This window comes from Rhinopithecus roxellana, chromosome 8 (genome assembly GCF_007565055.1).
Source record: "Rhinopithecus roxellana isolate Shanxi Qingling chromosome 8, ASM756505v1, whole genome shotgun sequence".
Classification (NCBI taxonomy): Eukaryota; Metazoa; Chordata; class Mammalia; order Primates; family Cercopithecidae; genus Rhinopithecus; species Rhinopithecus roxellana.
This window is the reverse complement of record NC_044556.1, coordinates 33639130-33711218: the sequence shown is the minus strand read 5'-3', so window position 1 is coordinate 33711218 and position 72089 is coordinate 33639130. Positions and strand designations below refer to the sequence as shown.

General features: G+C 40.5%; 3 protein-coding genes across 3 annotated transcripts; all 3 read right to left on the bottom strand.

The window, feature by feature from the left end:
• Positions 1 to 2577: 2577 nt before the first annotated feature.
• On the bottom strand, positions 2578 to 9339 carry PIFO (primary cilia formation). Its single transcript, XM_010359089.2, has 6 exons — positions 8913 to 9339; positions 8531 to 8670; positions 7810 to 7908; positions 6940 to 7070; positions 5361 to 5478; positions 2578 to 4333 (listed from the first exon to the last, which is right to left on the bottom strand). The coding sequence occupies exons 1-6, from the start codon at positions 8929 to 8931 to the stop codon at positions 4265 to 4267; spliced, it is 576 nt and encodes a 191-aa protein (XP_010357391.1). The 5' UTR covers positions 8932 to 9339; the 3' UTR covers positions 2578 to 4264.
• Positions 9340 to 33050: 23711 nt separating this feature from the next.
• CHIA (chitinase acidic) lies at positions 33051 to 43272 on the bottom strand. Its single transcript, XM_010359091.2, is given in 12 exon segments — positions 33051 to 33298; positions 34042 to 34183; positions 34585 to 34614; positions 34616 to 34705; positions 35151 to 35336; positions 35627 to 35750; positions 35931 to 36055; positions 38307 to 38472; positions 39163 to 39219; positions 41354 to 41555; positions 42033 to 42062; positions 43248 to 43272. Coding segments are annotated over 12 exon segments (1425 nt in total).
• A 19614-nt stretch (positions 43273 to 62886) lies between these two features.
• Positions 62887 to 68967, bottom strand: LOC104658941 (acidic mammalian chitinase-like). Its single transcript, XM_010359092.1, has 11 exons — positions 68943 to 68967; positions 68468 to 68497; positions 67264 to 67468; positions 66533 to 66589; positions 66272 to 66437; positions 65903 to 66027; positions 65598 to 65721; positions 64762 to 64947; positions 64134 to 64253; positions 63877 to 64018; positions 62887 to 63218 (listed from the first exon to the last, which is right to left on the bottom strand). Exons 1-11 carry the CDS (start codon positions 68965 to 68967, stop codon positions 62959 to 62961), a joined length of 1440 nt encoding a protein of 479 aa, XP_010357394.1. The 3' UTR covers positions 62887 to 62958.
• Positions 68968 to 72089: the final 3122 nt, after the last annotated feature.

The window sequence follows — 72089 nt, the reverse complement described above, 5'->3', positions numbered from 1 at the left end:
GGAAGATGTCAAAATATCAACATTAACAGAAATTTGGAAGAAGTTGATTCCAACCCTCATGGATGACTTTGATGTGTTCAAGACTTTAGTGGAGGAAGTCACTGCAGATATGGTAGAAATAGCAAGAGAACTAGAATTTAGAAGTGGAGACCGAAGATGGGACTGAATTGCTGCAATCTCATGATAAAATGTGAACAAATGATGAGTTGCTTCTTATGGATGAGCAAAGAAAGTAGTCTCTTGAGATAAAACCTACTCTTAGTGAAGATGCTGTGAACATTGTTGAAATGACCACAAAGGATTTAGAATATTACATAAACTTAGTTGATAAAGTAGCAGCAGAGTTTGAGAGAATTGACTCCAATTTTGAAAGAAGTTCTACTGTGGGTGAAATGTTTTCAAGTAGCATTGCATACTACAGAGAAATCTTTCAAGAAAGGAAGTCAATTTCAATTGGATGTAGCAGACTTTATTGTTATCTTAAGAAATTGCTACAGCCACCCCAACCTTTAGCAACCACCATCAGTCAGCAACCATTAACACTGAGGCAAGATGCTCCACCAGCAAAAAGATTATGGCTCACTGAAGGTGTAGATAGTTGTTAACATTTTTTAGCAAAAAAATATTTTAAAATTAAGGTATGTACACTGTTTTAGACATAATGCTATTTCACACTTAATAGACTACAGTAGAGTGTAAACATAACTTTTATATGCACTGGGAAACCAAAAAACTTGTGTGACTCATTTTATTGCAACAGTTGCTTTATTGTGGTGGCCTAGAACCGAACCTGCAACATCTTTGAGGTATGCCTGTATATACCGGCATTTGTCTCTGAGCTAAATCAATTCTCTCACTCGTGGAAGTGCACCATTTCCTAATTTAGATGCATAAATTTTGTTGTCTGGGTCTTGGTGAGGACGGCTAGAGGGACATCATAAAAAGGATCGGGGACAAACACTCAGGTGGCTGATGGGTCTCAACGTATGAAGCAAGAAACTCCTGCCCTTCATGGGCTTTGTATGTTCCTTGCATTAAGCATCCCTTGGGGCAGGTCTAAAAGTGGAGGTAGAGCAGTGGAAGATGCTATATAAGAGGTTCCTTAGGTCTCTAAGGAAATTAATATAATTATTGATTTTTAGAACTGTAATAACCTATGAGAGATTATAAAATGATTTGCTTGGCTGGGCATGGTGGCTAATGCCTGTAATCCTAGCACTTTGGGAGGCCGAGGCAGGTGGATCATGAGGTCAGGAGTTTGAGACCAGCCTGGCCAATATGGTGAAACCCCATCTCTACTACAGAACACAAAAAATTAGCCAGGCATGGTGGCATGCGCCTGTAGTCCTAGCTACTCAGGAGACTGAGGCAAGAGATTCGCTTGAACTCGGGAGGTGGAGGTTGCAGTGAGCCAAGGTCATGCCACTGCACTCCAGCCTGGGTGACAGGGTGAGACTCTGTCTCAAAAAAGCAAAAAAAGAAAAAAAAAGAAAAAAAAAAGAAAAAGAAAATTTGCTCGAATTCAACAGTGAGCCAGAAAAATTTTAGTGGTTGAGAGCATTATACTGGTAGAGGAAAATGAAACATAAAACTTCTGAATCACCGTGGGAGAGGAAAGAAGGGAAAAACAGTGTTGAAACGAAGCAAGCAAACATAGAGCATAAAAGGCAAAGCATAGCAAGGTAACAAAAATCCAAATATATTACATATGACAGAAATACTGACAGATAAGCCCCCCATATCAAACCCCAAATATTAATGAGTCTCAAAGTCCTTTCCTATCACTGTAGGGTTGGGTTTATTTCCCCTCTAGTGGAACTAGAATGGAAGCCCAGGTTTGACATCCTGCTAGGACCGCAGGGGCCTTTGTTTCCCTCCTTCCTGCTTTGGACATGTGTCCCCATGCAGCATTCTTCCCAGCTACAGCTTCCCTCCAGTTCTCTGAGAACAGAACTGATATAGGGGAATGTCCAGAGATGCTTGTTTCTATGTTTAAAACAGGTTATGATGATGCTTTGAAATGTCTTTATTCTTTTAGAATGTATTCCACCAGCTGTCAACAGCTGGTATAACCGACCTGTGACACCCAGAAGTGAAGGCTTCTGTGCTAATATTGGCAGAGGCAGTGGCAGTGGTGGAGAAGGTGGCAGTGACGGGGGAAGTGATGGAGAAGGCGGCAGTGATGGCGGCAGTAGAGGAGATGGAGTTTTCTGTAGTGGTAAAGCAGATGGCATTTATAGTAGTCCTGAGGACAGTAACAAGTTCTTCTGGTGTGTGGAAGGCAATACCTTTCACCTCAAGTATGCCCAAGGTTGGAGCAGAACTGTAAATGTTGCAACTGGCCTTACACATACTCGTAAAATCCTAGTGTCACAAATTCTGTTGTCTGCATGTCAAACTACATCCTCCAATATGTCAGGTAGTCTACATATTATATAAATCTGTCACATTGGAAGCTTTACCCCACTAAAACAGCATTATAATAAAGCTTAATTCTATTAAGACCTAAAAATACTATAAACTCCTCGAACCAAGTCTAGATGTAAAATAAATACGGCACAGTATGTTTTCATCCTTGTGTTCATTTGTACTTTATTACTTTTATATACAATGTAGTGCTTTCAAGGACCCTGAAGGTTAACTGAAGTTATATTAAAATTTTATCTTTCGTCAAATCAGATTACTACATTAGAGAGTTCCCTTCCCTGGGAAAAGCTTTGAGCATATATACTAAACAGTGTGAAAGATGTTCTGTCCCCACCCCCACCCTCATCAATATCCTCCAAAGGGACCTAAGACCCTGAAGCAGAAAAAGAAAAAACATTGAATGCTAAATTATCACCTGTGAAAAAATCTGCACGTGTGGGTACAAAGGAGAAAAAGGAGGGAGGTGTGCAGGAGAGGTGATAAGAGTTAATCCTGACTTATCTCAAGTCATAAATACTTCTTGACAAGATAACAGAAATCATTAAATCATCAGATTAAAAGAAGTGTATATATTAGGTATGTTCTTGCTGAGGTATCTTTATCATTATCTTAGTATGTTCTATGTGATTTCTCATAAAGACTTTTCTGTCCTTCACCATTATTGTTTCAGAAGACCTTGGCCTTTAAGGAAGTAGGCCCCCCCAGCATCATACGGCCAGGAGGCTTCACCTCTTGCTAGCCCTTTCCCCAGGTAACACTCATCAGGGGGTGGCCATGAGGGTTACAGTAGACTGTCCTGCAGTCACTGGCAGCTTCTCGATTTTTGGTGTCCAGACACATGCAGGCTTACCACCTTTCTGGTAATTACAAAGAAGCCTAAGTGGGTACTAAAGGACCCTCTTCTTAAAAGATTAGATCATATTTAGCGCCAATCCTGGACAAACCTATACTTGATGATTTCAGCTAGTGCTGGAAGGAAAGGGGTCTACCTCTCAGGCCCGAGTGTCTGGATAAGTACTTTAAATGTAGCTGCTTACAAGTCAGTCTGGGGCTATAAAGTTATGACCTTTGTAACCCCAGAATGACTTGTAAGGTTCTAGGGGGTCATTCAGATTGGAGGGCAGACCCAATCCGGTAGCTGCTCTGGGGAGTCCTCCTCTGACTTCAGGCCAGGCCCAAGGACTTAGTAGATAAGTTTATTTTGATTCCTGCCATATCCCCAGTGCTTACTGCTCTGCTCAACACATAGTAGGACCTCAGTATATATGTTGACTCACAGACTAAATGGATGATGTCATAGGAAAGGGGCAATTTTTTAGTTTTTGAGTTCTATGTCAATCTGGGAAAGCCAATCAAATCAAGACCTTCCCACTCCATACTGAGGAACACAATTAGAAGAGCTCCAATACATGTTTTAATCTGCCTTAAGTGTTTTCTGTATCTAGTAAGCCCAAATCCCATCCAAACCCTTGATATGTACAGGCTAACAGTCTCCTATGACCAGGGCTAGTGGTAGAATATCTAAAATTGGCACCTGGCAATTAGAACTAGAGAGCAGGGGCCCACAAATACTTCATTAAAATGAAATCACCCAACTCAGCACCCAACAGGACCCACCGACCCAGACGCACACATGTATGCCACAAGCCAGTAGATGGAGATAGCACTGTGCACTAGTCTTTATATTCTCATACAGCAGCTATAAGCCCCTTATCCCTCCCTGGGCTCCAGGCTGCCAGACAAGGGGGCACAGTAATGCAGAAGAAGAAGAGCAGCTCTGTCCTCAGTCCTGGAGAGTCTGTGTATAATAGGAGCACGTGAAGGTAGTCACAGCTGCTCAGTTATAATACAGGCTTAGGTAGGCCACACGGTTCCGATGCTTTCTAAAGTCTTTGTCTGTGGACAGCTGCAATGAAAGAACTTTGTTTAGATCAATATTCTAACGAGAACCCTCTGCCTCTGGTCTTCCCAGTTATGCAAAAAAGAACTGTACATTATAGAGGTGAATCCCAACCCCATAGTAATCTAGCCTTAGTGATTCTCCCAAAATTTGTATGTACGTCTACCCTTTATCATCTTACTACAGTGTATACCATGCTAGGAATTATTTACTACTTAGTAAATCCCCAAGCAGTTGGTGGGCTTCTTGAAGTCAAGGATTATATGTTTAATTCTTGAATGTTACCCATAGGCCCTAACGCAATAATGTTAATACATTCGGCATTTCATAAATAATTGTGGTATTGATGAAAAGTTCCACTAGGAAAGAAAAAAAGCACCTCTGGAATTACGATAGCTAACAGATTGGACAATTACTATATTATCAGGTACTGTGTTAAATGATTTTCCACATTTTCTTTATAACCTTATCGGATTGATTCTATCGTAATACCCATTTTACAGATTAAAAAACTGAGGCTTAGAAAAGTCAAAAGATTTGCTCAAGATTACACAACAAGTAAATACTGCAGCTAGTATTTGAATTCAGGCAGTTTTGTCCCCAGAATCCATGCCATTAGCTGAATGCTCTATGGCTCCTCAGTGATCTAGTAGTACTCAAGGGGTATGTTGGAAAGAGCAATGAATTAGGAGTCACAAGATCTGGACTCCAGTTGTGAAATCTGCACAAATCACTTAATCCATCTGGCCTCTATTGTGTAGGGATATTTCCTCTGTATCCACCACAAAAGTTATTTAAGGATCAAATAAGAAAATGTCATTTTGTTTAGTCATATATACCTTTAAGAATCTAATGAAATAGTGTAATTCTCCAAAAAGTTCCTCACATTCATATACTCACGAAATTGTGCATATAATTTTTTAGGACCAAGGACTTCCTGAAGTTCATTCACAGACCCCTAATTAAGAGTCCCTGATACATATGAAAGTACTAGATTGAATAACAGTCCTCTACAGAAGTCCAATCTTATTACCTCAGCTTTTAGGGTCCTTTTCTGTAGACATGGAACCTGAGCCCAGTCTGGAGATCCAAATTTCATTGGCCAGGCAATTTTTGGAGGTGGCTTCTTCTCTGGGTTGTATGCGCCAGGGCTAGAAATAAAAATACAAGCATCATGTCTAATGAGTTAGTGACCATACACAAACTCCATCAGTACCAGAGCCATCCCTGAACTAGGCCTAACCTCTTGGAAAAAGGCAACAGATTGATTAGCTTTTTAATTAAGCATGGGATTCCTTTACCTGTTAATGTATTTCGAGTTAAATGTTAGTGTTAAACATCTAACTTGACAATCTTGACATCCAGTTAGAGCACAGATCGACTCCAGATTAAAAGATAGTTCTGTACCTCAGTCTCTATAGCTGAGAGATGAGAAGGTCCTAGAAGTGGTGGGTGATGAAAGAGATCTAAAGCAGTGATGAATTAGTACTGCCCAGCATTTAAAGTTGGTGATAAAAGTGCAGTGATAATCTATCTGCAATGTAGGCAAAGCAAAGCAGAGCCAGTTAAATTTTCTTGACAATGGGATCATTTAAAAATGGACTATGTTCATCACACTTTGTCTTTTGATGTAGACTCTTTACTGTCAGGAAATAACGGACTGGACGTGGGGGTCAAGACTCAATGCTTCTACTTCCTTAATGCAACTTGAGAAAGTTACATTCACTCTGTGATCCTTGGATTTCTCATCAACAAAAGAAAGACCTTGACTTTTTGCCCTACAAGTCGATACATTCTGAATAGCTTCCTAAAGCATTGAGAGTAAGCCTGTTGGCTTGCAAGGCCTTTGTACTCCAGTATGCCCTCCATTTCTGTCTCATTTCCTACTCGCTCACTACACTCTAGCCATGCTAGCATTTCTTTTTGTTCACGTCAAATTCCTTCCCAATTCATAGCCTTTGCACTTGCTGTTCCTTCTGCTGGGAATGCTCTGTCCCCAGATCTTCACAGGCCTGGCTTGGTATCGTCATTCAGATCTCAGGTTAAGCATCATTTCTTCAACCCTTTCTAAAGGAGACTCCAGGCCATCACATCACTCCCTATCATATTGTCATCCTGTTTCACCTTCTTTGTAGCCTGGACAACCTACTTCTTGGTTTGTCCATGACAGTCCCTACCTTATGGTTACTGTCTTGGTAGAATTATTAATAGGTCCCCTTTTACTCTCAGAAGTGTCATGGTTTGACTGACAAATTATATGGTCACTCTATTACTATTGATATTTTTTTGTGTATTTGCTTGTGCTCTGTCTGGACTCTAGAATGTAAGCCCCAAGAAATCAGGAGACTTGTGTGATGAATTTACTGCAAAATCTGTCGAATCTACAGAACTGCCCGGCATATTAATAAAAATTCATTGAATGAGTAACTATGATTCTACATTCTACAATGCCAGAAATCTATGAGACAATTGATTAAATCTCTGGATGGTTCCTTATTTAACTGGGATGGTTTGGATGTCATCCCTTCTTTATGTGCTTCTTTTCTTATTACGCACTTCTTTTCCTCCTATTGCTTTTTTTGTTGAAGTGCACCAAAAGAGAGGAGACATACCTGGGATAGTAAGTGTCCTTTGGGTAGTTCTTAAATCGAGGCACCAAGACGTTAAATGGAGCAAAATTTTGTTTGTGTTTCTCCTGCTGAGGACTCACTTTCTGGTACATGCCTGCAGCAGGTGTCATTTCCTGTTTCCAAGAAAAAGATCATTATGTTAGAGAGTGATATGTACATATACACAAAGGGCCTTCCAGGTAGAAAAAACAGAATCATCCTCTTTCTGTTCATAAATCAGCTATGGTTCAGCCACCTCATGCTACAGAAATAAGTCTTTGGTAGGTAGAAAACTGAGATATGGGTGTGGTTCAGCTATCTAGTGATACATAATGTATAGGTTGTAGAAATAAATCTAGGATGGGTAGAGAACCAAGGCAACTTATCACAGCCACTACCCTTAACATCTCACTCAGATATTTTTAGAGCTAGTACCTCTGCTCCTCAAGCTCAAGTGTCAGGAAAATGTCCAATAAGAGATTAGGATCCTATACTGAACTTTAGACTTGAAACCCAATCACACAAAAGGGTGGAAAAGTTGGAATCTGATTTTTAACTGACAAGATAATATAAAGTATATAAACACAAGCTTCGAATGTTTAACCTCAGGCATCTCAGCACCAAAGCCCTGTGTTGGGACCATTTCTTCAGTAAATTGTTTCCCACTCTCCCCATTGCACTCACACGTATATTTGCAATGTTAATGCCCAAGCTTTTCAGATAGGCTTCTTAATAGCTTTTGCTTAAATGCCTACTTTTCTTTAATTTCAGGGCATATTCTTTCAGATCACCCCCCCTCTTGCTCTCTGCCCTTTGCACTCCTGTGCAAATGCATGCAACAATGTGGATAACACTAAAATCCCAGCACATTACCTTCTGTATTGGTTTAAACCTCACAGCTGTTCTGGCTCCCAGAGTATATCCTTTTATACTGGTTGGGATCTTAGATAAGTCGTATGCCAAGCCGTATCCCTTTGGGTGGTTTATTAAAACAAACAAACAACAAAAAAAAAAAAAAAAAGAAAGAAGGAAAGAAAAAACAACACATAGAGAACATTAGGGCCATCGAAATGGAGTGAACTTAGCAAGTTCCCATCTGAACCTTCTCTGCAAGGGATCTTTCTTGTCTTGACTACTTTGAGGTCAAGACCATAGAATTCCACAAGTAATACAGGTAACTTTGTAGAGGGGTGTGGCTGGATACGTCGACTATAGGACATTGCCATATATTCGAAGCAATCAGTCTTTGGAGCCCCACAGAGCTGAACTGACTCTAATGCAACTGTCAGCCTGAGGTTTGGAGGAATGGGAGGGTAACTGGCATTGGCTCACAGGCCTTTGGAAGTGAGGACGGAGTAGGGATTATATGAAGCTAGGGCTTGCGTTTAATGGAGGTGCAAGGCGGGGAGGAATAATCCTTTAATCTCTGGCATTGGCGTAAACAGCTGCTTGCAGAAGAACAGAGCGCTTTCTTATGCTGGGACTCTGAAGATCTCAAGTCCCATAGAATTTTTTCTTTTACGAAACTTGGAAACTTGGTTATCCGTCAATAGCCAGGGAACTGAGGCCCATCTAAGGGGAGGTGAATACTCACATCTGATAAGTAACACCCAGGCCCTCTGTGGGGTGATCCCCTAAGAGGGACAAACTTGTTCCCAATCAAATTTGGGGGATGGAAGTGAGGAAAAAGTTTCCTCTGTTGACATGTTCCAAAAGGGTAATTATCCTCGGCGTCTAAAAGAAATAAAGAGGAGAGGCTCCACGTGAGGGACAGCACCTGGGTCTACGTGAGCGCGTTCGCGGAGGAGAAGGTCGGGGAGACAGAGCGGAGAACAGGGCCCAACCGTGCACTTACAAAACCACGCCAAAATCCACGGAGCGGGGCGAACTGCACTTCCTCCCACTTAGTCTTTCCCAGCTTCCCCACCCTTCCCCCCACCTAACCTCTACCCGCCACCTAACCTCTACCACCTAACCTGCTTTGCTGAAGCACATCGCGAGCTGCTAGGGCTAGCACCTGTGTACTGCGTTGCCAAGGAAACGAAGGCCAGTCCCGTGATTCCCAGCTGCTGAGCGCCGGAAGGGGGAGACGGCCCGAGCGCGTCTGCGCGGCAAGTTGGGACGTCCACTGAGCCACTACTGGGCAGGTACCCGCACCTTGGAGCCCAAAGCCCAGGGGATTGTAAACTCAGTATCTGGGCTGCGGGTAGAGGGTTTCCTGGATTCGCGGCTGTAGGGGCTGCAGGGTTGACGGGGTGGCAAATAGCTTTGGAAGCTGAGTCAAGAGGAATGCGCTGTTGTAGAGGGAAGGACAGTTGGTTTCAGAACGTCCCAAAGTCCAGGCCAGCAGTAAGTAAAGTGAAAGTAAAAAGACGCAGCGGCTGCTGCGTACGGGGGTGGACTCCCTGGGCAAAGCTGCAGCAGAAGAGTAGGGGGCGGAGTTGTGCTGACAGCTAGTTCCATATTAGGCCCTTAGACCATTTTTCCTTTTCCTCAAGCGCCTCAAATCAGGTTATCCATTCTATCCCGGGGGAACTGGGGGCCGGGGGGCCGGGGGGAGGGGGCGCGAGGTTTTGAAAGAACTGGAGGCCTTGCCTGGACCGGGTAGAATGCCACGGAATCAGAGAAGACTAATAGTTTTTTTTAGAAGGTGGGGCAGTCAGATTTCTTTTTTTTTTTTGAGACAGAGTCTCGCTCTGTCGCCCAGGCTGGAGTGCAGTGGCCGGATCTCAGCTCACTGCAAGCTCCGCCTCCCGGGTTTACGCCATTCTCCCGCCTCAGCCTCCCGAGTAGCTGGGACTACAGGCGCCCGCCACCTCGCCCGGCTAGTATTTTGTATTTTTTAGTAGAGACGGGGTTTCACCGTGTTAGCCAGGATGGTCTCGATCTCCTGACCTCGTGATCCGCCCGTCTCGGCCTCCCAAAGTGCTGGGATTACAGGCTTGAGCCACCGCGCCCGGCCGGGCAGTCAGATTTCTAAGCCCCAGTTTTCTCATCGCTAAATTGGGAAAAAAATTCCTCTATATAGGATTATTGAGAGGATAAAGATGACAGGATTAAAACAGTTCAGAACGTGGTACTTGGTGGGTGACATACAATAGGTTATTGTCACTGAAGATAATAATAACCCAAGGAAAAAAGATCAGAGTGTGTTTTGTCTTTTTTGCCTTTGTCATGGATATTAATACTAGCTTGTTTTCACTAGCTTTTTAGGATGGCTTTAGGAGTTGTCCAGATGTTAGAGGTAACAGAACACCCAGTGTGACTGGTCCATACTTTGACCCTTTACAGGTGATGACCCTGGAATCCACACATACTCCGAGGTAGCATGGCCTTCAGGGATGATTTTTATAGATCTAAGGTAGAGTTTCCAAAAAAGGTGACACTGACTCCCAGAGGGTGTTTTGGAAATTTGTGCAATAATTTTTGCTTGTTAAAAATTGTTGGGGTCAAAAATTGTTCCTGGTCAACAGCCTAGGGAGGCTAGACATCCTACACTGCATTGCCCAGGCATACAGTGAATTGTCCCATGTCCTGCATCACATTCAAATATGTGCTGTTGGACTCTACAAAAATAACTAGTAGTAGTTATATATATGAACACAGTGAAATTTATAGGAAATAATGCAGAAAGCCCAGTAATATTGAAGGTTGTTATGAGGAGCCAAGCTTAAATGGAATAAAGATAGGGTCTGAAAATTATTGTATAATTTACTCCAAGCATTTTGTCTACTTAAAATACAATTGCAATAATACTGAGGGTAAATAAAATGTAAAGAAATGCAATCACACATTACTTAGTGATGAGGATGTTTTCTGAGAAATGTGTCATGAGGTGACTTTGTTGTGCGAATGTCATAGACTATACTTAACACAAACCTAAATGGTATAGCCTATTACACACCTAGGCTTATACTATGGCCTGTTACTCCTAGGCTACAAATGTGTACGGCACATTACTGTATTGAATACTGTAGGCAATTGTAACATGATGTTAAGTATTTGTGTATCTAAACTTATCTAAACATAGAAAAGGAACAGTAAAACTATGGCTTAAAATTAAAAATGGTACACCTGAATAGGGCTGCTCCATTGTAATTTTAGGGAGCCATCATTGTATATACAGTTCATCATTGATCAAAATGTCTTCATGCGGTGTATGACTATATTGGTATGGATTTGATGATTTTTACTTTCATTAATTAGGTAATACTAACATTTGTAGGTATTAATGTGCTTTTTGAAAATAATGTTTACATTATTTGTGACATGTAACATATTTCGCAAAGTACCTTGAAAATGTGGCAAACCATTCTTACTTTGGTAGACTGGTTTGCTTCAGACTAATTCTCTAGCTGAGAACAGGTGAACTGAATAAGTAAAATATATGTGTTTGAAGACGTCAAAGATATACCAAGAAAGAAAGAACATTCAGAGCCAAAATCTCAGAGAGAAGAGAAGCCCAAAGTGATGAGTTCAACCTTGGTGCTGCTGTTCCATTGGAACACTTGCTAAATAAAAAGCTGGCTGAGAAGCAGAGGATTTGAGCAGAACTTTGGTTAGACAGTCTCTGAGAACTCAGAAACAAGATTTAGGTTGGCCATGGAGAAGGGGAGACTGTAAAACACAGTTTGAAATTTTAGTCAGAACCTCAAAGAGATAAACCCTAGGAATAAGGGTAAACAAGAAACAGACCAGATGTCAAAAAACCCTGAAGTTCAGCTTTGCATCAATTCAGTTCCCAGTTGCATTAAAGTGATCCACTTCTATCCTTATTGCATGTAATAAACAAAAGTAAGTATTTTCTGAAGATATCTTCCAGAGACTCAACTAATTTTTACAATTTTTTGATGCAAAATGTTTGGCATTTGATAAAAACAAGAGCTTATAATAAAAGAGAGTAGAAACAGACCTACAGAAAAATCCAGATATCAGAGTCATCAAACATGGACTTTAAAATAACCATACTTGGTTTGACATTTTGGAGAAAGCAACAGGACTGCAAGGTGAACACAGGGAAGCCAGAGAAAGCAAGGAAATAACACAAAGCAAATGCTTGAGTTCTTAGGAAAGAGGCTAAAAGAAAAAGATCAGACTCTAAAAACAAAGTCAATAAAGATCCCAGTATACACAAGGAAAGAGAAATTTCCCATCAATCTCTATTCATATTACCAATGTGATCAACATAACATAACTGGGCCCATCTACATCCTGACTAATGCAAAATTTATCAATTTTTCATTAAAGCCAGACCGAACATTGTATAGTCAAAGACAGACGATCTATATGTTATGTGTATCTCCTGTATAACCATCTGTGTAATGATAAGAGGCTAATGCAGAATTTCAGGTAGCTCTAAGAAATGCCAAGGATCGAAGTTTTGAATGATGACCATGCACAAAGGAACTCATGCAGGTGTCTGCTAGTACCAGGGAATACTTAGACCAAGTTTTATAGTGTGGCCAGTTTTGATGAAGACCTTAAGTAAATAATTCAGTAGTTTCCATCATGCACATTTTATAGTATCAAGAGGATGCCAGATGTTTATGGAGACTGTTATAACTTTATGAAACTGTTAATGACTTTTCTCATTTGACTGTCTCTGAGGACATATAAGAATTATTATAATTCTAGGGAATTACTTGCTCTGTTGCAGTGGTCTAATTTAATGAGGATAAGTAGATTCAATTTTTGGTATAATGTTTTAAACAGATTTGTCTCGTTTTAAAATTATTAAATTAAATAATAATCACTTCAACAAAGAGGATAAACTTGATTACCATATTTCAGAAATTGAATGACAAGATGAAGAATTTAGAAACAATAAACAAGAATCAAATAAATTGTAGAAAGAAAAAGTATTATCACTGAAAATAAGAATTCAATGTATGGGTTTAACAGCAGATTAGAAAAGCTGAAAAAAAAAAAAAAAGAAAAGAATGAATGGACTTCCAGTTCCAAAATAGCAGCATAGAAGCAAACTGGCTTCACTCTTTGCCTTCCCTAGAAAACTAAAACCGAATATACAGAACTGGTATTATCACCAACAATATCCCAGAATTCAAATATGAAAACAGTTGATGGGGCCATGAGAAGTGAAAAAATTCCAAGCAGATGGTAAGAGAATTGGACTTCCACATCTGTGGCACCCCTCCTGCCATTCTGCCCAGAACAAGCATGTGAAAAATTTTCCTCCAGCTCAGTTTCTACACTGGAAAAAGTGATATTGAGATGGACAACCAGTTTTCCCACTGTCTTGGGTTTCCTTGGAGAAGATCTGCCCCTGCCTTAACCTGCAGGAAGCATCACAGTGCCTGAGAGGAGAAATATACCTGAAAACAGGCAGAGGCAAAGGGAGGAGGCAGGATTGCCTAACCAGCCCGGAAAACTCTGCTCTGTAACTCAGCTAAAGGAGATGCCAAATCAGAGTGGTTGTTCAGCAGCACAAAGCTGTAGGAAGTTCATCCCACAGGTCTCCTGGGCACAAACCCCTAGCTGGTCTTCTCACACTAAGAATTTATCTCAACAAGGGGCATCTCAACAAAGGGTTCCACCTTTGGCTCCAAGGCTGATGCTCTTGCTGGGTCTCAGTTTATAGAAAGAGAAAGGGACCAAGAAGGCAAGGCCTGAAAGTTGGACACATCATTTCCACTCATGTACAGAACTTAGACATGGCCACCTGGATATGGTATTCTTAAATGGCAGTTTTTTTCTTCAGCACTTTGAAAATGTCATTACACTTACTCCTAGTTTCCATTGAGGATGGAAACTCCTATAGTTTCCATTGAGGAATCTGCTGCTGGATGAATTGGGGATCCTTATATGTTATTTGCTTCTTTTCTCTTGCTGCTTTTAGGTTCTTCTCTTTCTTCTTGACCTTTGAGAGTTTATTCCTTGAGGTAGTCTTATTTGAGTCATATCTGTTTAATGTTCTCAGACCTTTCTGTACATAGATGTTTATATCGTTCTCAAGTTTTGAAAAATTTTCTGTTATTATTTCTTTGAATGAGATTCTACCTCTTGCTCCTGCTCAACTCCCTCTTGAACACCAATAATTCTTAGATTGGGTCTTTTGAGGTAATTTTGTATATCTTGTAAGAAAGTTTCTATGTTTTGTATTCTTTTTTTCTTTTTCTTCTCTCTCTCTCTCTTTTTTTTTTTTTTAAACAGAGACTCACTCTGTCACCCAGGCTGGAGTGCAATGACCCAATTTCAGCTTACTGCAACCTCCTCCTCCCAGGTTCAAGTGATTCTCCTGCCTCAGCCTCCCAGGTATTTGGGATTACAGGTGTGCACCAGCACACCCAGCTAATTTTTGTATTTTTAGTAGAGACAGCGTTTTGCCATGTTGGCTAGGCTCAAACTCCTGAGCTCAAGTGATCTGCCAACCTCAGCTTTCTAAAGTGCTGGGATTACAGGTATGAGCCACCTTGCGTGGCGTCTGTTTGTTTTCACATAGTCCATCTTTGAGCTCACTGATTCTTTCCTTTGATTGATCCATTGTGCTGTTGAGAGCCTCTAATGAATCTTTCAGTTCAGAAAATGTTTTTCTCAGTTCCATTTTTAAAATTTTTAAAAATTATTTAGGCCGGGCGCGGTGGCTCAAGCCTGTAATCCCAGCACTTTGGGAGGCCGAGACGGGCGGATCACGAGGTCAGGAGATCGAGACCATCCTGGCTAACACGGTGAAACCCCGTCTCTACTAAAAATACAAAAAACTAGCCGGGCGAGGTGGCGGGCGCCTGTAGTCCCAGCTACTCCGGAGGCTGAGGCAGGAGAATGGCGTAAACCCAGGAGGCGGAGCTTGCAGTGAGCTGAGATCCGGCCACTACACTCCAGACCGGGCGACAGAGCAAGACTCCGTCTCAAAAAAAAAAAAATATATATATATATATATATTTAAATCTCTTTTTAAAATTTCTCTGATAAGTTTCTGAATTGCTTTTCTGCATTATCTTAGAGATCACTGAGTTCCCTTAAAACTGCTATTTTGGGCATTACCCCAAGATGGCCGAATAGGAACAGCTCTAGTCTCCAACTCCCAGCACGAGTGACACAGAAGACCAGTGATTTCTGCATTTTCAACTGAGGTACTGGGGTCATCTCACTGGGGAGTGCCGGACAATTGGTGCTGGTCAGCTGCTGCAGCCTGACCAGCGAGAGCTGAAGCAGGGCGAGGCATTGCCTCACCTGGGAAGCGCAAGGGGGAAGGGAATCCCTTTTCCTAGCCAGGGGAACTGAGACACACAACACCTGGAAAATCGGGTAATTCCCACCCCAATACTGTGCTTTAAGCAAACGGGCACACCAGGAGATTATACCCACACCTGGCTGGGAGGGTCCCACGGCCACAGAGCCTCCCTCATTGCTAGCACAGCAGTCTGCGATCTAACTGAAACAGCAGCAGCGAGGCTGGGGGAGGGGCGCCCGCCATTGCTGAGGCTTAAGTAGGTAAACAAAGCCGCTGGGAAGCTCGAACTGGGTGGAGCTCACAGCAGCTCAAGGAAACCTGCCTGTCTGTAGACTCCACCTCTGGGGACAGGGCACAGCTAAACAACAAAAGAGGAAGCAGCAGAGGCCTGTGCAGATGCAAACGACTCTGTCTGAGAGCTTTGAAGAGAGCAGTGGATCTCCCAACACGGAGGTTGAGATCTGAGAACGGACAGACTGCCTGCTCAAGTGGGTCCCTGACCCCTGAGTAGCCTAACTGGGAGACATCCCCCACTAGGGGCAGTCTGACACCCCACACCTCACAGGGTGGAGTACACCCCTGAGAGGAAGCTTCCAAAGTAAGAATCAGACAGGTACACTCGCTGTTCAGCAATATTCTATCTTCTGCAACCTCTGCTGCTGATACCCAGGCAAACAGGGTCTGGAGTGGACCTCAAGCAATCTCCAACAGACCTACAGCTGAGGGTCCTGACTATTAGAAGGAAAACTATCAAACAGGAAGAACACCTATACCAAAACCCCATCAGTACGTCACCATCATCAAAGACCAGAGGCAGATAAAACCACGAAGATGGGGAAGAAGCAGGGCAGAAAAGCTGGAAATTCAACAAATAAGAGCGCATCTCCCCCTGCAAAGGAGCGCAGCTCATCGCCAGCAATGGATCAAAGCTGGTCAGAGAATGACTTTGATGAAATGAGAGAAGAAGCCTTCAGTCCATCAAACTTCTCAGAGCTAAAGGAGGAATTACGTACCCAGCGCAAAGAAACTAAAAATCTTGAAGAAAGAGTGGAAGAATTGATAGCTAGAATAATTAATGCAGAGAAGGTCATAAATGAAATGACAGAGATGAAAACCATGACACGAGAAATACGTGACAAATCCACAAACTTCAGTAACCGACTCGATCAACTGGAAGAAAGAGTATCAGCGATTGAGGATCAAATGAATGAAATGAAGCGAGAAGAGAAACCAAAAGAAAAAAGAAGAAAAAGAAATGAACAAAGCCTGCAAGAAGTATGGGATTATGTAAAAAGACCAAATCTACGTCTGATTGGGGTACCTGAAAGTGAGGGGGAAAATGGAACCAAGTTGGAAAACACTCTTCAGGATATCATCCAGGAGAACTTCCCCAATCTAGTAGGGCAGGCCAACATTCAAATTCAGGAAATACAGAGAACACCACAAAGATACTCCTCGAGAAGAGCAACTCCAAGACACATAATTGCCAGATTCACCAAAGTTGAAATGAAGGAAAAAATCTTAAGGGCAGCCAGAGAGAAAGGTCGGGTTACCCACAAAGGGAAGCCCATCAGACTAACAGCAGACCTCTCGGCAGAAACTCTACAAGCCAGGAGAGAGTGGGGGCCAATATTCAACGTTCTTAAAGAAAAGAATTTTAAACTCAGAATTTCATATCCAGCCAAACTAAGTTTCATAAGTGAAGGAGAAATAAAATCCTTTACAGATAAGCAAATGCTTAGAGATTTTGTCACCACCAGGCCTGCCTTACAAGAGACCCTGAAGGAAGCCTTAAACATGGAAAGGAACAACCAGTACCAGCCATTGCAAAAACATGCCAAAATGTAAAGACCATCGAGGCTAGGAAGAAACTGCATCAACTAACGAGCAAAATAACCAGTTAATATCATAATGGCAGGATCAAGTTCACACATAACCATATTAACCTTAAATGTTAATGGACTAAATGCTCCAATTAAAAGACACAGACTGGCAAACTGGATAAAGAGTCAAGACCCATCAGTCTGCTGTATTTAGGAGACCCATCTCACATGCAGAGACATACATAGGCTCAAAATAAAGGGATGGAGGAAGATCTACCAAGCAAATGGAGAACAAAAAAAAGCAGGGGTTGCAATCCTAGTCTCTGACAAAATAGACTTTAAACCATCAAAGATCAAAAGAGACAAAGAAGGCCATTACATAATGGTAAAGGGATCAATTCAACAGGAAGAGCTAACTATCCTAAATATATATGCACCCAATACAGGAGCACCCAAATTCATAAAGCAAGTCCTTAGAGACTTACAAAGAGACTTAGACTCCCATACAATAATAATGGGAGACTTCAGCACTCCACTGTCAACATTAGACAGATCAACGAGACAGAAAGTTCACAAGGATATCCAGGAATTGAACTCATCTCTGCACCAAGTGGACCTAATAGACATCTACAGAACTCTCCACCCCAAATCAACAGAATATACATTCTTCTCAGCACCACATTGCACTTATTCCAAAATTGACCACATAATTGGAAGTAAAGCACTCCTTAGCAAATGTAAAAGGACAGAAATTATAACAAACTGTCTCTCAGACCACAGTGCAATCAAACTAGAACTCAGGACTAAGAAACTCAATCAAAACCGCTCAACTACATGGAAACTGAACAACCTGCTCCTGAATGACTACTGGGTACATAATGAAATGAAGGCAGAAATAAAGATGTTCTTTGAAACCAATGAGAACAAAGATACAACATACCAGAGTCTCTGGGACACATTTAAAGCAGTGTGTAGAGGGAAATTTATAGCACTAAATGCCCACAAGAGAAAGCTGGAAAGATCTAAAATTGACACTCTAACATCACAATTAAAAGAACTGGAGAAGCAAGAGCAAACACATTCAAAAGCTAGCAGAAGGCAAGAAATAACTAAGATCAGAGCAGAACTGAAGGAGATAGAGACACAAAAAACCCTCCAAAAAATCAATGAATCCAGGAGTTGGTTTTTTGAAAAGATCAACAAAATTGACCACTAGCAAGACTAATAAAGAAGAAAAGAGAGAAGAATCAAATAAATACAATAAAAAATGATAAAGGGGATATCACCACGGACCCCACAGAAATACAAACTACCATCAGAGAATACTATAAACACCTCTATGCAAATCAACTAGAAAATCTAGAAGAAATGGATAATTTCCTGGACACTTACACACTTCCAAGACTAAACCAGGAAGAAGTTGAATCCCTGAATAGACCAATAGCAGGCTCTGAAATTGAGGCAATAATTAATAGCCTACCAACCAAAAAAAGTCCAGGACCAGACGGATTCACAGCTGAATTCTACCAGAGGTACAAGGAGGAGCTGGTACCATTCCTTCTGAAACTATTCCAATCAATTGAAAAAGAGGGAATCCTCCGTAACTCATTTTATGAGGCCAACATCATCCTGATACCAAAGCCTGGCAGAGACACAACAAAAAAAAGAAAATTTTAGACCAATATCCCTGATGAACATCAATGCAAAAATCCTCAAGAAAATACTGGCAAACCGGATTCAGCAGCACATCAAAAAGCTTATCCACCATGATCAAGTGGGCTTCATCCCTGGGATGCAAGGCTGGTTCAACATTCGCAAATCAATAAACGTAATCCAGCATGTAAACAGAAGCAAAGACAAGAACCACATGATTATCTCAATAGATGCAGAAAAGGCTTTTGACAAAATTCAACAGCCCTTCATGCTAAAAACGCTCAATAAATTCGGTATTGATGGAACGTACCTCAAAATAATAAGAGCTATTTATGACAAACCCACAGCCAATATCATACTGAATGGGCAAAAACTGGAAAAATTCCCTTTGAAAACTGGTACAAGACAGGGATGCCCTCTCTCACCACTCCTATTCAGCATAGTGTTGGAAGTTCTGGCTAGGGCAATCAGGCAAGAGAAAGAAATCAAGGGTATCCAGTTAGGAAAAGAAGAAGTCAAATTGTCCCTGTTTGCAGATGACATGATTGTATATTTAGAAAACCCCATCATCTCAGCCCAAAATCTCCTTAAGCTGATAAGCAACTTCAGCAAAGTCTCAGGATACAAAATTAATGTGCAAAAATCACAAGCATTCTTATATACCAGTAACAGACAAACAGAGAGCCAAATCATGAATGAACTTCCATTCACAATTGCTTCAAAGCGAATAAAATACCTAGGAATCCAACTTACAAGGGATGTCAAGGACCTCTTCAAGGAGAACTACAAACCACTGCTCAGTGAAATAAAAGAGGACACTAACAAATGGAAGAACATACCATGCTCATGGATAGGAAGAATCAATATCGTGAAAATGGCCATACTGCCCAAGGTTATTTATAGATTCAATGCCATCCCCATCAAGCTACCAATGAGTTTCTTCACAGAATGGGACAAAACTACTTTAAAGTTCATATGGAACCAAAAAAGAGCCCACATTGCCAAGACAATCCTAAGTCAAAAGAACAAAGCTGGAGGCATCACGCTACCTGACTTCAAACTATACTACAAGGCTACAGTAACCAAAACAGCATGGTACTGGTACCAAAACAGAGATATAGACCAATGGAACAGAACAGAGCCCTCAGAAATAATACCACACATCTACAGCCATCTGATCTTTGACAAACCTGAGAGAAACAAGAAATGGGGAAAGGATTCCCTATTTAATAAATGGTGCTGGGAAAATTGGCTAGCCATAAGTAGAAAGCTGAAACTGGATCCTTTCCTCACTCCTTATATGAAGATTAATTCAAGATGGATTAGAGACTTAAATGTTAGACCTAATACCATAAAAACCCTAGAAGAAAACCTAGGTAATACCATTCAGGACATAGGCATGGGCAAGGACTTCATGTCTAAAACACCAAAAGCAACGGCAGCAAAAGCAAAAATTGACAAATGGGATCTAATTAAACTAAAGAGCTTCTGCACAGCAAAAGAAACTACCATCAGAGTGAACAGACAACCTACAGAATGGGAGAAAATTTTTGCAATCTACTCATCTGACAAAGGGCTAATATCCAGAATCTACAAAGAACTCAAACAAATTTACAAGAAAAAAACAACCCCATCAAAAAGCGGGCAAAGGATATGAACAGACATTTCTCAAAAGAAGACATTCATACAGCAACAGACACATGAAAAAATGCTCATCATCACTGGCCATCAGAGAGATGCAAATCAAAACCACAATGAGATACCATCTCACACCAGTTAGAATGGCAATCATTAAAAAGTCAGGAAACAACAGGTGCTGGAGAGGATGTGGAGAAATAGGAACACTTTTACACTGTTGGTGGGATTGTAAACTAGTTCAACCATTATGGAAAACAGTATGGCGATTCCTCAAGGATCTAGAACTAGATGTACCATATGACCCAGCCATCCCACTACTGTGTATATACCCAAAGGATTATAAATCATGCTGCTATAAAGACACATGCACATGTATGTTTATTGCGGCACTATTCACAATAGCAAAGACTTGGAATCAACCCAAATGTCCATCTGTGACAGACTGGATTAAGAAAATGTGGCACATATACACCATGGAATATTATAAAGCCATAAAAAAGGATGAGTTTGTGTCCTTTGCAGGGACATGGATGCAGCTGGAAACCATCATTCTTAGCTAACTATCACAAGAACAGAAAACCAAACACCGCATGTTCTCACTCATAGGTGGGAACTGAACAATGACATCACTTGGACTCGGGAAGGGGAACATCACACATCGGGGCCTATCATGGGGAGGGGGGAGGGGGGAGGGATTGCATTGGGAGTTATACCTGATATAAATGACGAATTGATGGGTGCTGACGAGTTGATGGGTGCAGCACACCAACATGGCACAAGTATACATATGTAACAAACCTGCACGTTATGCACATGTACCCTAGAACTTAAAGTATAAAAAAAAAAAAAAAAAAACTGCTATTTTGATTTTCTGGTCAGAGAACTCACATATCCTGTCTCAGTAGGGTCAGTTACTGTTTCCTTGCCTTGTCCATTTGGGGAGGTGATGGTTCCCTGTCTGCTTCTGTTTCTGGTGAATGTACATCCATGTCTTGGCATTGAAGTATTATTTATTCCAGCCTTCTCTGTCTTGCTTGTTTTGGTTTTTATTGGAGATACTTACTTCGAGATTCTTTACTGGTGGTCACTGCCTCCTTTTGAGCCCTAAGCCCAGATTTGCCTCAGCTCTAGTAAATGATTGGAGCCCTGCCCTTCCTAAACTGTCGCCGCTTTGGACTTCTCTCTGAGATTTTGGTTTTACATGTTCTTTCTTTCTTGGTATATCTTTGATATAGTCAAACATATATATTTTAGTTATTTAGTCCAGCCTTTTCTACCTGTTCTCAGTTGGAGAATTAGTCTGAAGCAAACCAGTTTACCGATGCAAGAATGGATTACCGTATTTTCAAGGCACTTTGTGAAATATGCTTTATGTCACTAATAATGTAAACATTGTTTTCAAAAACACTGTGATCACTTATAAATATTAATATTACCTAAAGTATTAATGAAAGTAAAAATCATCAAATCTATACCAATACAGTCATGTACCACATAAAGACATTTTGGTCAATGATGGACTGTATATACAATGAGAATGACAGACCAGGCCTTTCAACTCAGAATTGTCTACTTCTGGTTGTGAGGTTCTGAACATCAGCAAGAGGGCTGATTGCAGATACCTGACATTTATTTCTCACACTCCCCAGAAGAAGAAGGTACCAAGACAATGAATAAACAGCTAAGATTTGACCAGAGTATCAGAGAGTGCTATAGTACAGTGGGGGAGTAAAGATGTGTCTGTGGTCATGGGATATCCAGGAGGGCAGCATGGAGGCACCCTGCCTCTGCAGCCTCTCCTTCCTCACCTGAATCAAATCTGCTGGGAGTCAGGAGGCACTTCCCATTGTGGGGAAAAGGTAAGCAGATTCCCACCAATCACCACAAACACCTGCAGTCCTTACAACAGGAGAATACCACAGTCCTCATGAGCCCTGAGCCCAGTTTGGAGATGTGCTGGGAATACACACAGCTGATTTGCCCCAGATTAGGAGCACAAGGGTATACACCTCACCCCTCTATGAGCCAAGCTGCTGCAGCATGGAACCATCTTGAGACCAGAGTTACTTTTGGAGTGCTTCCTCCTCTGGGGGCCAATAGCCACTGCACCTCTCCAGCACTGCAGTTCCGTCTTTATTCCACAAGCCTCCACTGGTTGTTGAATGTTGCAAGCCCAGCAGTGTGGAGCCTGAGCTAGGATAGGCTGTGATGCTGGTCCTGCGCAGCAGGGAAACCAATTCCCACTGCTTTCACCTCCAGCCCGGGGAAGAGCCTGAAAGTTCCATCTAGGGTGAATCTGCCTTCATGCAAGCCAAACTGCTGGGCACCCTTCCTCAAACAGGAGAGACTCAACCCTCTGAGCAGCTGACATGCCCCCAGGCCAGTGGAGTGGCTATGGGCCTGCATCCAGGGCCTGAAACATAGCCCTGAGATGGCCTACTCACTGCAGACAAGCCCTTGACGTGTTCAGTGCCCCTGTGCCCACAGTTAGAGCCTGAGAAACAGCTCCAAAGGTGATACCTGGTAGAAATGCCTCTGGGCTGGTGGAGCAACATGTATCTATGCCCCAGGACTGAGAAACAAATTCACATGCCGCCCCTGGAGGGCAAGCCCTCAGGCTAGCTGAGCAGCTGTTTACTCATGTTCTGGGCCTCGAAACTGTCCTGTGGGTCACCTCCTGCAGAAACATCCCTAGATCAGCCAAGCAGCTGTGCACCATTGTTTCAGGCCCAAGAAGCAGTCCCACAGGCCACCCCTCCAGTCCAGCTGAGCAGCCCTGTGTCTGTGTCTCAGAAAAGCCCTGTGCATACCTCCAGACCACCCAAGCAAACCCTGAACCTACATGCCAGACCTGAGAAGCAACACCACAGATCACCTCAAGCAAAGACACTCCTAGGCCAGTTGAGCAGTCCTGTGCCTGTGTCTTGGGCCTCTGAAACATCCCTGTGGTCTACTGTCTGCAGAAATGCCCCCAGTTCAGCCAAGCAGCTGTGGGTCTGTGTCCCAAGCCGGAGAAATAGCTTTATAGGCCACCCACTGCAGACTCATAACTAGGCCAGCCAAGAAGCCATATGACCACAATCCAGGCCTGAGAAACAGCCTGATGGGCTACCTATGACAAACATGACCTTCGGGCAACTAAGCAGTTATATAGCTGATTCCCAGACCTGAGAAACTGCTGTAGGTTGTCCCCAGAAGACACATCCTCAGTCCAACCAAGCAGCTGAACAACTGCACAACAGCCCCACAGATTGCCCCGGCAGGCACACCTCCAAGTAACCACATGCCCATTCTACTAGTCAGAATAACAGCCATGTGGCTCCAATGCTAGTGAGCCAGACTCCAAGTTGGCCAACCCACCCTATGCACACACATGGCCATGACCTGGAAAACAGCTCAGTGAGCCCACTCTGACAAAACCAAATCATCATTGCCACCAATTCACTTTGCCTAAGCCGCTGAGAAGCTCTCAAATGCCACCATTGTGGTTTATAGCTGGTCACTATGTGGAAAATATACTACTACTCCACCTAGAACAAGGCCAATGCACCCTCCCTGAATTGACATCACAAGACCCGTTCATATAAATAAGTCTATCTCTATGAAACCTACTGCATAACGTTTGAAGAGAAGACTTTACTATCACATATGTAGAAATCAACGTAGGGACACATCAACATGACAAAGCAAGAAAACTTGTCATCTCCAACACCAAAAAGAAATTCTCTAGTAACAGACCCCAATCACAAGGAAATATATGGAATGGCCTCCCAAAAAAAGAATTTAAAATAATAGTATTAAGGAATCCTAGTGAGATACAAAGAATGCAGATGGACAATTCAATGAAATAAGGAAAACGATTTATGATTTGAATAAGAAATTTAACAAAGTGATAGATATCATAAAAAAAAAACCCAAACAAATCCTAGAGCTGAATAATTCAATGAATGAAATAAATATACAATTAAGAGATTCAACAACAGACTAGACTAAGCAGAAGAAACAATTTCTGAACTTAAAAGACATGTCCTTTGAAATAACACAGGCAGATTAAAAAAAGAAGAAAAAGAATTAGAAAGAATGAAGAAAGATTACAGGATTTACATGCATCATTAAGTCCATACTATGGGCATTGCAGAAGAAGTGAGGAGAAAATATGAGGGAAACATATTTAAATGAAATAATATCAAAAAATTTCCCGAGTCTTGGGAGAAATACAGACATCCGGGTTCAGGAGGCTCAAAGAATGCTAAATTGATTCCACCCAAACACGTCCTGAGGCACATTATATTCAAATTGTCAAAAGTAAAAGACAAAGAAAGAATTTTGAAAGCAGCAGGAGAAAAGTGTCAAGTCACATACAAAGGAATGTCTATTCAACTATTAGATTAGTAGCAGATTTCTCAGCAGAAACCTTAAAGGGCAGAGAGAATGGGCTGATATTTTCAAAGTGCTTTGAGTTTTCAAAGTGAATAGAAAAAGCTGCCAGTCAAGAATATTATTCCCAGTAAAGATATTTTTCAGAAGTGATGGGGAGGAGAACAGGCCAGTTCATCTCCCATGGGTCCCCACCACTGCTCATCACCAGACAAGGAACCCCTGGCTTGGGCCCGCAGCACAGACCCTCCATCCTGGGCTGATTGCACTGAGTCATTGCCGACCTACATCTCTCTGGGGTGGAGCCCCCAGGAGACAAGCAAGTAACCCTTGGCCACAACTACTACTAAGATCTCTTCCTCTGCTACCTCCATGGTGGGGAAGAAACAAGCACTGAGATCACCTCAGAGCTGCAGTGGGCCGCTCAGGCATGCCAAGTCACAATCTACAGCCAGCACTGAAGTGGGAGAGGAACTCTGCAATTTCAGAGCATTGAGAAAGAAAATGCTGTAACTGTGCAGAAACATAGGGAGCCGCACAACTGAGCAAGAGTCTACCGACTGACCAAGAAGCCTAAGTGCCACCTGCTGGATCACACCCCAAAGCTTCAACACCAAAAATACTTCACTAACAAACCTCCCTCTGAAACCAGAAACAAGAAGTCAGCTTCAAATAAAGGCCCTGCACAAAGTCTCAGCCTGGTGAAAATCCAGGAAAGAAGTCTAGTGATTGTACTCAATCTACACTACAGTTATATGTACAGTTACATATATATATGGGATTATGTAAAGAGGCCAGATTTATGAATCATTGGCATCCCAGAAAGGGAGGGGAAAAAAGTAAACAACTTGGAAAACATATTTCAAGATATCATCCATGAAAGGTTCCCCAACCTTGCTAGAGAGGCCAACAGTCAAATTCAGGAAATACAGAGAACTCCTGCAAGATTTTACACAAGAAGATCATCCCCAAGACACGCAATCATCAGATTTTCCAAGGTCCAAATGAAAGAAAGAATGTTAAAAGCAGCTAGAGAGAAAGGCATGGTCACCTACAAAGGGAACCCTGTGAGGCTAACAGAGGACCTCTCCACAGAAACCCTGCAAGCCAGAAAAGATTGGAGGCCCATATTCAACACTTTCAAAGAAAAATAATCTTTAACCCAGAATTTCATATGCAGCCAACCTAAGCTTCCTAAGTGAAGGAGAAATAAGATCCTTTTTAGATCAGTAAATGTTGAAGGAATTCACTACCAGGCCTGCCTTATGAGAGATCCTGAGAGGAGCACTAAATATAGAAAAGAAAGACCACTACTAGCTAACACAAAAACACACTTAAGCACACAGACCAGTGTAATTGTAAAGCAACTAAACAAACAAGCCAACCTAATAACCAGCTAACAGCACAATGATAGGATCAAATCCACACATATTAATACTAACCTTGAATGTAAATGGGCTTAATGCCCCACTTAAAAGGCACAGAGTGGCAAGTTGGATAAAAAAGCAAAGCCTAATGGTGTGCTTTCTTCAAGAGACCTGTCTTATAAGTAATGACACTCATAGGCTGAAAATAAAGGGATGTAGGAAAATCCATCAAGTAAATGGAAAACAGAAAAAAGGAGGAGTTGCCTCCTAATTTCCAGCAAAACAGATTTCAAGCTAACAAAGATTAAAAAAAAAGACAAAGAAGGGCATTACATAATGGTAAAGGGTTCAATTCAACAAGAAGGCCTAACTTTCCTAGATATATAGGCACCCAACACAGAAGCACATAGATTCACAAAGTAAGTTCTTAGCGACCTACAAAAAGACATAGACTCCCACACAATAATATTGACAGATTTCAACACTCCCCTGACAGTATTAGACAGATCACTGAGGCAGAAAATTAACAAAGATATTCAGGACCTAAACTCAACATTGGACCTAATGGATCTGATAGTCCTTTACAGAACTCTCTATCTAAAAACAACAGAATATACATGCTTTTCATTGCCACCTGGCACATACTCTAAAATCGACCACATAATGGACATAAAACAATCCTCAACAAATGTAAAAGAACCAAAATCATACCAAACACACTCTTAAACCACAGCACAATAAAAATAGAATTCCAGACAATGAATACTGCTAGCTACCATATGATCTAGCAGTATATCAGAGGGATACCTGCATTTGTGTGTTTATTGCAGCAGTATTCACAAAGATATTAAATAAACAGATGAATGGATAGCAAAAATGTAGTATATAAACCCAATGAAATACTATTTGGTTATAAAAAAAAGTGAAATCATGTCACTTGTAGCAACATGGATGGAACCTGAGGTCATTATGTTAAGTGAAATAACCCAGACACAGAAAGACAATGTCACTTATATGTAGGAACTAAAAAAGTTGATCTCATAATGGTAGAGAATAGAGAATAGAATGATAGATACTAGAGGCTGGAAAGGGTGAGTGGGCGGTGGGGGATGAAGAGAGATAAGTTAACAGGTACAAACACACACTTAGATAAAAGGTATAAGTTCTGTCATTCAACAGCAGAGTGACTGTGGTTATTGATAGCAAATTGTGTGTTTCAAAGTAACTGGAAGAGAGGACTTGAATTGTTCCTAATACATAGAAGTGATAAATACTCAAAGTGTTGGGCACCTCAAGTACCCTGACTTGGTCATTACACATTGTACACGTGTAACAATATCACATGTACCCCATAAACAGGTAAAATATAATGCATCAGTAAAAAATATAGCGTATTTATACTCTCTTCTTTTTTTCATTTCAATGGCTTGTAATTTGTCTAGGTATTATTCCTATTTCAACCAAAGCTATTTACCTTTGTCTGCTATGAGAAATTGGTAAATGTGGAGTGTTATTAATTCTCCTAATACTGGTTTTTGTTCTGGTGTCCACTTATAACTCTATTCTTTTATTTTCCTAAACTGCTTGTATGAAAGGACTTTTGATCTTCTCTTAATTTTAGACTAATTCATTATACAACCTATGGTGCAAGGATCTGACTACTTCACTGTCTCTAAAGTAGTTACATCTAAACATTTATATACTGATATCCATATTATTTTGTTATAAATTATTTTTTCTCCTTTACTTTGTAGTTAAGACATTATACCAAGTTGTTTGTGAAATTATATGTAGTAGGTTATGTTATCCATGAATTAATGCTAATTATAGGATAATAAATAGAGTGTTATAAAATAATGTACCACTCAAAGCAGGATTGAGAATCCCTGTCCAAGAGAATAGAGATCTCTATTCTGGAGAAGAGAGAAAGAGAGGAGGAAAATATGCTTTCTATATACTATCTTCCAAACTTTCTTAAAACCTCCATCTACCATCTGGTGGTAGAGGAATGAACAAAGGCTTTGAAATTTTTCAGCACTGGCTTTCAATAAGTATTAGTCTGTCATTGACTAGCTATGTGACCTTGTGGAAGTTACTTAAACTTCCTAAGCCTTGGTTTATCGCTAAAACGGCATGAATCATTTCTGTCCTCCTAAGGATGCCATAAGAATTTCAGAGCTAACACAAGGACAAATCTTATACAGTGAGGGACTAACCTATATTTGGTATTTAGCAAATATTAAGGCATTTCCTCTTTACCACCTCCATGCCCAGGGCTGCAGCTAGCTCCAAGGGTATCTTTGTGCAAATGAAAAAAACAGTGCAGGTTTATTAAGACGGGAGCTGGCCCTTGCTGAAGCACGTAATTTGGTGAGTGGAACACTCTTTCTGCCTCCATCCAGAATCAGAGACCTTGTGTAATCAGAGACCTTGTGAATATTCTCCTTCTTTCCAGTTAGACTCCAATGCTGAAAAGATGACTTTTCATACATCTACTAGAGTCCAAGAACATGATAACCATTACCAAAGTTCCAGATGTATGGCTGTCTGATCCATGATATGGTTTTGGTTCCTCTCAAGTTCCCAGGTAGAGAAGATAGCATGGACCTTCTGGATTTCTCGGTAGTTCTGGGCAAGAACAGGTCCTCAGAGGAACTTCCAGTAAGCCTGGACCTCTCATGTATTATTTCCATGAGCTGCCACTCTCACATGGGGACTTAAACCAAGAAAATGAAGAGTAACTAAGACTGGCTGCTAAGCAACAGCTCCACTCTGGAAGTCCCTCTTCAAGTCATTGTGACATTGATTTGTGCAAGGCAGCATTGTGGTTTAAAGAGAGCCAGAAAGGCCTAATTTTTGAGAATGAGGTCCATTAACTACCAGCTCTGTAATCCTCGGCAAGTTGCTTATCCTCACAAGGTCTCAATTTCCTCATCTCTGAAACCTGGGACAATACTCACTAAATAGGACATAACCTATATAAAGTACGTTGCCCAATGTTTGAAATATTCAGCTTTTTTTTTTTTTTTTTCTGTACAGCTAAACGTTTAATAAGTCAGTACTCAAGGCATCAGGAGACACCAAATATGGTCGGGACACCACACAGCAATGATTGGGATGCAAGTCATCTACAGCTCACCACCATTGGTCCTTCCTGGTAGAGAATGGAGAAGAGACTTTTAAAAATGTATGTCCTGTTTTTTTAGCATATAGTGGGAAGGCAGAGAGGTTCTCTTGTATGTGACTCTTTTCGGTTGCCTTCAAATCAAAATAATACTTATTTTCAGGTGGCATATTCTGGTCTCTTACATTGTATTCAAACAGGTTGCTGTTACTTCTTTATTGTCATTAATCTTTTCATCATCTTTTTATTCCTCTTAGCATAGTCAGGGCATAACATGTTATCTTCTATGCCTGGGGATGGGAAAATGCAGGCAGGTAACAAGAAGAGAGAATTCATCCTCCTGTAAGTGGTAGGCACCCAGGACTGACCTGCATGAAACTGCAGGAGTACCCAATCCTTTGTGTCTGCTGAGAGAAGTGTGCCATAGACCACACACCACCTGACATGAGGGGTCAGCTTGTTAATTCCTGTCTCACTTCCTTTACCTAATTCATTTATTAATTCACCAAGTATTTATTCTCTTATAATATGCCAGCCCTTGTTCTAGGCAGTGAGAATGTTGCAGTGAACAGAAATGCCTTTCCTCTGGGGGTTAATTCTAGTGAGGGAGGTGGACAATAAAAAAGGTAAATACACTAAATGAATGGTAGGTCAGGTAGTGATGAGTGTCAAGAAAGGGCAAAAGAAGCACAGCAGGGAGAGGTGGAGAAAGGGGGTTTCAAAATTAGGTTGAGTGAGTAGGAAAGACCTCACTGCGAAGGTGACTTCCTGGAAAAGCCTGAAGAAAGTGAGGGAAAGAGTCAAATGGAAATCTATGGAAAGTGTGTTCTAGCTTGTATGAAGGCCCTGAGGCAAGACATGCCTGGAATACTTGAGAAACAGCAAGAAGATGACATAGTTGGAATGGAGTGAGTGAGAATTGTTGGAGGTGAGGTCAGAGTGGTCAGGGGAGCTAGCTCATGCTCACCCTCTTTTTGCACACAGTAGGTGCACAGTAAACATGCATTTGAATGACCAATTAATACGTAAAAATAGGAAGAAAAATGGAGGAGATGCTACTTTTTTTGGCTACAGTAATTTCTATTTTCTAGAAATGGTGGCAGAATTAATCTTTGTGGGAAAATAGTGGCATTGAAAAAGGTGCTAGTTTTGAAAACCACTTTGATTTAGCCACTGGACACCATGTTGTTCAAAGACGCTCTTCCTCAAAGCCAACAGCTGATGTCATGTCTTTTTTTTCATTAACTCCAGAGCCCCACATCCCCATGTCCCCCCTTAGTGCTATTTACCTTAGTAGTGGCCTAAATAGGCAACTCCTTTCAAAAGCCATCCCCAAAATTTCTATGCTCTATTTTACTCCAGATGTCATCATTCTTCGACTAGAAATACAATGACATTACTAGTGATACCCACTTTTACTGTCTCTTGCCTTCCTCTGCTCATTGAAGACACAAGTCCCCCACTGCTATGTCTTCAATCTTCAAGGTATGTCACACAAGTGCTCAGTCAATCCATTGGCTACCATCACCATGAGTGCCATTTTCCTATATTCTTTAATCCTATTCTAGCCTCATCTCATCAATGTTGAATTTAGATCCTGTCACCACCCCCCATCCCTGCTATCACTTTCCAATGGCTTTGCAGCCCACTTACAATAAAACACAAACTTCTAACCATGTTTCAAGCCCTTGCATGATCTGACCCCTGCCTATTTCTTCCCTGTACCCACCACCTCATGGCCATACTGGGCTTCTTGTATCTAACACTCCATGTTCATTTCTACCTCAAGGACTTTGTACTTAGTCCCTCTGCCCAAAGCACACTTTTTCCAGATCCCAAATCGGACAACTCTTTTTGATTGTCAAGGCCATCTTGTATAGGACCTTCTCAGAGAAGCCTTCTGGGATTGCTCAAAATAAAGTAGTCTCCTCTTTTGGTCACTTTCTATCACTGTTTTACTTTTCTCATTTGTTCATTTGCTTATTTATCATCTAACACTTCCGCCAGCAAAATATAATCCCCATGAGAGCAGAGTATGTCTTCTTTACCACTAGGTCTTCAGAACCTAGAATATCACCTGACACGTAATAATCAATAAATGGTGTGAGTTTACGAATGAATGATGTTGCCCAGAGAGTGGTGTGCACCTCATCACTGCCACCAGTGCTGTCATCTCCCATGAGAACAATGTGGTGTGTGTCAAGGGAGGCAAGTAAAACATAGTAGATAAGACTGTGAACTCTGGGGCCAGCCCACCTGGCTACGTGTCTGGCTCTGCGAATAACTAGCTGTGTGATTTGGGGCAGATTAAAGAATTCGTCTCTACTTCAGTTTCCTGGAGTTATCCACCTCATAAAGTTGCTAGGAAAACTAAAGAAGAAAATACATGTAAAACCCTTAGAACAGTTTGACACATAGTAAGAATGCCGGAAAAAAGAAATGAGCCTTTATATTCTCATTACTTTATTGAGATTTCTTTCATTTGCATGTAAAAGAAACAAACTTTAGTCAGCTTAAGCAACAAAGAGGAATTTATTATGTAGTTATAGGGATATTTCACAAAATCCATAGGCAAAAGTGCATCTGGGCCTCAGGAAGGAACCATAATCAAGAGCTAGAAAGCCATCTATCTGGCCAGGCAAGGTGTCTCACACCTATAATCCCAGCACTTTGGGAAGCTGAGGTGGCTGGATCACTTGAGGTCAGGAGTTTGAGACCAGCCTGACTAACACGGTGAGACCCCGTCTCTACTAAAACTACAATTAGTATTTTTGTATACAGTTAGCATACAAAAATTAGCTGGGCATGTTGGCATGTGCCTGTAATCCCAGATACTTGGAAGGCTGAGGCAAGAGAATCACTTGAACCTGGGAGGCAGAGGTTGTAGTGAGCCGAGATCATGCCACTGCACTGCAGCCTGCTGACAGAGTGAGACAGAAGAAGAAGAAGAACAAGAGGAAGAGGAGGAAGAGGAGGAAGAAGAAAAGAAGAAGAAGAAGAAGAACAAGAGGAGGAGGAGGAAGAGGAAGAGGAAGGAGAAGGAGAAGGAGAAGAAGAAGACAGCCATCTATCAGTACATGTTCTCTCTCATCTCACATCCTGGCTTTTCTCTGTAGCTCAGCTCTACATCTAGGACAACTTTTCCTTCCCCAGTCCCTTGCTACAGCTCCTGAGCTTACATATTACAGACCCACCCACGTGAGGGATGACAGGCAATTCCTTGTTCCCAGCTGCAGATGCTGAGGTGTGATGATCTTATTGGCCCTCTTGAGCCTGGTTGTCTATCCCAGTCAATCAGCCAAGCCATCGGAGTGGGTATGTGTAGAAGCACAGCAGCTGGGGGCCACTACTGCGATTCCAATGGTAGGTGTTGTCTCCTGAGAAGAGGAGCCTGGCTGGCCCACGGGCTAGGGAGACACCCTACATGGAGTGTACCGCACAAATCTTCCCAAAGCTGTCAGTCCCGGAGGTGCCGGAACAGCTCTAGGTCTTCAGTAGAAGTGGAGAGAATGTCCTGGTCTTCCACTCCTTGAGCAAGCCAGGCAGCACTGCCTATGTCCCCCAGTCTCATGGAAGCACCTCAGCTCCTTCCTGAGGAAAACTGCCCGGTGACATACCTATCCTTTTCATGTCCTCATCCCAGCCATGCACCAAACATTCAGACATTTCCTCGTTATGGCTTCCAACCTTCATGCAGATGAACACAGGCAGATAGAAGACTATGGTGCTTTAGCTCCACCACTTCCTCCCACACTCTACTCCACCACTCCACCCCCATGCATAGCCCCTGCTTTCATATCTAGAAAAGGTTTCCACCTACATCACTTAAAACCAAGGACACTCAGGTTTTGACTGCTGATTTTATTGCAGGACTTTAGGTAGGAGCAATGCGTCCTAAGCAAAAGGGACTGGAACTCTAGGGAATATAGACCAGGTCAGGTTTATGTCCAGTTGCAGCAATCACAGCTGGTGTCGAAGACAAGTCCTGCCGGGCAGTTCTGCTGGTACGTGACTCCATTCACGCAGTGCCAGAAGGCATTTCTGTTATTTGCCACCAGGTAGAGGCCATTGGCTTTGCCAGCACAGAATCCACTGCCTCCGGAGCTGCTTCCAGAGCCGCTGCTCTCGCTCCCATTCCCACTGGGAGCAGTAGTTGTTGGCTGGGTTGGCTGAGCTGGAGCTGTGCAACCTGAAACACAGAGCAGTAAGAGCAGACTAGTGGGCTTGGGAGAGGCTCTAAGCTTCACCTAGAGGTGAAGAGAACTGTGGGAGTGGACGTGTGGAGGTGGAGTGCAGCTGGCTCTGGATCTCTGCAACTCAGAAGAGAAAGTAGCTCCATATTCAGGAGTTAAGTAAAGCTATTGTGTCAAGCCAGCCTGCTTTCAATTGTAAAAAAAAGGTTGCTCTTTCCTTATAACATCCAAATCACTCAAAAAATATTTACTAACCACCAAATGTATGCAAAACACTTTTCTAGAATCTGGGCATAAATGGTGAACCAATAAATTCTAGGAAAAATCTGGAAAAGATTTAGAGAATTGATACGTCCCCTGAATCACAGACTGGAGATATGTGAGCATTGGTGAGGGTTTCTTAAATCTCCCCAGGTGGGCTGAGAAAGACTTTGAATAAGGGATTCATAGAGAAGTAGATACTTATACTGATGTTAGTATAATTTCTTGAGGCTCTTCCACACCCTTAAGACTTAGCAGACTTAGAACACCCACCCAGTCAGGCCTGGCTTCCCATAAGTGCATAATGTTCCTGACATGGCAGTTCAAGGGTGGAACTTGTCTCTCACCTGGGCAGGAGCAGTAAGGTGAAGTGGAAAGAGGATCCTTGGGCAGAGGGCAGGTGGGAAGACATCAGGGTTGCTTTTTGAGTTGGAGAAGGGGCATTTATACACCTGGGCATTCCCGCCTAGTCACTTACTTGCACTCTGCAGGCCGAGGGCCTTCGTCAGGGTAGAGATTAGGGGAAACTTGCCGTGGTTGCAGAAAGTGCCAGTAAAGTCATCCAGATCAATGGCCCAGACCATGGCGCCTCCAAATTGGTTGCTCTTAAGCCATTGAGCCTGTTTAAAGAAAGAGGGTAGGCCGGGCGCAGTGGCTCAAGCCTGTAATCCCAGCACTTTGGGAGGCCGAGGCGGGCGGATCACAGGTCAGGAGATCGAGACCATCCTGGCTAATACGGTGAAACCCCATCTCTACTAAAAAAATACAAAAAACTAGCCGGGCGAGGTGGCGGGCACCTGTAGTCCCAGCTACTCGGGAGGCTGAGGCAGGAGAATGGCGTAAACCCGGGAGGCGGAGTTTGCAGTGAGCTGAGATCTGGCCACTGCACTCCAGCCTGGGTGACAGAGCGAGACTCCTTCTCAAAAAAAAAAAAAAAAAAAAAGAAAGAGGGTAACAGGAATCACTTGCTTTTCTGGGACTCAGGGCTGGGACCTCAGCACGTTTAAGGGACTGATCTTACCTTAATATCGAAGCTCTTGACGTTGTCAAGAGGCAACCCACACATTGCCCTGATAGGCATAAGGCACTTTCTGAGGGTCATCCCATTCCTGAGTGGCTCCATTTTTCAGGAAGGTACAGATCTTTCAAAAGTCAAGAGATTCAAATCTTTTAAATGGTACTCCCATTAAAGAAAAACATGTTTCTAATTTTTCTTCTTTCATGTCTCCAGTTGGGGTTTTGCTCAATTTCTAATTACAGGTTTTTATATGTAGTAAAGAGGAGCAAGTTGCTTGTCAAATGATTTTGGGAACCCACAGTAATATGAGAGGTATATTTATTTTATTACCTGTGTGCTAATATAAATTACATGAAAAAGGTAGTCTGTTGTGTGAAGGGATATTATGCATTATTAAATGCTCTTCATTTGGATTATGTAAATGAATGTTATTTAAGCACTTTAAGCAGCTGTGTTTAAAGCATTTAGGTCAGAGACAGAATGAACATTCAAGATTTCAGCAGATTCTAGCTAGCCCTAAGGCACAGTGCATGGCATTCACAGAGCACTTTTCAGTCCAATGTATGTACCTCATAGTAAGCCCATGTCCCAGACTCCCCGGTATAGGGCCCAGCAGGACCAGCACCAGAGGTGGGGGCACCAATTCCATGGTTGGAGGGGTTGCTCAGGATGAAGACATGTCCATAGGTAGGGAATCCAACTAGGAGCTTCTCAGCTGGGGCTCCGTTGTCCTTCCATTAGTTCATGGCATAATCCTGCAATGGCAGTGGGTTAGTTACAGGGCCCAACCACCTGCGGACCCCGTTCTTAGTTTTATTAGTCCTCTATTCCAACAGGTGAAACTGTATGCTGTTAATTGCAGATGGAGTAGTTTTTTTATTTTTTCAAAACACTTTGGTGAAGTTGTAATTAATGAAATACGATCAACGTGAGGACAGTTGTTTAAGTGAGACACTTGCAGAATTTATGTTTACTATGTGTCAGAGTCTCTGTGTGATTAACATCATCATCTCTGGTCTGCACTTACATCTGTACAGGGACTCACCACATTGAGGTAGGCGTTGCTGCCAGTGTCAGTCGGGTATTTGTGCAGGGAGCTGTTCTCTCCAGTGTAGCCCTCCCAGGAGCCATGGAAGTCATAGGTCATGACATGGATGTAGTCCAGGTACCTGAGGTGGGGTAGAGGATTTAAAATCATTCTGATGGTCATTTCCCACACCCACGCAGGCACAGGACACCACTTCTAAAGCCTCCTAAACAAGGTCCCTGAATAGCAAGCCAGACCAAGGACAGGCCTAGTGTGCGTGAGTGACACCTCCAGGAGTTTGAAGATAAGGCACATCACTTACTGTGACAGCAGGGGGATCTCATAGCCAGACTGGATGGTGGAGATGCCAGCAGCTACTGCAGCAGTGACCAACAGCCTGGGCTTGTTGCTCTGCTTGGCCTCCTGCTCAAAAGCTTGACGCATTTCCTACAGAATAATAAGGCATTATAGGACATCTATGATGCTGATTTTAGCTCCTTAAATAATAATAATAAACATATGTTTGTATAATGCTTCTCTTTCTTAAATTGCTTTCACATATTTTATTTTACTTTAGTCTTTCAACAACCTAATAAAGTAGATAGGATAGATAATATTATTGAATTTTATGGCTATCTAATATGCATAAGAGTTAGGACACTTTCACCAAAGTCCCACAGTGAGTTAGTAGGTAGGTAATGACCAAAACCCAGGTCTCAGACCACCACTAGAGCTCCATTGTATCTCTATACTTTGAAGCTATAGTTGCAGTGATACCCTACATCCAGCAGTATAGAAATTTGTTTCATAAAGTAGATGAACTACTTTATAGGACTGACATCCCAACAAATAAAATGGTGAATTGGCCAATAAGGAAGGTGGTAACAGCTAGATGATAGGTTCCCATTCAATGCTAGAGATTAATCCACCTGTATCCGTGCGACTATAATCTCATTTGGAGTACTGGGTGTAGTTCTTATAATTGCACTATTAGTGCATGCCAGAGTATGTTCCAGTGAAGGCTGGGCCTGAAAATTGTCTTGTGGTTATTGGTTGAAGGAACTAAGATATTTAACTGGAATAAGAGAAATTATAGGCAAGGCATTACAGCTGTCTTAAGACATTAAGCCCATATATTGCAAAAGGTGCAGCCTTATTCTCTGTTGCTTCTGCAGGCAGCACTAGAAACAATGACCAGAAGTTATAAGTTATGACTGGAAGCATGATCCAGCCAAGAAAAGAGATATTCCTTTCTGATCATTAGAGCAATTCAACAAGTAAGGAAGTTGACTTTTCACCTATTACTTAACATTGAACCTATTCAGAGGCTGGGTGATGATCTGTTACGTAGCATAGTATAGCAAACAATCTGTCTTGGGAGACAGTAAGTCTAAAAACCAAGTATATCAAGTCAAGCTTTTTTGTCCTAGACTCCAGATTGATATTTATCTGATGCCTACTGGGCATTCCATTAGGATGCCCTACAGATACCTCACACTCATCAAGTTCAAGGTCAGTTCTTCTTCTTTCAAATCTACACTTCTTCCTGTATTTACCATCTTACTTAATAGCATTAAAATCAAACCCATCGTCAATGTCAGAAAACTGGGGGTCCTCTCCGTTTCCCATTTCCGGTTGATCTCCAAATCCTATTGATTCTATCCTCTTGATATCTCGTATATACATCCTCTTCTTCCCTCAGTGTTAGAGCCTTTGTTGGGGCCCTGATCATTTCTTGCTTGATTTACTGCAATAACCTCCTAATTCTATCCATGCCTTCTCATCTCCTTCTAATTTATCCTCTATGGTTAAAGCCAGCTCTCTACTATTTAAAATTCTTCAAAACAGTCCCATTGTGTCAAGGGTAAAGTGCAAATTGCTGAACATAATATGAAAGTTCTCACATTGTCTGGTTCTTCATGCAACTTCACAGCCATTACTCACCCACTTGCTCACACTTATCTGTATATCATTTGTGCCATTCCCATCCTCACTTAATTGGTTAACACCAGTTTCTTTCAAGACTGAGCCCAAGCATCACTTTCTCTAGGAAACACTTTCTGATCCTGCCCCAGAGAAGATTTAGGTACTCTCTTTCCTTGTTACTTTTGTACTCTGTAGACCTCTAGCATGGCATTTATCACAATGCACTGTCATTGTTCATTTTTTTCAGTCTTCCACTTCAGAAGAAGTTCTTCAAAGTCAAGGATAGTATCTTATTCTTATCTTTAGCCTGACAATGTCTGCCACAGAATATGTGCTCAGTAATAATGGGCAGCCTACTGGAATACTTAGAAACAATGGACTCTGTAGCCAAACTGCAGAGGTAGTTATGATGCCTACTAGTTGTATGATCTGGGGCAAGTTACTTAAACCCTCTCTGTACTTCAGTTTCCTCATCTGTAAAATAAAGATTATAATACTTATAGTATGTATGCCGTAGAGTAAATATGAAGATAATGTGAGTTATGGTTCTTAAAACAACATGTAGAGCAGCACCTGGCGCCCAGCTTACATATTGTTTTGTTGTTGCTATTAAATGTTTGTTTAATGAATGCATGATACATAAGAATCTCTGCATTGCTAATATTCTATCAGTTTAAATTCATGTTTAGTTTTCCCCTAGAGCCACCCAATTCTCCTTGGAAAGAAAGACTTTGAATCTTTTTGGGCCAAAGACTGTGACTTCCTTCCCCACCTGCACCAGGACAGTGAAGAGATGCTTGTCCTGAGGAGGGCTCCCACGAGAGCCAGGGTACTCCCAGTCCAAGTCCAGCCCGTCAAACTCATACTGGCGCAGGAATTTGATGACTGAGGTGATGAAAGTCTGGTGGTTCTCAGAAGTAGAAACCATGGCAGTGAAACTGAGGGAGAACCAAAGAAGGCAGGGTGAGGCCTTGGTGGTCCCAACACCTTGGAGTAAAATCGAGCTTTCAATTTCTGCCTCGGAGCCCTTCATCAGGACCCATAGCCCAGAGTAAAGCATGTTCTTGGTTTTCTCCTCTCCTTCCTTTGTAATCACTACTCTTCCCAGCCATGGTATCTTCACATTCCCTTTATTTTGTTATCCCCCCCAAACTCTGCTCCTTCTCCCAAGTTGCCCTTGTTTCTTTGAATACCTGGCCAACCCAGCACACTGGGTCCCTTCCCCAAACAGTCTGCCAAGTTCATGTACCCTCCAAGAAGTCCTCTTGTTTATCTGTGTGATTTTCTCGTTCTTCCCCACACCAGAAGATAAATAGAGGGAAGCACTGCAACACTCTCCTCGGGGTTTGTACTCTTGAAATACTTTAAGAAGAGGTTGTTTGGGAACCTCAGTAAGTAAACCTCTGTGGATAAGGCCCCAAAATGTCCACCAAAAATTAAATGTATGAAATAAAATGTGTTCCGCTAAATACTGAGGTTCTGGTTTAGCGACTTATTTAATTCATATATTTGTTTATGTACATCCTCAATACCCTGTCTTAGACTGTGAAGTCTAAAGGGACAGTGATCACATGGGGCTAACTTGTTTTCAATAGCAAACGAACAACATGCTCTCCAAGAAGACTTACGGGGCAGTCCCGAAGTTCCAGCCTCCAATGGCCAGGAGAGTTTTCAGCTGCCTGTTCCTGTAAAGCAAGGATAGAAACAGATAAATTTCAATCTTCATGACTCCCTCCATTTAAAATGCATTGCCTTAGTATTGGATCTGGTCAGATATTTTTGTTTTGCCTTTTGTAGAACAATTTTCCTCCACTACTGAAAACTTCCTTTATAAAAATTGTTTGTGTTGTTCTTGTCATGAATGCACTTGGGGTTCCCTAGGGAAATCTAAATTTTGAAACTGGGCTTTGTGTATTGGCAGTAACTTTGATATGCGTAACTTTAAAAAGCATGAATAGCTAATATAATATTCTATTCCATCAGATAAAATGGTAAATGTTGCTTGAGCTTAATTACATTCTTAGCCTCTGTAACATTAACATAAATTAACTGGCTTAAAATTATACACATTCTCTAGAATAGACATTTCCAAACATAAAAGTATGCAATAATTAAGTGCAAGGGTTGTGGGAGGACAAGATTAAAAATCTGGGTTTATCACCTCTTCCCCTGAGATTCACATTAGGTTGGATTGCAGTAGTGACTAACACTTTAATTAAGTACCCTACATGATTTTGAGGCAAGTAGTCAATGGACCACACTTTCAGAAACACTGCTGTAAAGGAGGTTATTTACTCTTAGTCATTGTAACTTAAATTCTAGTAGCTGCATTCCGGATAATATCATTATTGATAGTGGCAATCACCTGTACTTTCCTTCTCTTAAATATGACTAAACTGAACAAAATCAACTCAGAATGAATTAAAGACCTCAATTTATGACCTCAAATTGTAAAACTACTGGAAGAAAACCTTAAAAAAATCTCCAAGAGCTGCAACAAAAATTTTTTGGATATGATCTCAAAAGTGCAACAACAAAAGCAAAAATAGACAAATGTGATTACATCAAGCTAAAAAGCTTTTGCATGACAAAGGAAACAGAGTGAAGAGACAAGAGACAACCTATGGAATGGGAGAAAATAGTTGGAAACAATACGTCAAATAAAGGGTTAGTATCAAAAATATATAGGAAATTTATACAACTCAGTAGTAAGAGAGCAAATAACCTGATTAAAAAATGGGCCAAGGACTTGAATAGACATTTCTCAAAAGAAGACATACCAATGGTCAACAAGTGTATGAAAAATGCTCAGCATCACTAATCTTCAGAGAAATGCATATCAAAATCAAATGAGACAGCACTCAATCCAGTTAGAATGGCTGTTATCAAAAAGATGAAAGGCAAGTGTCGGAGAGGATGAGGACAAAAAGGAACTCTTGCACACTGTTGGTGGGAATGAACATTAGTGTACCCATTATGGAAAACAGTATGGATGTTCCTCAAAAAATTGAAAGAATAACTACCATATGATCCACAGTTACACTATTGGATTTATATCCAAAGGAAATGAAATCAGCTTGTTGAAGAGATATGTGAATTTCCATGTTCATTGCAGTACTGTTTACAATAGCTAAGATGTGGAGTCAACCTAAGTGCCCATCGATGAATGAATGGACAAAGAAAATGTGGTATTTATATACAATGAATACTATTAAGTCTTTAAAAAGAGGCGGAAATCCTGCCATTTGCAGCAATGTGGATAAACCTGGAGGAACTTACGTTAAGTGACATAAACCAGGCACAGAAAGACAAATACCACATGATCTCACTTAAAAGTGGAATCTAAAAGAAGTTGAACTCGTAGAAGTATATAGTAGAATGGTGGTTAGAGGCTGGGGTGCTGTGGGGGTGGGGGTTGGGGGGGATGTTGGTGAAAGGATACAAAATCTAAGTTACAAATGAGGAATAAGTTGCAGAGGTATATTGTACAGCATGGTGACTATTGTTAATAACAATATATTGTATTTTGAAAATTGCTAAGAGTACATTTTAAGTGTTCTCACCACAAAAATATTAAGTATTTGTGGAAATGCATATGTTGATAGTTCGATTGAGCCATTCCACACCATATTCATATTTTAAAACATTATGTTTTCCATGATAAACACATACAATTTTTGTCAATTATAAAATAAAAATGAAATGCAGAGTCTTGGTCTCCATCTCAGATCCATGGGTCTGAACTACATTTTAGGAAGCATTAATGTTTGGGAAGTGCTGAAAAAGGGGATATCAAATTAAATATCTCCCTCCTCTTACTTATTTTTCAGGCCATTGAAAGCTTGGTAGAGAGTCACATCATTCCATTCGACGGTGGTGATCTTGTTGTTCTGCATCCCAGCAAAGGCATAGATCAGGTGGGTACAGAGGCAAGGGTCGATGTCGTCAGGCGTGAAGCGCCCCAGGCCTGACCGGTACTGGGCCCAGTTGGAGAAGTAGCATGTCAGCTGGTAGGCAGAGCCTGTGTGTAGTCAGCAGGAGGGACAATGGCCTGGTTTAGGAGCCACTGAATTGTGCTGTGAGTTTTGGCCCTGCCACTGATTCCCTCCCTGTGCCTCAGATGCCTGATCTCTGTGTGGAGGGAGGTAGTATGAACACTCTTGCAGATGCATCCTAAGGTTCTAACTCAGAACTAGTCAGTAACTTGGAGTTGTTGATTTTTAACTTTGACAGACTCATTTTGGGATTTTGGATAAGCCTAGGTGGCAGCCTTCTAAGAAAAGATGCCCATAGTCCTATGAAGCCCAGTGAGTACCAGTTTATAATTCAGATGGTCATGCTGAAGAGTATAGCAGTGACAGCCAATCCAAAACACTAGATTACACCCAAATCAAACCCATCTGTCTGTGAAGCAAACAGCAGCTCTCTTTCCCTCATATGGTTTATCTCATATATATGTGTATATATTCAAGGATAAAACATGGAGTTCATGACTTACCCGGCTGCACATTCAGTACAAGAACAAGACCTAGATAGAAAGACAAAGCATGTACTTTGAACCAGTTGTCTGTACCCCATAGATTCTAATTCTGAAGGATTGATTGCCTTCCAATTTGCCACAAATTGTTAAATTTAGTGGTGATTCCAAAGGCTTTTCAGTGAACACAACAGTAGATCTACCTTTCCCTACCTTTATCAAAAATGACCATGGTGCCTTTTTCTTACACCTTCCATGTCACAAATAAATGTTACTGAATGCTGAGTCCAAAGTCTACTATCTATGGAAGACGTACTTCCTGAAATCACCAACTGGTCACTGTACTCAGTGATGACACATCCATTCTTTCTTCCCCTACCTGAGTGATAAAACACAGCCTTCCAACAGACAAGGCATCTGCTAAAGCAGAGAATTCAGTATCTTCTGGGCTTTAGGAGTTTTTTGGAATGACTTTCAGGAGCTCTTATATGAGGAGAGAAGAGCTAGGAACTGTGGGGCTGAGACTCCAGATGACTTTCCCTGACTTCTACAAAGGAATTCTTCTACTCTGATTGTTTTATAAATTGAGCTTGAGGTTTCATTCGGAAAAGGTTCTGAAACTTAAACAGTTTGAAAATCCTAGCTCTAGAGCAACCAATAAATTCTTGGTATGACTTGGCTCTAAACAACTTACTGAATCAATTTCTTTGAATAATTTAATTTCTAACATGTTTATGATACATCATCAACTCAGTAGGACAATAGAGGAATAAATGGAGAAATAATTCTGGAAACAGCAGAACAAAGACAACTTGCATAACTCTATCTCAGTTCCTACTGATTTTCTTCCCCAAAAAAGCTAGTCCAAAGACACAAGCACATCAATAAGCATTATTCCAATTAAAGTGAGACAGCATAGGAAGAAGAGTAAAGAAAAAGGAATGGCCGAACAAAAGACCAAAGAGTAAGACTAACAGTGGGAGAAAGTAAGCCTTTCCTTTAGGACCAAGTCTATGGGATTAACAAAAGCAGAAATGTTACCAGAGTCAGTTGAGGTTAAGAGAATGAGAGGCAGACTGATTTGTATATAACAAGATTCACTTGAAATTTGAAATGATGAAAGAAGAATGGAAAAGTATAGAGATGTAGTATGAAGACCACTTCATGATTGTCAGAGCCTGTGAGAGAAAAAGAAACCAGATAAGATGAAGGGTCAATCTCTGATTACAAACCCACCTGTGAGGAGAATAAGCTTTGCCATGGTTGCAGTCAGTACCACTCCTGCCAGGTTGGATTTTTATATGTTCTGATTCCATGGTTATCACAAAGGCTTCCAAATGCAGAAACAATTTGACCCAGATGTGTATGTGGTTAATCAGTAAATCAACAGACCTTCTCTTCTACAAACACCCTCCCAAGTCCTTCAACCTATACCCTCCCACCACCAGCATCACCACCTTCTCTGCCCAACAAGGACAGAACAATGTCATGGCTCCTAACAGGGTGGTGGAGACCATCACCATGGAAAGCACCAGTTTAATAGCTTTTTTGGCAGTTCCAAGGGCTGATAAGCATCTGTTTAGATACTGTGATTCAATTTTCTGTTGTGGACATTTAGTGTCTGGCATCAAAGCAAGTCTTTATGGAAAAATAAATAAAAAAACCTTTGGAAGTTATTAGCTGTTCTTAAAGCTTTTTTCCACGTGGAATTACTCGTATGTAATTTGTACAATCAGTGCCTAAGAAATCTTCCCTCTTTAGGTGCTACTTTCTGAATATTCTATTCACACATGTTTTTTGGAATGGCTTTAAGTCATTACTATGTGATAATTTTATTTAAGAATGTTTGGATCTCAAAATGTCCCCCCTGAAGGTCATCAATAAGTCTCTAGTGTTCCATGGTTTCAAATTACATCCCCTAAAAACTATTTTGTGTTGCTAATGGATAGAAACAATGTGATGATATTGAAATGAGCCACAGTCATAGAATTGCAACTTGACCATTTCTAGAATTTTGTATTTAAATTAACTCCAATCTACCCTTTCCAAACATAATTCACTACTATTATTCTATAATACATTTCTGCTTTGGCCAAAGGTCTATTCTTTGTCCTCAAACATGCCTTGCATGTCTTTGCTCAGATTGTCTCTCCACTCGTTGCCTGTAATGTCTTGCCTGCCGTGTCTCCTTATCCTCACCGCCCATCCTAATCTTAGCAGTTCTTCAAAGTCCAACTCAGATCTTTTCTTTGTATCTTAATGATCTCTCCATCTTCTGATTTACTTTATGTACTCTAGCACATGTTTTCTGTATTGCTTATATGATACTGTTTTGTGACAATACCAGGAATGCAGTTGGCGGCAATATGGGTGCTCATTATGGGATTTCAGCACTTTAGCAGAGTTCTTGTGAGTCCAGACAGGTTTCTCCATTTACCACATTTGGAAACTAAATTGTATCCATTTTTCCTATGATCGGTAGGTTAAGTGTTTTGTTCTACTCTCAGAACCAGAGAAAGTCTACAAGAAGTGCTGCCAGGAAAAACTTTTATTTTATTTTATTTTAGTTACAGGGTACATGTGCAGGGTATGCAGTTTCATTACATAGGTAAACATGTGCCATGGTGGTTTGCTGGCACTATTAACCCATCACTTAAGTATTAAGCCCAGCATGCGTTAGCTCTTTTTCCTGATGCTCTCTCTCCTGCCACCCCCACCAAAAGGCCCTTGTGTATGTTGTTCAGGGAAAATTTCAATTGTGAAAATAATCGTATCAACAAACACTACAAGTACCTACTATGTGCCCGAGACTGTATTTGGTGCTTATGTCACTTAAGCTTTAATTTTGTAAGCAATCGAAACCAACGCTAATAAGCAAAAATCAATATATTTGAAAGACATGTAGAAACTCACAGAATCAAAAAGAATACAGAACCTGCCTCTAATATAATAGAAACCAAGTCTTCCTATGGGGAGGGGTGTGGGAGGAAGGCTTAGGATAAATAAACTCCAATTATATTTTCCATCCATGAATGACAACAATTAAATCCTGGGGGAAAAGCATATTGTTGTATTACACCAGACCCTCGATTAAGGAAAGGGCAGGGCACTTGGATTTACATTTTCTTGAGGACTGGTCACAAAATGAAATTCTAAAAGAATAGAAAGTTAAAGCAGAGCGAATAAAAAAAAAGACTATCATCAGAGGGCTTGATTTTATTATTTCTTTTACCCTATAAAGAGGATTATTACTATCGTACCAATTTTGCAGATAAGAAAATCAATCAGCTAGTTAAACACCAGATCCACGATTCAGTGACAAGACCACCTGTCCCCACAATGGAAATTTCCTAATTTATACAGCATTGCTTCCCTGTGTTAAGTAAGCAAGCTTTTGATCCAAGTTAAACTGAGTGAGGCATTTTCCCAAGATAGTCAAGAGAACACAGTTGAGCCAAAGAGTCAGAATGTCAAATCAAAGTTAAGGATTTGCAAAAGCAAACAGCAAGGCCAGTAGCTCCAGGTTTACTGTATTCAGGACTATCGGGTGGAGCTACCATTTATATGTAGTAAGGTATTTTCTATTGAATTCGGCATCCCCGTTTCTAAATAAATGATATGACCTGCAGATTAAATATTTATTTTCAATAGCTCCTTAAGAGCTCCAGGTGAGTCCCCATCAAACTTGCATCCCATCTGAGCAATTGGGTATTGGAAAGAATCACTGCCATTATGAGTCATAGAATGAATAGTTTAAAATTGTGACCTTGTGTATCCTTTTACATTGTTAATTTTTTTCAACAACCTTGTATTATTTTTAGTCTCTTTAATTGTAAAATCTACCATGCACATGAGTTTAGGTATACATTTTAAGAAAAATGTGGATAGGTGTGGTGGCTCAACACCTGTAATCCCAGCACTTTGGGAGGCCAAGGTGGATGGATCACCTGAGATCAGGAGTTCAAGACCATCCTGGTCAACATGGTGAAACCCCATCTCTACTAAAAATACAAAAATTAGCTGGATGTGGTGGCGGGTGCCTGTAATCTCAGCTACTTGGGAGGCTGAAGCAGGACAACTGCTGGAACCCAGGAGACAGAGGTTGCAGTGAGCTGAGATAGTGCCATCGTGCTCCAGCTCGGGTGACAACAGTGAGACTCCATCTCAAAAAAAAAAAAAAAAAAAAAAAAAAAAAGTCAAAATGAAAAAACCCTTTCTCCATCACCTAACTTAAAAAATAACATTATCTTTAACTGTTACCCTATATACTTCTCCCCAGTTAAATGCTCATCATTCCCCTGGAGAAACCCCTATTCTGAGTTTGGAACTATTTTCTTACTTCATTTATAGTATTATCACATATGTCTGTTTCCCTAAATAATACATTCTTTAGTTTTATATTCACTTATTATAATCACTTTATTATATTAGTTTCAACATATTCATTAGTCTTGACTTTATAGAAATGAAATAATACCATATGCATTCTTCTATTTCTTGCATTTTTAGCTCAGCATCAAGCTCAAAAATCTTGTTTTTGAGATTTATCCAATTGGTACAAGTAGCAGCTGTTCACTTATTTTCATAGCTCTATGGTATTCCATTATACAAATACACTTTGATTTACTTATCCTTTCTATGTATAACAACATATGATTTACTTCCAGTATTTTTCTTCTACATGCTGCTGTCAGCGTTCCTGCACACATGTCTCTTGGTGCTCTTCTGCAAGAGTTTTTCCAGTGTTTACACCTAGGAATGGAATTGCCCAATGAAATAGCACATGCATATTAAAATTTACTCTTTACTTAGAAAGTTTCTTCTAAAGTAGTTATATCAATTTACACTACCAACAGCAATGATTGAGAATTCCTACTCCACATCTTTGCCAAAACTTCATCAGACTAAATTTGTGTCATTAAGGTGAGCAGTTTCAGTTTATATCTATCACATTACTAATGTGGTTGAGCATTTCTTGACATTTATTGACTGCTTTTGTTTCCTTTTCTGTGAAATGCCTGCTTGTATCTTTTGCTCATTTTTCTATTGTGCTGCCCACAAGTTTATTAATTTTTATTGCCATACTTTATATATTCTTGATTGTAATTATTTTTCAGTTATGTGCATTGAACATATCTTTTCCAACTTTATGGGTTATTTTTTCACTCTCTTTATGGTGCCTTATAATGAAAATAAATTCTTAATTTTAATATAGTCAAATGCATACCACTTGTGTTTTATAGTTTGATTTTTTGGAATCTGATTTGAAAAATTTCTCCCTACTCTGAGGTTGTAAATATACTTTATATTTTCTTCTAAAATTTTAAATGTTGTCTTTAAATTTGAGCTATTAACTTGTTAAATTTATCTTTTGTGTGTAGTGCACAGACTTGATCCAATTTCATTTTTTCCATGTGGGTAACTGCTTGCCCCAACATAACTTTAATAACCCATCTTTTCCACACTAATTTGAAATGCCATTTCTGCCACTCCTCAGACCTGTCATAGGTAATGGTATCCCATCCTCCGACATACACACATAGTTTTTCATCCTCAGGAATGCCTTAGCTATCTTGGCGTTTTATGCTTTCATTTTAGTTTTATCATAAAAATCCCATAAGAAACCCCATTGGAATTTTGATTGGATTTACATGGAATAACATTGGAAAAAATGAAAACTTTTATGATTTTAAGTTTTTTCATGAAAATGAGTTGCCTCTCAAGTTATTTACATCTTTGAAAGTGTCTGTTAATAAAGTTATATAACTTTCTCCATAGTAGTCTTTCACATCTTAAGAAATTATAGATCTCTTATATATCTTGTCTCTACTGTAGATGATAGCATTTTAAAGTGCATTTTCTATTTATTACTTGTTTCTATAAATGCAATTAATCTTTATATAAAAACTTTAATTCCAGCAATACCACTAAACATGATTATTAGCTTGAATAATTTTCTATGCATTTTTTGGTTTCTATGTCATCCGAGAATAATGGCAGTTTTCTTTCTTCTTTTCCAATATGCTTAGCTTAAAGGAGCATCATAAAAGGAAAATGAGCAACAAATTCTGAGAAGATGGCAGAGTAGAAAGCACCAGGAATCTGTCTCCCTTCCTAGACAAAAATTTTACCAGCAGAATTAGTCTGATGCAACTACTTTGGAACTCTAGAGTCTATTGAAGCCTTGCAACTTCAGAAGAAAGCTTGGTAGGTAAATTGAAGTAATTTCAGTCAATTTCAGTTCTTAGCACAGTAGCAGCTATTTTTCCCCACCACTAAGCCCCAAGGCAGGCAGCTGTGCATGTGTTCCAGGAGCAGCTTATACAGAGCTTGTGGGAGCCAGGGTGGGCAATAAAGGACTATGTCCTTCAAATATCAGAGATCTGTGCTCTTGCCACTAATTGCTGCTTCTAATTACAAAGGTGCAGACAAAGAGGTAGGCAGTCGTTGTTGCACCTCCCCCCATTGTTGCAAGCTACTCCCCCTCTGGCTCAAGTAAAGGGTTGGCACCATTCTTTTTTTTTTTTTTTTTTTTTTTTTTTGAGACAGAGTCTCACTCTGTCGCCCAGGCTGGAGTGCAGTGGCCGGATCTCAGCTCACTGCAAACTCCGCCTCCCGGGTTTACGCCATTTTCCTGCCTCAGCCTCCCAAGTAGCTGGGACTACAGGCGCCCGCCACCTCGCCCGGCTAGTTTTTTGTATTTTTTTTAGTAGAGACGGGGTTTCACCGTGTTCGCCAGGATGGTCTCGATCTCCTGACCTCGTGATCCGCCCGTCTCGGCCTCCCAAAGTGCTGGGATTACAGGCTTGAGCCACCGCACCCGGCCGGCACCATTCTTAATCTTCCCTTTATTTTTCTCTTTCCAACATTTGGACGCCAAACATCAAACACTAGAACATTAAAAAATAATTGTATATATTGGGAGAATTAGAAAGTGACTGCATATGCCCAAGGAAAGGCTCAGAAAAGACCTGTGAAGATCTGAAGTTTATACTTCAGGCTTATTCTCAGCACAGAGACAGCTTACAACAAAAACAACAAAACAAAACCCCAAACCAAAGCCAAGTGCAGTGACCTGTAATCCCAGCTACTCTGGAGACTGAGCTGCGAGGGGCATTTGAGCCCAGTAGTTTGAGGCCAGCCTGAGCAGCACAGCAAGATCACATCTCTAAGAAATAAATTAAAAAAAAAAAAAAAAAAAAAAAAAGACAAAAAACCAAAGGAATAACAAAACCCCCTAGCAAATCCTGGGGAATGGGGAGAATCTGCTTTTCAGAGATACCACATTATTAGATTCAAATGTCCAGTTTTTAACCAAAAATCACAGGTCGTACAAAGGAACAAGAAGGTATAGCTCATTCAAACAAACAAAAATATAAATCAATAGAAATGTCTCCAAAAAAGACCTGATGGCAAATATACTAGGCAAAGACTTTAGAACAACTGTCTTCAATATGTTCAAAGAACTAAAAAAAGATGTAGAGAATGAAGAAAATGATATATGAACAAAATGTAAATATCAATAATAAGATTTTTTAAAAATTGGACAAGAACAGAAAATAAATTGTGGAGCTAAAAATTAATATAACTGAAATGGAAAACTCAGTAGAAAGGTTCAAGGGCAGATTTGCACTGACAGGAGAAAGAATTGGGAAACATAAAGATAGGAGAGTGAAAATTATTAAGTTGGAGGAACAGGAAGAAAACAAATTGAAGAATGCTGAAGAGAGCCTAAAGGACAGGTGAAAAGCCATCAAGTGGACCAACATACACATTGTGGGAATTTAAGAAAAATAAAAGAGAAAGGAAGGAGCAGAGAGAATATTTTAAAAGATAATGGCCTAACACTTCCCAAATTTGATGAAAGACATGTATATAGACATCCAAAAACTCAGCAAACTCCAAGTAAGATGAACTCAAAGAAATCCACACAAGACACATTATAATCAAATTTTAAAAGCCAAAGACAAAGAGAGTCTTGAAAGCATCAAAAGAGAAGCAACTGGCCACATACAAGGGATCCTCAATAAAATTATCAGTAGATCTCTCATCAGAAACTTTAGAGGCCAGAAGGCAGTTGGCAGATATATTCAAAGTTCTAAAAGAAAAAAAGTGTCAACCAAAAATCTTTTATCTGGCAAAACTATCCTACATAAGCAAGGGATAACATGAGACATTTCTAGATAAGCAAAAGCTGATGTAGTTTGTTACCAATAGACCTGTCCTGGGAGAAATAGTCAAGGGAGTCCTATAGGATGAAATAAACAGACACTAGACAGAGACTTGCTGCCATATGAATAAATAAAGTTCTCAGTAAAAGTAAACACATAGACAATCATAAAAGCTAGTATTATTGTAATAATGACTTGTAACTCCACTTTTTGTTCTCCATGTAATTGAAGAGACAAATGCATTTCAAAGAATCATTAGTTTACGTTTTTGAACACATAATATATGAAGATGGTATTTTATCACATCAACAACTGAAAGGGGTAGGGAATGGGGCTGTAAAAGAGCATTTGTAAGTTATTGCGTTTAAACCTGTGTAAATTCAAACTAGAACGTTATAACCTTAGGATATTACATGTAATCCCCATTGTAACCAATGGGGAAGAAAATAGCTATATATGTGTGTGTATTCATATGTGTGTGTATATATATGTGTGTATGTATATATGTATATGTGTGTATATATGTGTATAGATGTATATGTGTGTGTATCAAGAAATGTAAACATTTCACTACAAACAATCAACTAACCACAAAGAAAGATAGTAATGCCAGAAATGAGGGACAAAAAAGCTAAAAGGCATATAGGAAAGAAATAATTAAAATGACTGAAATAATTCCCTCTTTATCAGTAATTTCTCTAAATGTAAATATATTAATGCTTCAATCAAAATACTGAGATTGGCAGAATCAATTAAAACACATGATCCAAACATACACTGTCTACAAGAGACTCATTTTAGATTTAAAGACATAAATAATTTGAAAGAGAAAGGATGGAGAGAAGTATTCTATGCAAATAGTAACCAAAAGAGGGCAGGAGTGGCTATATTAATAACAGACAAAATAGATTATAAACTAAAAAATGTACAAGAGACAAAGCGGGACATTATATATTAATACAAGGTTTAATAGAGCAAGAATCTAACAATTTCAAACATTTCTGTACCTAATGACACACTATAAAAATATATGAAGCAAAAACTGACAGAATTAAAGGAAGAAATAGACAATTCTACAATAAATGCTACTTGGAGACTTCAATAGCCCATTCTCAGTAATGAATACAACAATCACCTGGAAGGTAACTGAGGAAATAGAGGACCTAAACAACATAATAAATCAACTAGATGTAAGAGTTATACACAGAATACTCTACCTAACAAAAAGAGCATTTACATTCTTCCCAAGCGCACATGGGACATTTTTCAGTACAGACTATATATTAGGTTACAAATTAAGTCTCAACAGATTTAAAAATATAGAGATCATACAAAGTATCTTCTCCAACCACAAAGGGGGTGAAGTTAGAAATCGATAACAGAAGTGAAACTGTAGAAGCCACCAGTCTGTGGAAGCTAAACAACACACTGTTAAACAATAATAGATTAAAGAAACAGTCACAAGGGAAATTTAAAAATACTTAGAAATGAATGAAAATAAAAACATAACATAGCAAAACTTATGGGAAACTGTGAAGGCACTACTAAGTGAGAACTTTATAACTCTAAATATTTACATTGAAAAAAACAAGAAAAATCTCAAACTGACAATCTAATTATGCTTAAGGAGCTAGAAAAAGAAACACAAATTAAACCCAAAGGTAGCAGAAAGAAGGAAATAATAAAGACTGGCACTCCGATAAATGAAATAGAGAATAGTAAAACAATAGAGAAAATCAATAAAATAAAAAGTTAGTTCTTTGAGAAGATAAAACATTTCAACAAACTTTTAGCTAGATAAACTAAGAAAAAAGAGAGAAGACTCAAATTACTAAAATCAGAAATAAAAATGGGGACATTACTACTGACTATAAAAAATAAAAAGGATTATGAGGTTTTTTTTAAAATTTAAGTTCTAGGGTACATGTGCACAATGTGCAGGTTTGTTACATAGGTATACGTATGCCATGTTGGTTTGCTGTACCCAATAACTCGTCATTTACATTAGGTATTTCCCCTAATGCTCTCCCTCCCCCAGCCCTCTACCCCCGGACAGGTCCGGTGCAGTGATGTTCCCCACCCTATGTCTCATTATTCAATTCCCACCTATGAGTGAGAACATGTGGTATTTGGTTTTCTGTCCTTGTGAGAGTTTGCTGAGAATGATGCTTTCCAGCTTTATCCATGTCCCTGCAAAGGATATGAACTCGCCCTTTTTATGGCTGCATAGTATTCCATGGTGTATATGTGCCACATGTTCTTCTTTTTTTTTTTTTTTTTTTTTTTTTTTTTTGAGATGGAGTCTTGCTCTGTCACCCAATCTAGAGTGCAGTGGCACAATCTTGGCTCACTGCCAGCTCCACCTCCTGGGTTCATGCCATTCTCCTGCCTCAGCCTCCTGAGTAGCTGGGACTACAGGCGCCTGCCACCACACCCAGTTAATTTTTTTTTCGTAATTTTAGTAGAGATGAGGTTTCACCCTGTTAGCCAGGATGGTCTGGATCTCCTGACCTCCTGATCCGCCCGCCTTGGCTTCCCAAAATCCTGGGATTACAGGTATGAGCCACCGTGCCGGGCGGCCACATTTTCTTTATCCAGTCTATCATTGCTGGACATTTGGGTTGGTTCCAAGTCTTTGCTATTGTAAATAGTGCCGCAATAAACATACGTGTGCATGTATCTTTATAGTAGCATGATTTATAATCCTTTGGGTGTATACCCAGTAATGGGATCGCTGGGTCAAATGGTATTTTTAGTTCTAGATCCTTGAGGAATCGCCACACTGTCTTCTACAGTGGTTGAACTAATTTACACTTCCACCAGCAGTGTAAAAGTGTTCCTATTTCTCCACGTCCTCTCCAGCCTCTCGGACTGCCGTGCTAGCAGTGAGCAAAGCTCCGTGGGCATGGGACCCACAGAGCCAGGAGCGGAATATAATCTCCTGGTCTGCCTTTTGCTAATACCGTTAAAAAAGAACAGTATTAGGGCAGGAGTGTCCCGGTTTTCCAGGTACAATCTGTCACGGCTTCCCTTGGCTAGGAAAGTGAAATCCCCCAACCCCTTGCACTTCCTGGGTGAGGCGACGCCCCACCCTGCTTTGGCTCGCCCTCCATGGGCTGCACTCACTGTCCAACCAGTCCCAAGAGATGAACCAGGTACCTCAGTTGGAAATGCAGAAATCACCTGTCTTCTGTGTCCATCACGCTGGGAGCTGCAGACTGGAGCTGTCCCTCTTCCGCCATCTTGCCTAATTCTCAGTGGTTGGATTATGAGGCTTTTATGAGCAATCGTATGCCAATAAATTGGATAATTTAAATGAAATGAGCAAATTTCTAGAAACACGAAACCTACCAAAGCTAAATCATGAAAAGATAGAAAATTGGAATAGACCTATAACTACTAAGGAGATTTAATTAGTAACCAAAAATCTTACCCTGGGCATGATGGCTTATGCCTGTAATCCCAACACTTTGGGAGGCTCAGGTAGGAAAATCACTTGAGACTGGGAAGTTGAGGCTGCAGTGAGCTGTGATTGTGCCACTGCATTCCAGCCTGGGTGACAGAGTGAGATCCTGTCTCATAAAAATAATAAAATGCAATAAACTTCCAACAAAGAAAAGCTGTAGAACTGATACTTGAGAGGTGAATCTACCAAATATTAGCAACAAGCTAACACCAATTCTTTTCAAACTTTTCCAGAAAAATGAAGAGGAGAAAACACCTTCTAACTCATCCTGTCTGTCCAGAATTACTGTAATATTAAAGCCAGATAAATATACAGGAAAACTACAGATCAAAATCCCTTATAAACATTGATGCAAAAATCCTCAACAAAATACTATTAAACTGAATTTAACAGGATGTTAAGGGATTATATACCGTGTTCAAGAGGGATTTATTCATGGAATGCAAGAATGGTTCAACATATGAAAATCAATGAATAATATACACATTAAAAGAATGAAGAAAAAAATGGCATAATAGTCTCAACTGATGCAGAAAAAGTATTTGCCAAAAGTTAACACCCTCTCATAATAAAAACAAACTTGGAATAGAAGCAAACTACTTCAACATAATAAAAGCTATGTTTGAAAAACGCATAGCAAATATCACACTCAATGGTGAAAGACTGAAAGCTTTTCTAAGACCAGCAACAAGATAATAATGCTGCTTTTGCCACTTCTATTCAACATAGTCTTAACTAGAACATTTGGGCAAAAGTAAGACATAAAAGGCATCCAGTTTGGGAAGGAAGTGGCAAAATTGTCCCTGCAGATGTGATAACATATATGAAGAACCCTAAATTTTTCACACAAAAAATTTTGTTAGAGCTAATAAATGAATTCAGTAAAATAACAGGTTACAAAGTCAACACAAAAATCAACTGCATTTTTATAAACTAACAATGAAAATAGAAAAAGAAAAATTATAAAAATAATTTCATTTATAATAGCATCAAAAAGAATGAAATACTTAGACATTAACTTAATGAAGTGAAAGACTTGCACTATGAAAACTGTAGAACACTGTTCAAATTAATTAAAGAAGATATGAATAAATGGAAACAGGCCACATGTTCATGAATTGGAAGACTCAATGTTATTAAAATGTCTATACTACCCAAAGTGATTTACAGATTCAGTGCAATCCCTATCGAAATCCCAATGTTGTTTTCTTTGTTGTCATTGTTGTTTTTTGAGATAGGGTCTTACTGTGTCACCCAGGCTAGAGTGCAGTGGCGTGATCATAGCTCACTGCAGCCCTGACTTCCTGGGCTCGAGCAATCCTCCCACCTCAGCCTCCTGATTAGCTGGGACCACAGTCATGTGCCACCATGCCTGGCTAATTTTTTTGTATTTTTTATAGGGACAGCCATGTTGCCGAAGCTGGTCTCAAACTCCTGAGCTCAAGCAATCTGCCCACCTTGGCCTCCCAAAGTACTGGAATTACAAGCATGAGCCACCACATCTGGCCCCATTGATGTTTTTTGGGCCATTATCTAACATCATAGGCAAAATTAACTCAAAATAGATCAAAGGCCTAAATGTAAGACCTAAAAGTATAAAACTCTTAGAAGAAAACATAGGGCAAAAATTTCATGACATTGGACTTTGCAATGATTTGTTGGGTATGACACCTAAATCTCAGACAACAAAAGAATAAAATGCACAAATTGGACTTCAGTAAGTATTTTAAAAGTTTGTATATCAAAAGACAATACAAACAGAGTAAAACTGCAGCTCACAGAATGGTAGAGAATATTTGCAAAGAGTATATTTGATAAGAGATATTCAGAATATAGAGAGAACTTCTAAAACTCAATGACACACACACACACACACACACACACACAACCAAACAACTTGATTCAAAAATGGACAAAGGACTTGAATATATATTTCCTCAAAGAAGATACTGAAATGACCAATAAACGCATACAAAGATACTTAATGTCATTAATCATTAAGGAAATGCCTATCAAATCTACAACGAGATATCTCCTCATATCCACAAGGATGGCTGCTATCAAAAAACAGAAAATAATAAGTGTTAACAAGGATGTGGAAAAATTGGAGCAGTTGTGCCCTGTTGGTGGGAATGTAAAATGGTACATCTGCTATGGAAAACAGTATGGAAGTTCCTAAAAAAAATCATACATGGAATTACCACATGATTCAGCAATTCCACTTCTAGATATACCCAAAAGAATTGAAAGCTTGGTGTCAAAGAAATATTTGTACACCCATGTTTACAGTAACATTACTCACCATAGTTAAAACATGCAAACAACTCAAGTGTCCATCAATGAATGAATGGATAACAAAACTGTTATTTATACATACAATAAAGTATTATTTGGCTTTTAAAAGGAAATTCTGACTTGCTACAGCATGGATGAACCCTGAGACATTATGCCAAATGAAAAAAAGCCAGTCTGAAAAGACAGATACTATATGATTTTTCTGTTTATGTGAGATACTTAGAATAGTCAAAATCATGGAGACAGAAAGTAGAATAGTGGTTTCCTGGAGCTGGGGGAGGGGGAAATGGGGACTTACTGGTTAATGAGTATAGAGTTGGAGTTTTACATGATGGAAAGAATTATGGAGATGGAAAGGGGTGATGGCGGAAGAACATTATGAATGTATTTACTACCACCAAACTGTACACTTAAAATGTTTAAGTTGGTAATTAGTTTTGGCCAATTTTGCCACAGGAAAAACATTTTTAAAACATTGAAAAAAGACAATGGAGACTGACCCATGCAGTCAATATAAGTGAGAATGCAGGTTTGTTCACATATGAAGAGGGCAAGACTGTTAGAATAACCAATGCTGGTCAATCGCAGAGAGCATTCTCCCACACCTGTCCAGCACAAAGGTTGCCACAGGGCAGAACAGAGTATCAGCATGGTCTCTAGAATAACTGACTTATATTCCAATCATGGTTCTCCTCCTATCTAGATATGTGACATTGGACAAGTTATTTCACCTGTGAACCTCAATTACCTCATTTATTACATATAGATAATAATAGCTATTGTCTTATAGGGTTGTTGTGAGAATTACATGAGATAACCTATGTAAAACACCTAGCACTGGGCCTAGCACATATTAGTTATTTAATAAATTTTAGTTAATGTTATTTTTCCCAATCTGAGGACCTCAAGTCCTTGGATAGCTGAGGAGTAATTGCAGGGGAAAGGGGAGTTTGCACATAAAACATTGTGTATGAATTAAATACCTTACATGTTTCAAATATAAATTTATTACAATTATTATTATTTTAAAGATTTAATTTAATTTAATTTTATTTTATTTTAAGTTCCATGATACATGTGCAGGACGTGCAAGTTTGTTACATAGGTAAACGTGTGCCATGGTGGCTTGCCACACCTATCAACCCCTCACCTAGGTATGAAGCCCCACATGCTTTAGCTGTTTATCCTGATGCTTTCCCTTCCCCCACCCCCCTGACAGGCCCCAGTGTGTGTTGCTCCCCTCCCTGTGTCTATGTATTCTCTTTATTACAATTATTTTTAAAATATAGACGTTTAAATAAAATACCAATTCATTTGGAAATTCCAGTTGCATTTTGCTGTATATTTTCTTTTTTTTACTCTTTTTTTTTTTTTTTTTTTTTTTTAATTACTTTAAGTTCCAGGATACAAGTAAAGAATGTGTAGGTTTGTTACATAGGTATACGTGTGCCATCATGGCTTGCTGCACCTATCAACCCATCGTCTAGGTTTTAAGCCCCACGTGCATTAGGCATTTGTCCTAATGCTCTCCCTCCCCTTGCCCCCAACTCCCCAGCTGGCCCCAGTGTTTCTTGTTCCCCTCCCTGTGTACATGTGTTCTTATTGTTCCAACTCCTGCCTATGAGTGTGTCCAACTAAACACATGCGGTGTTTAATTTTCTGTTTCTGTGTTAGTTTGCTGAGGGTGATAGCTTCCAGCTTCATCCATGTCCCTGCAAAGGACATGATCTCATTCCTCTTTATGGCTGCATAGTATTCCGTGATGTATATGTACCACATTTTCTTTATCCAGTCTGTCAATGAAGGGCATTTGGGCTGGTTCCACGTCTTTGCTATTGTAAATAGTGCTGCAATAACCATATATGTGCATGTATCTTTATAGTAGAATGATTTATATTCCTTTGGGTATAAAATGTTCTGTGTGAGAGACATGTGAGGGGAGAAGAAAACACACACACACAATACCTTTAAGGGTAAACAACCTTTATCCCACATAAATGGCAATGCAGATATAATAAGCAAATGATACAATAAACAACTTGATATAATAAGCAAATTGACATAACAAGCGAATCGCAGTGGGAAGGGGAGAAGGGAAAAGATGTGTGTATATATATATATATGTATCTTTATATATATATATATATATATATATATATATATATATCTTTTTTTTCTTCATGGAAAGCAACAGCCTGGGCTCCAGAGTCAGCCACCTATTCGTGCACAGACAAGGAGAGGTTTCATGAAGCTTTGGCACAGTCTGGGCCTCTAGTTGTTTTTGAGGCCCAGTAACAGGGGCCAATGAGTTGTTTGGCATGAGGCCCAGTAACAGGGGCCATTCACGACTGGGCTCAAGGAACACAAAAAGACCAACTTGTTTTTTGTGATTGTCTATTGTTTTTCAATAACTAACATATAGGAATAGATTGAAATAGAGATTTTTCCAAAACAGTGCTGGATGAATGCCTCAAGGGGCTCATACAACCTGTTCTGGGACTTAGTGACCACTGTTTGTGTCCATGTTCGGTTGAGTTCAAATTTAATATTTAACTTTTCCTCCACATTTGGCCTCAGTTTAATACTCAGTTGTACGAAAATATGCTTACAGATACATGGGGAAGGGAATATTTGATATAGTTTACAGATACAGGGTAAGTACAGGAGAATTAAAAGCACAATTAATAAAAATCACATTCAACATGGCTTTGTGAGTAATACTGTGAGAATTGTCAGGGCTATACACACAACATTCAGTATGCAGTAAGGTGCAAACTCCTCTTTGGACCGCGGTAAGCATATCTAATGCCATTTGATTTTGCAACACAATAGTATGCAACTGAGAAAATTCATCTGATAACAACATTTAAGTCCAGTGTCTGACTGTGCAGCCCAGGCTGTTGCTTCCCAGTCTGGTGGGGAATCTTCCTTTCAAAGAGCAAAAGTTAGTTTCTTATTGGGCTTTGCTGGAAACAGAGCACATCTGCTTCAACCATGATGTCTTTATGAGGCCTGAAATTCCTATTATGACTTGGGTCATGAGTTTCCCCAAAACTCACTGGATATTTTTTTCCATAGACAAAGATAGGGATCATCATCAATTTTATCATGTTTAACCCTCTATATAGAAGCCATAATCACATAGACTTTCTAAGGTGGAGCTATAGTGGGAATCTACCCAGAAGTTCTGTTGGTTCAATCAACCTATTTCAGATTATGTTGTTCACTTGTTATGAGGGAACTAACCTCATAAGTCACATACTTTGTCTTTCCTCCCCTTTGCACCCATTTAACTGGAGCTCATAACACCCTAACAACATGACAACCTGTGCCATCTTGAATTGATCCTGCCAGTTATAGGAAGAGAGTCAGAGGACAGAATTTGTTTTCTCCTGCTTGGATAAGATGATATACAAATCATTTCACATTCACCAAAGTTTTCAAACTGTAATTTCATTCGAGATGCTGAGTCAAGCTCCCCTCAGTCTGCCTCCTTCGAGCTAATTCTTCCAAGGCCAATAATAACAATCATGGAATGCTAGCCTCGATGATCTTAACTACCCAGTGTACTTTTATCACTCTGTATCTTCAGGAATTTAGTGGACTAGTCCCCAAGACTACCATACCAATCTTTGAAAGCAATGGGATCATCTGAGAAACACTTTTTAAATCCCAGGTCCCTTGGTTCACTTCTAGAAGGCCATGGTGGGTGCCCCTAATCTGACATCCAGCTCTCTACACCAGTTGTCAAGTGATTCAGGGTGAGTAGCCAAGCAGCATGCACACTGGGCTTTCTGGAATAGTACTTTCTGGGTAAAAAATCAGAGACAGAAGCAATGGCAGATGAGTGATCCTCTGGTGTTTATTTTATTCTCAGGCAGCACACAACAATCTCATATAGCACATATCTAGCTCCGAGAAAGAGGCTCTGGGCCTTGGATGTTGGGACTTTTAAGCTTCTTAACAAAATTCTTTAGTGAGATTGGGATATGGGATCTAATAGCAGTATGATATAGCAGAACCTTGGCTTTCAGTCTTATCTACTACCTTAGCATTCATCTATTGGAAGAACACTTGGCTTTCTTTTGGTGTAATCCATCCCCATGATTATACACAACTGCCTGGTGTAAACTTGGCCGAAGTTCTCATTCACCATGGTCAGCTCTCTATCAGGATGGATTGCATTAGGACCTAGGCTATAGATTATAGCTTGTTTCCAGAGGCAACAGGCCAACTTTCTTTTCCAGGAGGCCGCTTGCAGGTCTGTTAACTCAGGCAAGTTAATTCTTACCTCTCAACTGTCTTATAGGAGAAATTGACAAAAACCATTATAAACAAGGCATAACCTGGTTAAGTTATTGAACTTCAAGAATAAATCATGAATTCTTCAGGCACTCACAGGAAAAAAGTCAAATAACTTTATAAGCGTGGATTAAAGAAAGGGTAGTGATTATCCACTGGCTTCAAACATCCCCACAACAACATTCAGTGCCAGGACACAATGGAGCAATGTCTACTATCTAAGGCTAAGTTCACCTGGAAGTAGCTCATGTGAGAATAATTTGGGAGTGGAATGCAAAGAATAAAAGTAAGAGACAGGGGAGTGAAACAGGGAAGAAGGGAGGGCCAATAAAAACATGCTTTTATCAAATTAGCCACTGGTAGAAACAACTAAATGCTCCATCCCTTTGGAACGGTGTTAGAAGTCTTACAAAATGTGCTTCTAGAACATCAGAGGAGGAAAGGTGGAAACGTTACGTTCCCCTGATCTTCGTAAGTGACAGTAACCCCTCTGCATGTCTAGATGGTACCTGTTTGAGTGGAAACTTGTATCTCAGAGGCCCTAGGAAGGGTAGCAAGAAGTGCACAACACAGATCTGAGGTAAGATTCCATAACGCCATGAAGACCATTAAGGCTTATGCAGAACTGGTGGCTGTAGCTTCAACTGGAATTAAAAGGTAAGGCAGAGACGATTTGAAATAATGTTAAGAAGTTTTGTCTACACCTGAAGAGTTCTGAGGAAAAGAAAGTACAAGCCCAATGTATTATACTCTACCAAGTATAATATCCTTGAAGTATACTTTTCAAGAACAGAGGAGACAGGAAGACATTCTCACATATAAAAGAACTTAAGGCCTGTAGCAGCCACAGAACTACTTGGAAAGCTATTCAACTGCAAAACAGCCAACCCTGAAAAAGTAAATGAAAGAGCCATAGGAAAAGAACTAGCTCAATATTCAATGTCAGAATAAAAAAGTAGTAATATTTACAAAATTTTAAGTAAAAGAGTGAGCCAATAACTTTGTGTCCAAAAGTTACCAATCAAATATAAAGGCAACAGTCAGGCATTTTCATACATGCAAGAAAATGGAAGATACTGCAAGTCCTTCTTGGCAAACAAAAGCAAAACAAACAAGATAATTAAAGAAATGAATATTGGAGAAGCTGTAGTGTAAGTATAGGGGATGAATATTGCATTGATTTAAATATAGGACTTTAGTTCTGTTATAAAACAAAGTGATATTAAAAATTTGGGGCTGGATGTGATGGCTCACGCCTGTAATCCCAGCACTTTAGGAGGCTGAGACTGGAGAATTGCTTGAGTCCAGGAGGTCAAGGGTGCAGTGAGCCATGTTCATGCCTTTTGTACCCCAGCGTGGGGAACAGAATGAGACCTTGTCTCAAAAAACAATTTTTTTTAAGTTAAAAAACTTTTTTGACTCTGTGAAAATAATAATAAAAATAAGAAAGTGAGAGGTTTGGAAAGAATGTTAGATTTTTATCTCTCATACCTCTAAATAAGTATATGTGGGTTTGAAAACATAAATTCAGCTTCTGTTTTCCATAATCTTTTATTCTTAATCCATTTTTTTGCTTCCCTTTAACACATATAAGACGGGTTTTTGTATTCTTACTGTCTTCAATTCTTACCTTTCCATTCTCTCTTAAACCTACTTCACTCAGGCTTTTGCCACTAAATTGTTTACCAACCCCACTTCTGTCAAGTTTATCAATGATCTACAGGTTGTTAAACATAATGGTCAATTCTCAGACTTCATCTGACCTGACCTAAGTAGTATTTGACAAACTTGATCACTTTCTCCTCCTTGATATGTTTTTTTCCTTGGTTTTCCTTCTACCTCATTTAGCTCTCCTTTTTTGGTCTTCATTACTTGTTCCTACTCTTCTCTCCAGCCTCCCTCTGAATGCTGAAATGCTCAGGGCTTGAATGCTTTCCTTTCTCTGTCTCCCTTAATGATCTCATCTAATCTATTTACTTTAAATACAAACTACCTCTAAAAATGTTATGTCCAACTATCTACTCCACACCTCTACTTAGAAACCCAATAACAATCTTAAATTCAACATGTTTAAAGTTGAACTCCTGCTCTTCTTTCATAATCTAGTCTACTTTTAGCTTTCTCCATTTCAGTTGATGGTAATTTCATATTTGTAATTTCTTAAGCCAAAATGTTGAAATTATCCTTGGCTCCTCTTTTTGTCTCCCACTCTCTACATACAACCCATAAAGAAAACTGCTGGCTTAACAAATCTTAATAATACAGCTGAAATGCAATCACCTCTGACCACTTCTACTGCTGCTACTTTGTTCTAAATCTGCACCTCTCCCGTGAATCACTGCAATAGCCTCCTAATTGTGCATTCTCAGCAAAAAGGGCAAATCAATCATTTTAAAATGACATTTGTTTATGGGTCGTTTTTATCTGAGTCTTACATTCTTGGGCTCCCCACTTTCATCTGAGTACATTTTGAGAATGAAGGGATGATGTATTTTCCTTTAATCCCCTTGCTTCTGCTACCCAACACCCAGGAAGAGCAGTGTATGCTGCAGGCTTGGGGGCTGGTGGAGCAACTGTATATCATTGGGAAATAGGGATTAATTACATCTAAGATCCTACAGTAAAGAAGCAGAAGCCATTGTACAGTAATGCTCAACCTTTTATTGCAATAACAACTTCTGCGGCTGGGTAAGGTGGTATCTGACACATGTTATCACCAGCTGCAGCAGGAGCAGGAGGCTTCAAAGACAAGGCCAGCCTGGCAGTGCTGAATGAAAGTCTTTCCATTTGCACAATTGTAGAAGGCATTCTTGTCAGTGGGGTCAGGGTACAGGCCCCTGGCCTTGTTGGCACAGAATCCACTATCACTGGGGTTGTCCCCAGAGCTGCCCCCAGAGCTACTACTGTGGCTGAAACTGCCTGTGATGGGTGCCTCAGTAATGGGAGCAGTGGGTTGGGCTGGAGCTTTGCAACCTGAGAAGGAAAAAAAAAAAAACAAAAACCAAATCCTGAACCTCCTTGCTTTTAGCCAGTGATACCTGATGTGTGAGAGCAAATACCCTGGATTTTGTTCTTGGCTCCTCCTTCTATGTCTCTGCATATTTCAGTCTTCTGATCTGATATATCCTTCCTTTGGATATATCACCCCTTTGCTTATGAACTCCTTCCTCATCCTTCAAGGCACAGTGCATTTTTTCCTCCTTACAGCTTACTGATTGAAATTTTTCATTATCATGAACTCACAAGAAGATTACTTATTCTTTTGAGGGGCACATTATCACATAATATCTTCTATATTGTTGTCTAGCTTTGCAATTTTTGTAAATCCAATTTCTCTCACTAGATTGTAAATTCCATAGAGTAGATATGGATATTTATGCATTTGGATCGCCTGTGGTACCTACAGAGCACTGTATATGTAATAGATGTTCAACAAATTGCTTGTGAAATGAATGAAGGCAGGAAGAAATGGTGAAGAGCCCTGTTTGTTCTTCCCACCATTAATCAGTTGTTACCAGATAGGAATAGAGCAATAGTCAATTACTTGTGCAATGGCTCCCTGACTTGCAAGGAACCTTTGGAATTTCTCTCAAGTCTGAGGCTTAGTGTCCCTTCTCACTCCCTAACTCACTTGTACTCTGCAGGCCCAGAGCATCCTTTAGGGTGGTGATCAGAGGGAATTTTCCTTGGTTGCAGAAAGTGCCTGTGAAATCATCCAAGTCAATGGCCCAGACCATGGCACCTCTGAAGTTGTTCTTCTTTAGCCAGTCAGCCTGTGGTAATTAGAAAGGAAGTCAGTTATGTACAGACACCAAGGCTGAGCTGTGGCTCCAGTGCTATAATGGGAACATGCTCACAGGCAACAACAGTCCATAAAACACAGTCTACCTTGATTTGGAAACTCTTGGTGTTATCATATCCAAGCCACTCATTTCCTTTGTAGGCATAGGGAACATCCTCATGAGCCTCCCATACTTCAGTAGCTCCATTCTTCAGGAAGGTACAGATCTAACAGAATATAAGGAACAGGTCAAGAGGTAGGCAGTGTCCTTGTGGTGGCAGAGGTAAAAGGACATGGGGAAGGGGAAGTAGAGGAGGGTTGCATAAAAACTACTTGAAAACGAAGGTCTATGACTCTATCAGCAAATTTCTTAGTTCATTTGGGATTCTGTTTCTTTACCCCTTTCGAGTAATTTATTTTCAATGTGGGGAGAAACTCTTAAATCAAGGAATGCCCTGGGAATCAGAAGTGTCTACAGATTGATATACTCTCACCAATGATAGCCTGCTTTTCTACACTCTCTGTGTTTGGAATGTAGCCTGAAAGGACCCTAGTGAAGGGCCAATTAAAGTGGTACAACAGGGGGGCTTATCTTGCCTCACTTCTAGAGAGTCACAAACATCCACTTTCAGCTCCAATCCAAAAATGATTCAAATACTGTTGAATATTGCTCATATTATTAGCTACATGTACCAAGAGGAAGCCACCTTTCCTCTAAAATTTCTGAGCGTATACCTCATAGTAGGCCCAGAACCCAGACTCCCTGGTATAGGGCCCCTCAGGGCCAGGACCAGTGGTAGGGGCACCAATTCCATGATTGGAGGGATTGCTCAGAAGGAAGGTATGTCCATAGGCTGGGAATCCAACGATGAGCTTCTCAGCTGGGGCCCCGTTGTCCTTCCAGTAGTTGATGGCATAATCCTGCAATGGTAGTGGGTTAGCGCGAGTTCTCACCCACAGCTGATGGCCTAGTGATTAATTGTTAGCTAAACTTTTTTTCGGTTTGGTTGTGCCCACTCTACTTGCAACACATTTTAGAGCATCACTGACATATATCTGTTAAAGTGGTAGGTCTCATTCTCAACTAAATTCTTTTAATAACGTGCAGGCTTTACATATACCCTTCATATAAAAATATATATGATGGAAGAGCAGAGCTTTTAAAATGATATTCCTGGTATGATTCATTAGTTAATGGCTGAAATTCTATATGATATACATGGGCAAGGGATTAGAACAGTAGAAAATGGGTAAGGCAAAAGGGAAACAGCAAAAGGGGAAAGGTGGAAAAAGCCTTTTATAATTTATTTAAATAGGAGCAGTGGCATATCATTTTCTTTTATTAAAAAACAGTGCACTTGTTATTAATCTTCTTTCATATTAGGTAGAATTATCAGTATGGTGTTAGTAAAAAGGGAAGTTTTTTAGTAAATGAGAACAGTTGATTAATTATGGCAGCCTAATTCCCCATTTGAGAAAACCGCTAAACTTATGATGTCTTTTGTGCCTGAATCTCTGTGTGATTTTCATCATCATCTCTGGTCTGCACTTACATCTGTACAGGGACTCACCACATTGAGGTAGGCGTTGCTGCCAGTGTCAGTCGGGTATTTGTGCAGGGGGCTGTTCTCTCCAGTGTAGCCCTCCCAGGAGCCATGGAAGTCGTAGGACATGACATGGATGTAGTCCAGGTACCTGAGGTGGGGTAGAGGATTTAAAATCATTTCTGATGGTCATTTCCCATACCTGTGCAGGCACAAGGCACCACTTCCAAAGCCTCCTAAACAAGGTCCCTGAATAGTAAGACAGACCAAAGACAAGTCTAGTCTGCCCGAGTGATACCTCCAAGGGTTTGAAGATAAGGCACATCACTCACTGTGACAGTTGGGGGATCTCATAGCCAGACTGGATGGTGGAGATGCCAGCAGCTACTGCAGCAGTGACCAACAGCCTGGGCTTGTTGCTCTGCTTGGCCTCCTGCTCAAAAGCTTCACGCGTTTCCTGTACAGGAGCAGGAGAAAGTCTGTGAATGGTATCTTTAAGTTGACTTTCATGAGGTTCATGACTCTGAATTAAATTAACCTCTTCCATCCTTCCATTCATTCCTCAACATCCTTACTGGAATAGGATTTTCAGGTCCTTTACCCCAACTAAAATTGTAGGAAACTAGGTTTAAGGTCCCAGTGATCTTTCATGTGAGATGGGTGTATGCTTTCCAGTCAAAATGATCAGGAACTCAGCTCACCTGCACCAGGACAGTGAAGAGATGCTTGTCCTGAGAAGGGCTCCCACGAGAGCCGGGGTACTCCCAGTCAAAGTCCAGCCCATCAAACTCATACTGGCGCAGGAATTCGATGACTGAGTTGATGAAAGTCTGGCGGTTCGTACGAGTGGAAACCATGTCAGTGAAACTGAGGGAGACCCAAAGAAGGCAGGGTGAGACCTTGGTGGTCCCAACACCTTGGAGTAAAATCAACCTAGGAAGTCATCTCCAAAAAGAACTTACGGAGCAGTGGCAAAGTTCCAGCCACCAACAGCCAAGAGAGTTTTCAGTTTACTATTTCTGAGGGAAAAGAAACAAAGTGCTTTATCAGAACAAATGAAAAGAAAGGGAAGGCATTTCAATATTTAGCTGCAATAGTGAGGGGGAAGCCAGGAAAGTGTCATGCAGCCTCTCATCCTGGTTTATCTTTGTTCTTATCCTTATTTCCTACTTAATGAATGTTGGAGTAGGTGACTATGATTGGTAAGTTTCAATGTCTCCACAGTTCTTTTTTTTTTTTTTTAATATACTTGAAGTTCTAGGGTACATGTGCACAACGTGCCGGTTTGTTACGTAGGTATACATGTGCCATGTTGGTTTGCTGCACCCCAATGTCTCCACAGTTCTAATTATTTCCCTAGGAGTGAATCTCCTGACCAAGGAGACTGAATGCTTTATCAATGACAGCTTTGGATTGCTTCTAAGTAGAAGATTGTTCTCATCTGAGTCCACCAGTAGTTGGACCTGTAAGCTTCCCTTGGCAACTGAGGTGGGATTTAGTTGGCAACTAGCTTCTGTGAGCCAGCCATTCCTCTTAATATTAGAGTCATTCCTGCACTTGAAATAATAAGAAAGCTGAATTTACCTGCTTGTTGGCCTGTTTGGAATTTCAGCCTGAAGTCTGCTGTGGAAGATCTTGTTTAAACTGTCCTTGAAGGTTAAAAGACTTGAAACTCAGGTTTTCTCTCACTTACTTGTTTTTCAGGCCATTGAATTCTTGGTAGAGAGTCACGTCATTCCATTCGATGGTGGTGATCTTGTTGTTCTGCATCCCAGCAAAGGCATAGATCAGGTGGGTACAGAGGCAGGGGTCGATGTTGTCAGGCATGAAGCGCCCCAGGCCTGGCCGGTACTGGGCCCAGTTGGAGAAGTAGCATGTCAGCTGGTAAGCAGAGCCAACTGTTACCCAGAGGAAGAAGGTGAGAGACAAGCTCCCTAGTGGTCACAGATTTCTTTGCAGACCACAGATTTCCAAATGATTTCCCTATTTGAAGTCTCAAAGGAAAGGGGAAAAGTCGATGTAAGAACTTCATGTTGCAGCAAACCTATAATTATATAATTTGCAGGCAATAAGGAGCAGGCAATTCAGGGCTGAAGACATCTCTTAGAGATAGCTCTGTTCCTCCAAGAGAGAATTGAATAACCTTAGAAACCAGTGCCTTTAGCTGAAATAGAACTTTAAAGCTAGCAAACTATGATTTAGATGTATTTGGGCTCCCTTATGTGGGAATTAGCACTTACGTACCAAGCATTGCTCTGAGAAATTTACTTACATTTACTCATGAATCCTCACCAAAACCCTGTGAGAGAGGTACTATTATTTTTCCCATTTTACCCATTTGGAAACTGAGACACAGAAAGGGTGATAGTATAAGTCTATTTAGCCCTTTTAGATGTCTCCCTGAGTAATTCCACCCAGGGGGAAGTGAGTCATCCACAAGGAGCCAAGGGCCCTGGCTACTGGTTCAGATTCTGCCGTGAACTCTATATTACCTGGGTCAGGTCATATGTCTTATCTCTGCCCTGGTTAACTAGTCTGTGAGATGGGGCGGTAATGCCTTTCCTGTACACCTCTCAAAGAAGAGTTGTTTTAAAACTCAGTAAGATGACAGATTTTAAACGTTTTAAGAGCAGAAGACACCATGTAGCTGCCTCACCATATTAGTTTTTATTGTTAACACATATTCTTTAAGACGGCTATCTAGTTGGTTTCTGCTTTGGGATTTTTTTGACCAATGGTATTAATCCTTTAAACATGGTTAGGGAATTTCGAATTCTCTAGAGAGTAGTTAATATTCTCTGTCTGATGTGGAAGGACACAGGGCCATACTGAGTTTCCAAATTATGAAGAAGAAAAAGAGGAACAATATAGTGGTTCATCCCAAAAAATATACATACCTATCTCAGCTGTCAGCACAAGGAGCAGACCTTAAAGCAACAGAGAGAATAATGAACTGGAGGAATGTGAGTAGAGCAGCCTTTATACATTAGTAACCTCACTTTAGCAGTAGGAAACTTTTTCTATTTTTCATTCTTTTAAGATCCTCTGTAGAAGACCAACCTATTGAGGCTGGCAAAGACTTGGATTTTCCCTGGAAATCCACTCCCCTCTATTTCCATTCAAAAGACCATTAAAGTGTTAAAGTGCCATGAGCCTTTGGGGCTTGGTGAAGGGAGGAGGACGGCAGGGCAGTGAGAAACCTATCACCAGGCAATTTGGGACTTTCCCCCTTTCAGTATATCCCCATACTTTTGCCAAAAGCAAAAATCTCAGATGATCTGGTTTAAATTTGAAGGTAAAAGAGTTTTAAAGGGGCAGAAAAACAAGAGGGAGAGAGTCGTTCAGAGGTACAGAGATGAGATGATCTCTTACCAGTGAGGTGGGTGAGCTTGGCCATGTTGCCTCAGTGGTAGTGTCTCCCTCATACAACCTGCCATTTATACCCTCTTTGCCCTCCCTTGTGCCTTATCAGATTCTCCTTTATCGAGATTGCCTCTAAAGTAAGTGTTGATATTGGCAGTGCTCACAAAGCTCAAACCCATTTAAGAATCCATTATTGACAGGGAAACAATACGATCTTGATTTTGTTTAACAAGAAGAAAAGATTGGGCTCGAGCCCAGGAACCACACTAATAAGCTCCATTATGGAGTAGCTTATGTAATTCAAATGGCTTATGTACAGTGGGCTATATTCTCCATTTGGATAGTGAAGCAACTAATTGGCTATTTCATGCACTCTTTGTCAGGCGGAAGCATTGAGTGACTTTACATTCATTTATTCTTTGCAGTCATTCATTCACTCATTGTAAGAACAAAGTTTCCTCCTTAAGCAAAGGCTATAGAGGGTCATTACCTACTCTGTCTTTTTGACCCCAAATCATTACCTCTTCTCCTTCTGTGGATTTTTCTACTTCTATTTCTCCTACCCTTTCCCAGCCCTCTACGCTTGAAGTGGCCTTCACTTGGTTCTTCTCTTCTCAGGAGGCTCCTTTCCTTTGTGATACTTCCTTGGATTCAGCCTGCCTCAGCCTGAGGCAGGGTAACATGCCTGACCACCAGACCCTGAGCCTGATGGCTGACACTTTCCAGGTGGTTCTTTCCCCTAGGCCAGCACCTCTTCCTGTTGCCCACATTTCTGTGTGTGGTTCCAAATTTCTCTTGATCACTGAGGCTCTCACCACTCCAGTTTTTGTGATTCATACACTTCTATTCTCCAAAATCCATTGGTCACTGAAATCTATAGTCCTCTTCTATTTGGTCTTAGACTTCCCCTTGTCCTTGGAATCTTCAATTCCTTTCCCCACCACCACTTCTCTCAGAGCTTAGCACTGTAACAGTGCACTGTAGCTCCCTTCTTTTTCTTCTAGATCTTTTCTGTATATGGCCCCAAGTCCCTGGAGTTGGGGGCAGAGTTTAACAGCTCCTTATTGCCTCATAGAGTTCTTTCTCCTTCGCCTGTCGTCAAGACTCCACAGTCTTGCCTCAATTTAACTTTCCACCGTGCCTCCTGCTGGCCTCCCTATTTAAATCTTGCATATTAAATTATACTTCTCCATACTCAAAAATGGTCTCATCTTCACCCTCCTGCTGAGGCCATTCCCTCTGTCTAGAATGCAGAATATTGTCCTCCTGTACCCACATCCCACTCCATTAAAGGCCCACTTCAACTGCTTTCTCCCATGACACCTTCCCCAATCATCACACCTGGAAGTGACCACCTTCCTCACCTCTACTTCTCTGGTATTTTGTTTGTACCATTCAGAAAACTCACTGCTTCTTTTTATGAACCATTGGTAGGGAAGAAATGTGGAACCAGTGGAAAAAGCCACACATGTTGGAGTTCAAATCCTTTCTACCATTGAGGCTCAAATTCTTTCCATTGTTCATTTGGTTTGAGAAATTGGGACTGTTCCTTAATCTCAGTTTCCTAATTTGTAAAATTGGGACACAAATTCCTACTTTGTATGGCAGTTGTAAGCATTAAATGAAATATTTGTAAAGAATCAGTTGCATAATAAACACTCCACAAATAATAATCATTATAGACTATCTGCACATGTGCCTAATCTTCTGTTTAGAAACTCCTTAAGAATACCAGTCCTCCAAAAAAACCCAATACTAGTCAAACCCATGTTAATTCCCATGTTGTACCTAAAGTCTATTTCCTATGCAAGATAGGGCTTATAAATAAACATTCATTGAGCACCAAATAAATTAATTTTAGTAGGAGTAACTGTTGTATTTTACACATGAAAAAGCAGGCTGGCACAAGGGCATCTTTTGGGTAAAAAATCTTCTGATATCTTTAAAGTCACACCCTATAGAAGGATGTGTAGACATGCTGCCTACCTTAACACAAGTGCTAGGAATTGCAAGATGGATTTTAGTTAGGCCTTTTTGCAGTTTGAGAAAGATTGCTGTAAAGCTCATAGCCATAAGACAGAGGCACTGAGGCACTGTGTACGTTAGGAGCAGTTGCAGGAAGGTAAGTAGTTTCACTCATCTTGTATTCCAGCTTTCCCAGATCACCACTGTTTTCTCCTGTGCCTCCCTAGTTGTGTTTTAGAATGCTTAAAGCCTTCCCTGTTCTTAAAAGTAAAATAGGCTGGGTGCAGTGGCTCATGCCTATAATCCCAGCACTTTGGGAGGCCGAGGCGGATGGATCACCTGAGGTCGGGAGTTCAAGACCAGCCTGGCCAACATGGTGAAATCCTGTCTCTACTGAAAATACAAAAATTAGCTGAGTGTGATGGTTCATGCCTGTAGTCCCAGCTACTCGGATGGCTGAGGCATGAGAATCACTTGAACTCTGGAGGCAGAGGTTGCAGTGAGCTGAGATAATACCACTGCACTCCAGCCTGGGTGACAAAGTGAGACTGGGTCTCGAAAAAAAGAAAAAAGTGAAATAGGTGAGCTAGGGAGTGCTAGCAATATAGCATATGTAGTTCTTTGCTGGTGGTTGTAGGTCCTAGATTCAGTCCTACCTCAGACATGTTTTGGGTTCTCAACCTGTAGTATGGCATTGAGGTCCTGACCCTAAATTTACTCCTGGATCTTAAGGCTTTCAGGTGAGTTCAAGGAAATTCACAATTGTTTGTGCTAGTTCAGTAATGGATCTGATTTCTTTGAAAGCCTACCAACCCTATTGTGTGGGCTCATGGAAAGCTCACAGAGGGCTATTAATATTCCTTTGTTCTGGCCTCTCTTTTAATGTTAAGAGCAGAACTCCAGGCTAAGATTCCAGAGCAGTGCTGCCCGTATCTCTCAAGGAACTTGAAGGACTAAATATTACAGCAGTGACAGGAGTAGATGTGAGGGTGGGAAATACAGCCTTTACCCCAAGTTTGGGGTAATGAATGAGAAAGCATCCCAGACTTGAAAGTCAGGAAATGCCTAGTGTGCACTCTCCCACTAATACGCTGTGGCTTTGGGAAAGTTAATTAAATATACCAGAAATATACCGTAGTTATATTAAATATAAATGGGATAAATACTCCATTTATTAGCCAAAGATTACCA

Coding starts and splice junctions, on each gene's coding strand:
- PIFO (XM_010359089.2), bottom strand. Junction 5,479..6,939: donor AAGGACACTTACTATCCCAG/GTATGTCTCCTC, acceptor TTTTATTTCTAG/CCCTGGCGCATACAACCCAG. Junction 4,334..5,360: donor AAAGGACCCTAAAAGCTGAG/GTAATAAGATTG, acceptor CTTTCATTGCAG/CTGTCCACAGACAAAGACTT.
- LOC104658941 (XM_010359092.1), bottom strand. CDS start 68,967: ATGGCCAAGCTCACCCACCTCACTG. Junction 68,498..68,942: donor CAAGCTCACCCACCTCACTG/GTAAGAGATCAT, acceptor TGTTGCTTTAAG/GTCTGCTCCTTGTGCTGACA. Junction 64,254..64,761: donor GGTTCTGGGCCTACTATGAG/GTATACGCTCAG, acceptor ATATTCTGTTAG/ATCTGTACCTTCCTGAAGAA.